The 53,735-nt window shown below is 44.1% G+C and overlaps 1 protein-coding gene, 1 non-coding gene and 1 pseudogene across 2 annotated transcripts; 1 reads left to right on the top strand and 2 right to left on the bottom strand.

The window, feature by feature from the left end:
• Positions 1–2,894: 2,894 nt before the first annotated feature.
• HEXA (hexosaminidase subunit alpha) lies at positions 2,895–41,681 on the bottom strand. The gene is made up of 14 exons (XM_061180103.1): positions 41,394–41,681; positions 14,230–14,322; positions 12,459–12,524; positions 10,789–10,835; positions 10,166–10,276; positions 9,195–9,296; positions 8,574–8,706; positions 7,467–7,647; positions 6,453–6,539; positions 6,123–6,195; positions 5,294–5,477; positions 5,036–5,126; positions 4,234–4,338; positions 2,895–3,137 (listed from the first exon to the last, which is right to left on the bottom strand). The coding sequence occupies exons 1-14, from the start codon at positions 41,644–41,646 to the stop codon at positions 3,074–3,076; spliced, it is 1,590 nt and encodes a 529-aa protein (XP_061036086.1). The 5' UTR covers positions 41,647–41,681; the 3' UTR covers positions 2,895–3,073.
• Positions 41,682–45,922: 4,241 nt separating this feature from the next.
• On the top strand, positions 45,923–45,995 carry TRNAW-CCA (transfer RNA tryptophan (anticodon CCA)). The gene has a single exon. It is a non-coding gene; the product is annotated as a tRNA-Trp (tRNA).
• A 4,987-nt stretch (positions 45,996–50,982) lies between these two features.
• On the bottom strand, positions 50,983–52,298 carry LOC133084611 (NADH dehydrogenase (ubiquinone) complex I, assembly factor 6-like; annotated as a pseudogene).
• Between the last annotated feature and the right edge of the window lie 1,437 nt (positions 52,299–53,735).

Raw genomic sequence — 53,735 nt, 5'->3', positions numbered from 1 at the left:
AATAAAAGCTAGAAAGTGGTTATTTTGAGAAGCAAGAGAATGGAACTGGGAAGGGGGACATATATAATGTTTTATCTCTTAAAAAGAAAACAAATCTGAAGCAAATACAACTACTGAGATGTGATAAAGCTGAGTGGTGGTTACACTGTGTGTATTATTTTATTCTCTACAGTCTTCTGTTTGAAACATTTGAAATCATTAAATAAAAGTTCTTACTGTGGCAGGGAAGACCTAACATGGATGTGGTTAGAATATGGTTATTACTGTGAAGATAAGCAAGGGTCATGGACATTTCCATTTTTAAAAACCTCACTGAAAAATGCAGGAAAATACACACACACACACATACACACACACACACAGGGCTACTTCAAAAAGGATTTTTAAAAACAACTGTGAAGATTTATATATAGTTAGAGTGAACAGTATCGAAAAAAAATCAACAAGTAAATGTTTCACTGAAGGTAGTTAATATGTATTTATATTATTTATATATTTATTAACGGTATAAAGGGACACTGATTTTCAAACTTTCAGTGCTTATTTATAAAGGAAAAAATACAGAATGATTTTAAGACAAAGACAATTCCTACTTATTTTCTTTCTTAGTGGAAAAAAAAAGCACATGATACACAATTGTCACAGCCTGTACTGATTAATCTTACAAGTGATATTGACAAAAACTATAAAAATCTAAACTTCAGAGTGCTAGCAATGTTGCCACTAGGCGTGTACATCTACACTGATATCAGTTAAATTCAATCTATATCATAGAATCCTTTTTTCACCTTTCCCTTGGAGAGCCAAGTATCATTTGGCTTTCCTCACCCCTTGCTGTGTCCCCCATCACTAGTGCTATGGAGCACCTGTGCTCCCAAGTCCTCTGCTATCCTATCCCTATGCTAATCCACGGAGGTGCACCTCAAAACATCAGGTTTCCAAGAAGGGAGGGGTACCTGGCTCACTGCCTCAACTCCTACCAAGGAGGTGAATGTCCTCCCAGCCTCCATTCACTCCTTTACTTATATTCCCATTAGGGCTGCTTTGCATCCTTAGGAGATTCAGAGGAGAGCAGGGGCAGACCCTTTGTGCCCAAAGATAACTAGAGCCAGGAAATCAGTCCAGGCACTTCCCCGCCCCCTGGTGGTGAACAGAGAACACAAGCAGGCCAGAGGAGCCTGGCCCAGCGCAGGGTGGGACAGGTTAAGGGAGATGAGGTGGGGAAGCAGTGATTCTGTGCATCGGAACTGACTGGGCGGTTGCTACGGGCACTGTCTCTGACCTGTCAGCAGTTCAAGGTCTGATGATGACCTTCAGGTAAATGCTGTCATGATCAGTGGGCCCAGAGATGCAGTGGTGGAGGCTGGGGATCAGCACATCCCACCACTTGATCAGGCCACACTGATTTTTTAAATTGTAAAAATAACAACATTAAAGAAAATGTTTACGAGACAAGTAAGAAATCATAGACCTTTACTGCTTTAATACAAGTGTTTTCATGGTCTCTTCCTTCATTGACTTGAGGCTTACAATTTAGTGTCTGATCTTTTTATTTAACATTATCCCAAACAATAGCAATATTCCAGTTATGATCAGGAAGGAAGCAGGGGCACTTGAAGTATAGCAGCATTTCTGCAGGGTCCTTGCCTGGGACTACCCCAAAGGCTTCTCCGGGTAATAGAGAGTAAGCGTGCTGCTTTGGTGGGTACAGATAGTAGAGCCTTAACTCGTGTCTCTCCAGGCCAGGGCCCTGGGCTCGGCTTATCTGGGCTGTGTGAATACCCTTTCCCTAGAGGATTCTGCAGGTAGAAGGTGCCCAACCTGCCCCTATGGTAACAGTGCAAGAAGGCCAGGCTGGTGTACGTCCAACCAAGTCCCCAAAGGGGACTTGATCAAGGGACTGAAGGATGCTATTTAAGGACCAAATTTTACTGAGATCCCTTCTCAGGCCTGCCTTCCCCAAGTTTCTGTATCCACTAGATTGGAAACTTTCTGAAAGAAATGCCTGGGACCTCTCCTTTGTCCTTCCAGCCTAGGACCAGGTAACAGAAAAAAATGGTCAAAGAAATTGTCATCTAAAACAGCTGCTGTCCACTACTGCCCAGCCTCTGGGCTGCACTGTCACTTATGAACATGAAACCACTAGGGGGCAGTCTGGGTCCACGATGAGCCAGTTCCTCCTAAGGAAAACTGGTCAACTTATGCAAAGACACTCTTCCAGAGCTGCATGCCCACCTCTTGGTCCTCCAGGGGCTTCCCTCTCATGGTCTCAGCTGTGCCATCAATTCTCTGAGAAGATGCTATTGGACTGAAAATGGGTGGGAGGAGGGGTGGAAGTTGCTGCCATTTTGGGGAGTTGACCAGGGCCTCTGGGGACTAAGTTCTTCAAATTCTTGGCACCTACCACAGTGCCAAGACCATAGTATGTGTTCAATATTTAATAATGGTTGCATGCAATTGAAGTAACAAGAAACCCAAAGCAGAAGAAAAGCTCTAGGGGAGGGAAGTTTGTGAGTATGCATGGGGGAGGGGCTATTCTGTGACCAGGTTGGGGCTGGAGCCCCTGCTGCTTCCCAGAACTTCTTTGGTCCCCTACGGTGTCTTCTGTATACAGAAACCTTGGAGGGCTAAGTGATGAGTCTAAGGATGGGGTATGTGTCTGGACTATGTGTGGGGTTGGAGAGGCATCATAACTCAGGCAGAGCAGGACAGCACAAAGGCTACGGGTTTCATTCCCAGCCCTCAACTTATAAGATCCCTCCAGGGGCAGATACTGAGCCCAACCTGGCTGGGCCCTGCTGAGCCCTATCACCCTCAGGGGCAGAAGGCCAGTTCTGGCAGCTCCCTTACCCTAGGGCCACTCACATTTTTTTCACACAGGTAATCCACATTCATTATAGAAAAACGCCACATCACTCTTTATTGGACACCAGCACCAACACCAGCCCCCTTGTCTCCAGGCACACAGGCACGTGGGCAAGGGGCCCCGTCCCCCGGGTGGGGTACAGTGGAAGCCTGGCCTTGCTACCGCTCTCCTAGGGCCAGCACCCTCCTCGGTGCCTGGGGTACTTGCTCAGGTTTGTTCAAACTCCACGTCACAGTAGCCTACGCTGAGGGGCTGCGCCTGGACACCCCGCCTGCGAGAGGACGTAAAGAAACAGGGCGAGATGAGCCCCTCGGAAGGGGGTCGGTCTTGGGCCCCAGCAACATCTTCTCCACCACAACCAATGGTGTCCCCTTCCCCCAGTTCAGTGGATTTCAAACTGCCACTAGACACCAAAATTTCTTGGGGGGGGGGGTCTCACTTCCAGAGATTCTTGCTTGGGGTGGGGCAGTGTGTTGGCAAGAATCTGCAATCTGGACAGGTGCCTCAGGTGATTTTGATACAGGGACATCCCGGAACCTTGAGTAACACCTCCGTATTTCTAACTTGCCTGTTTCTGTGCCCCAGCCCCAAATAACTCGGTCCCTTTAGAAAACAGGTGGATGCCTAAGGGGTGCCCAGTGCTCCTGGCCCACTGAGCCCCCATTAATGGCTCTAAAACTCTGTAAATGTGGCGGGCGGGGGGGGGGAGGGAACCGAGGCACTGTCCAGCCCATGCACAGGGTGTGGACATGAAATCCCATCCTTAGGTCTCAGCCTCACAAGTTCCAGGACCTGACCAATCTCCTTAGGGTACCTCTAGGCATGCCTCCTTTATTACCCAAATAAGTTATGTGCTCGGAGATGGTAACGAACTAGTTCAAAGTCGCCCAGTAGATTACAGACAGTTGAGGCTTAGTCCCCACCTTGCTTGGCTCTCAGCCTGGGACTCCGCTCTCTACTAGGCTGTTTCCCCTAGGGCCTCAAGACCTAGTAAGTCAATGAATCAGGGAAATGACCATCTTACGCAGGCCCATCCTAACAGGGGCACAGGTATCATGAGAACCCATACAAGCATGGCCATGGCTACGAGCGCAGACTCTGAAGTCAGCCTGGTTCATATCCTGGTTCTGAGCAACTTTGGGCAAGTTACTTAACTGCTCTGTGCCTCAGCTGCCTACCTCTGAAATGGGGATAAAACTACATCCCCCTTATAGGGTTATGGTAAAGATTCAATGAAGCAATGCTGGCAGAGGGCTGAGCGCAGGGCTTGCCACACACAGTATGCCCCTGCAAGTGTTAGCTATTATCAGTATTCTTTTCCTGTCAGTCGGGGTCCTCAGCCCCCAACCTGCCCATGGCCTGCGTACCTCAGCAGCTCACAGCGGAAGTGTGCCAAACGTTTATAGGCAAAGTCCAGGTCGGTCACCATCTTGTTGCTCCACAGCCTCTCGGCAACAGCCCCTGCTCTAGGCCTGCAGGAAAGGGGACACGCACCAGGTTGGGCCCTGGATTCCTGGCAAGGGTGCTGGACACCCACAGCCTCTTGTTTAGGCACCCTGGACTAGCTCGGAGCCAAGGGACGTGATCGACACCTTAATCAGAGTGACAGCCGGCTGGAGGGCTCACAGGGACTTCTAGGGCCCAGCTTCATCTTCAGTAAAATGGGGATCGTGATCCCATCTCCTCCTCTCCCAAACACATGGGAACCAGAGTACGTCTTAAAGGCATCGTGAACAGTTACTGACAGTGGCCGCAGCAGCTGTTCTCAAAATGTAAACTCTACACACCCAACCAGACTTGGTGAGGGGCTGCAGCCTCTGAGGAGACAGCATAGAGGAGTCTTATCACAGGGCCATGCACTTCAGGGTTGGATCCTGAGCAGGCCATCCCGAAAGCAACATTCTTTCAACGTGCTCTCCAGGACTCCTTATCTCTATCTGTGAAATGGGGACAACAGTCTCCATCCGACACACCTAATGGGCTGGAGGAGCAAATATGCAAGTCAGGCGGGAGGTGACTTACATACAAACAGGGGCAACACTGCGATGCCCCTTCTCTCCCAGGCCTGAAAGGAGGGTGCTCGGCTCGGGGAGGCTGGACGGGATTGAGCCTGTGAGGGAGAGCCCACGCCCACAGGCCCAACCCTCCACGTCCCCAGGAAGCCCTTACCAGAGCCTGGGGACCAGGTTGGTGCTGTCCACATACTCTCCCCACATGCAGGCCTCTCCGCCGATCACCAGAGCCCTCTGCTCAGGGCCACCTGAGGGAAAACGAGCAACCACAGGCCTCTACCACCTTCCCAACGTGGCCCTCTCCTCAGATACGTCGTTTCGTCTCTTGACCTGCAATGTCCAGCCCAGACTCTCCCGCCTCCCGCCCTGTACCCCACTCAGCCGCCTTTGGCAGCAAGGAGAGCGCCCTGTTTACCTTCAAATGCCAGTGGCTCCACCATGTAGATCTTCTTCCAGTCAGGGCCATAAGTTATGTGGTTCAGGTACCAGGGGGCAGAGAGCAGGGCCCGGAAGCCGGCACTGGTGACCAGTTCCATCTCCTTCATGTACCTTACAGGCATCTCTTCTCGCCATACCTGGATGACTGTGTCTGGCTGAACCTGTCACGAAAGGTCAAAGGGCAGTAGGAGATTCCCGGGCCACATTGTTACGCAAGCAACCCAGGCCAAGGGGTGTGTTCTCCCTCTGCTCCCCAGCAGCAAAGCATTTCTCTGTGACTGCTAACCACTGAGCTTCTAGCCCGGTGCAGAGGCCGAGGGCCCCACAGGCCCTAGGAGAGCTCCCTGCTGCCTCTCCCCCAGTCCTTCTGCAGCTTCCCTGTCTACACTGAGATAGTAACACCAGCTGTGAGCTAAGGGAGACAAGCAGTGGGGCCCAGAGCTACCATGTCCAAGCATCTCCAGATGCTTCTGAGGACGGGACGAGGTTCCTGCAGAGCCCCTGACGTGGCAGGAAGCTGGGATCTTACTGCTCAACAATGAAGGAGGAGGTAGCCCTGCTCGCAGACCTGGAAGATCCTAGTCTATGACACAGACAGGAAAACCCAACCCATCATGCCAGTCTCAGGAAGCCCAAGTAACCTAGCAGCAGAAATAACTCAATCAGTTCATAGGGAGGGAAGACAGATGGAGGCTCTGACACCCACACCCAGGGCTCAGACCTCTGTACCCGCCCAGGAGCAGGGAAGGGATGGGAGACCAGGGGGAGGCACCGAGGGTGGCCTCTTCTCTCTGCCCCTGGCTCACCTTTACTTTATTATCAAACACCTCCTGCCACACCACGTAGCCCTTGCCATAGGCAGAGACAATGTCCAGCAGCCTAGAGAGTAAAGAGAATGTCTGCTCAGTTCAGACAGGCTCTGTGCTACAGGTGCCAGTGCCCTGGGGGCTGAGACTGGTTAGGGGCCCATTCCTGACTGACCAGTTGGGAATCGACCACTCCAACGAAAGGACATGACAAAGGACCCCTTCAGGGGCCCAGAGAGTGGTCCAGCAGGTCCTGGTCCTGCTATGGAAAGACAGGACTCCACAGGAGTTGACCCCCAGGGACCCTGCCCACCGTCCTTCCTTCCTCACGTCTGGATGTAGAAGGACTCCAGCTTCTTGAAGTCCTCACCAAAGCCTTTCTTCTTCATAAAGGCCTGGATATCTGGGTTGGACTTCCTGAATCCCAAAAGAAAATGAAGATTAATTCTTTTGACATCCTCAAAGCCCAGAGCTTGGGGATGTGTCACCTGGCCTCCCACAACTCCTTCTTTTCACCTGAAAAACCAATCGACTGAGGATCTCAAGAGGCCACAAATTTGGGAGGTGTGGCTAAACAAAGCTAAATGAAGGGGGCCACTGACATAGGCTGAGAAAGGCTGAGTCTGGATCTGAAGAGCTTCAAGTTCACCCTCAAAGAGAACACATATCAATCTCTCTGGGCTATGACACGTGGCTCTGAGGTCTTGGCTTGGGGCTCTGGCACACTGGATTCTGGCTTCTGTCTCTTACCTCCCACACCCTGGGCATAGTCTGCTTTTCCCTTAATATTTATTCTTTATTCCAGTTGGATACAAGCATTGCTGTCTGTCACCCACTGCAGCTCCCTTACCCCACAAGGTCTACATTTTGTTTTTTCCCTCCTCCACTCTTTCCTCAGATCCAGCGCTAATGCCCACTTCGCCAAGAAGCCCCTGAGCCTCTTTTGAGCTAAGCAGATCTGAGGGTTGGAAGCTTACAATATAATACTAACTAGACACTGTCATATATTAGCCTCGAATTCATATGTGTCCTGTCTCTTCAACCAGACTATTTTAAACTGTCAAAAGCAGGGATTGTTTTTCTCTATCCTGATTTTTCCAAGACAATTCTGTGCCCAGAGCTGGTTTTTCTGTAAATATCTCAAGGGTATAACAAGAGGAAAGGAGAGTTTCACGTTCACAGGCTTGCCAAAATCAGGTAGGGCCTCTCTGTAGGTGGAGAGAGAAAAGCCATCAGGATGGAGACAGATGAGGAACACCTGAGACAGGTAGCTTCTCACGGGCTAACCTCTACTCTGAGTAGGCAGTTCATCAGGCCAGGATGGGAAGGTCACAGGGCTCATACCAGCAGGTGAAATCAACCTCATCTCCTCCAAGGTGAAGATAAAAATCTGGGAAGACAGAGCTGATCTCCAAGAAGAAGGTGCTCATGAACTCATAGGTATTGTTGAGAGCGGGATTCACTGGCCCAAAGGTGCCAGAAGGGTGAGACCCAGAGTAGCAAGGAGTTAATAATCCAGGGACACCTAAGGCAATAGAGAACCTCAAACTAGTGTCACAAATACACAGACCCCACATACAGTCATATACATGGTGACAATCATGTTCACAGACATTACACGCACCCAGATAGGAACACTCAGGCATTCACAGACACTGGTAATTATGAGCATTTAGTGACAATCAAAGAAATACAAATATGTCCACAATCATACACAGACAACTGTCACACACACACTCCTGCCTTGACACACTCTTCCAGCAGCGGTCACCTTTGCTCCCAAAGTCTGCCCTCACGTAACCTATGGGCAGAAAAGCAGAGAGCCTGATCCAGCAAAACTGGCAAAATCTTTCTTCCACTCTAGGGCACAACAACCTACAAGGGCATCATGAGGCAAGGACATCTGAGAAGAATTTGCCCTTTTTTTTTTTGGCTGCATTGGGTCTTTGTTGCTGTGCACAGGCTTTCCCTAGTTGCAGAGAGCAGGGGCTACTCTTCGTTGCGGTGCATGAGCCTCTCATTACGGTGGCTTCTCTTGTTGCAGAGCACAGGCTCTAGGTACACAGGCTTCAGTAGTTGTGGCTCGCAGGCTCAGTAGTTGTGGCTCGCGGGCTCTAGGGCACAGGCTCAGTAGTTGTGGCGCACGGGCTTAGTTGCTCCGCAGCATGTGGGATCTTCCTGGACCAGGGCTCGAACCCGTGTCCCCTGCATTGGCAGGCGGATTCTTAACCACTGCGCCACCAGGGAAGTCCCTGCCCATATCTTAACAGTAAGAAGAGGCCTCCTTCACCCAAAGTAAATTCTGCCTATCTAAATTCCCAGTGGAAAAAGTTGATGGAAAACATTCTTCCAGAGACCAAGGCTGAGGCATGCTACATCCAAGAGACAATATCCTAAAGTCCCACTGAGGGGAATCAGTAGACTCCCACCAACTCCAGACATTATTCTTACCTGGTCCCCATGACAGAGTGTGGCCAGGAGTGTCGAACTCTGCCAACACACGGATACCCCGAAGCCGCGCATATTCAATCACCTCCTTCACATCCTGTGCTGTGTAGATGTGGGTGGCAGGGTTGTAGGACCCCTGAAAGGCACAAAACACCATTCAGGATCTCATTTCCTGAAGGCTAGCAGAGGAAAGGATATTCAAAATGCCTTCTGGACCCCCTGGATATCAGAAAATCTACCAACAGCCCTTTGGTATCAGGGGTTGTCTTCAAGGAACTTTATCATAATTTCCCACAAGCTATCACATCTACTGTCTTATCTCAGTGCCGTGATGCCAGTGAGATGAATAAGGTAGTTATTATGCCCAGCTAACCAAATACAGATAAATAAAAAGAAGATGGGACCAGGAGAGATTCTCTCCTGAAGGTCACAGAGCAAATTAACGGTGTAGTTTGGACTTGAACTCAGGTCTCCTGACTCCAAATCCAGTGCCCGCCCCCTATATGTCAGTGTGTCCCTAAAACTGGCTGGTTAGGAGGAGAGCTGGTGTCCTTGCTAGCAGGGCACCATAGCCAGGTTCAGACTTCAAGCCATCAACTTGGTCTGGGCGAAATCAAGGCATACCTTTTTGGTGAGGTCTGGAAAAGTGAAGCTCTCATATGGGAAGGAAGAGTCATCGACCAGATGCCAGTGGAACACGTTGAATTTATTGTACGCCATGACATCCTGTAGGTCAGAGCACGTACTGTTAACTCAGCACAACTTCTCCAGCTTCAGCCTTAAGCTGGCAGGCTGCTCCACACACTTTACTAGGCTCGACCTGCCCAGCTTCCTGCTAAGTGTTCACAGGTTCTCCCTATCAAACCTTCCCATCGGGTTGTGCCTGGCGTGGAGGGAAGAGGAAGACCCTGCACTTCCAAAGATGGCTGACAGAAGTAGTATCTCCTCTTTGGGGGATGAGTTATGGTCACATCAAGAGGAGGGCTGCAGCTCCATGGTACCCTAGGGTCTTCAGAAAGCCCCACAATACCCTGAAAACTAGTATTTCCTCCTGCCATTTGTTTTGGGTTGTCTGACTAGTGTTTATCCAAACTGTGAGGTCTGTTGTGAATTTAGTAGCCCCATAATCCATAAATCTCAGATGCCAAAACTGGTGGATGTGTCCACTTCTTTGGTTCCATCAGGAGAGCAAAGGAAAAGTTAGACACGTGAGCTAGATCAGCAACTGTCAGGTAAGACTGCCCATCAAATTCGAGACAGTTAGGAACATCCCCAGCTAAGGCTTTTGAACATCTCTTTCCTATGACTTTGTACTAACTAAAGTTAGCTCTGCTCAGTCAAAGAAGTCAATTCCCCAAACCACTTCCTGCATCGCTGGAGATAGCCTGGACATTGGTCCTCAGTAGTGGGGTAGGTTTAAATCACTCTTGTTATTTTTTTGAATCTTGGAGCAGGTCATCTTTTACATTTTTCCCAGGAGCTCATAAAGTTATGCACATTCTCTCTGTAACTCTTTAAGAATATGGCACCTGATCTATCTGTTGTCCCATTACCCCAGAACCCTGAGGGCAAAGAAGGCCTTAAGGCCTGGGTACCAGAGTGTTCAGGATGCTAGCCAGTGGCAGGTAATGGCGAGACGTATCCAACAACAAGCCCCGGTGAGGGAAGCGGGGGAAGTCCTCAATCTCCGTCTTGTTGATATAGAACTGTGTGGACCAAACACTGAACATGTTAAGATTCAAAGGAAATTCACCAGTGGGGTGGAGGGGGATGAGAAAAGTCTTCCAAGATCCCTGAAAAGCCAACCTGTGACTGTTCTGCAGGGTAACTGTCTCCACAAACACCGCACACCTCTACCTCAATGACCATAAGCAGGTACCTGTCCAGAGAGCAACTGTCCCGTGCCAGCCAAATACAGCTGTCCCACATACCACTCAGCCCACACATTCCAGAATTTCACTGACTGTTAATATTTTCTTCAAAGCAGTGTGGTCTCAAGGTCATTACTAAACAATGACCCAGGGGAACTAAGTTATACCCCAACTGGCAAAATCTACCAAACCAGTTTCCACCCGTATCTCCTTGAATACTCTTTTTTGGGGACATCTCAAGCCACCAGGACTCTGTTTAAGGCAAAATAAGATATTTCCAGGACTCTCAACATTGGGAGCAAACCCCAGAGATTTAAAAGGAGCCCTTTTTGAGGGCCCACACTCACCGTGCCCTCAGGAGATCTGCAAACAAGCTGGCTAAAAGTCTCCAGACCTGCAGGGAAGTAGAGAGGCAGATGTAAAGACTTAGGGAGGTGGGTAAAGAGTTGGAACCATTTGGAAGGTTCCCATGTGGCACAGCACAGTGCTTGGGCACACAGTGAGAGGGGATCTAGTGTAGGCTTGATGGTTCTCAACAGTTACGAAAAGGGGATATTAGGAAGCCAGTATCTATTTTTACTCTGTATTTTATTTTGGGAGATGGCAGCGTAAGGGGTTTTTGTGCCCCTCCTAGCAATACACTAACCCACATGCCTCTTATCTATACTTCCTAAGCCTTGAATTTACAAAGATTTAAGAAGAGAGGCCAAGATGTGTGCCCATGAGGACAGACGCAGGGACAAGCCAGCTCACAAGGGGTTAAAGCTTTCCATGGATAATACCCATCATGAGCTAAGGGAGCTGAGAAAAAGGGGCCCCCAATCTGCTGCCCCTTCACTTCTCCCAGACTGAATTGTGAGAATGTGATAATTGACTTGAGTTTCATTAACTCAACGAGATCATAAACTTGTGGGTCCACAGCTGGACTTAGAAGACAAAGAAGCCTCCACTTTTCCTCTTCAGAGCCTGAGAAGAGAACCAGCTATAGGGAGCTGAGGTGTGGCAGGCAGCAACTGCCCCAGAAGACTGGACACAGACTCCTAGATTCCAGCAAAGCCCAAGGGCAGGCATGCTGAGTCCAGAGCACTAGATGTTCTCAACAGCTGGGGCCTCACTTCTGAAAATCCAGCAGAAGCCCTGTGAAGGATTCCCAGAATCCTAAATTTTCAGAATTTAAGAATCTGTGAGACTTTCATGGTCACTCAGTAGCTCATTTGAGGCAGACTTCCAGTGTACCATCTGGGCTTCTCTCCAGTCTGACTCCGACGCCTAGCACTCGGGGTCCCAGATCTCCCCTACCTTAACCTGCCTAATCGTTAACACCCACACAACAGCTACAAGAAGTAGAAAGGGGAGTTGGCATGCTGTTTCTCCGAAACACAGGGGAGGGGAGGGGAGGAGGAGCTAGAGAACAAAGACAAACCAAAACAAGGTTTGGAATTCAGTGAGAATTTCTCTCATCATTCACCAGCAGACCTTTTACCAAAAGTGGCAGAGTTGTTTGGCTAAGTCTGTATCTAGGGACCGAATACCTTTTCACTAAGCCAAGAAGAAGGGCAGGGGGGCCTATCACCCGTTAGCTAGCAAAGTCCTCATTTTCTCCCCAAATAATAGAGTTCTACATATTTTACCACTCTTTACCTCTTTTTTGACATTTATCTATTCCTTTTGATCTAGTTTTTAAAGAACCTTTCCAATCATGTGTCTGAAATGAGAGCTGAACAAGCAGTGCTTGTGGTAGAGTGGGCCCCTCTCCCCAGCTGCCTGCCCCCTGCTTCCCCAGAGCACCTGCCCAGGGGAGTGGCTGCCCCTGCACAGGCTGACACCTGTCAACTTCTGCAGACAGCTGTAAGAATACTCCCTTCAGGGAGCTGGGGAAATACTCCAACTGGTCCATAAAGCAAGCTTCCTAAGGTGGGGGTGTTCGCTGGGCCCCCAGTCTTGCCCCCTACCCCACCAGGGCCGACCTTCCCACATCATCCTTCTCTCTCTCCCAGCGTCAGCCCCATCTTGTTACCTCGGAGGGCGCCCCAGACAGTCTCTGAGAGGAGGAAACACTGCTCATCATTTACGGTCAGGGTGTCTGAAATGACAGAAATGACCCCATTTGGTTAAGGATTTCTACCCTCAGATTACAATCACATGTTCTGTGCAAATCCCTGGATTAGAAAATAACAACAACAGTATGGAGGTTCCTTAAAAAACTAAAAATAGAATTACCATATGACCCAGCAATCCCACTACTGGGCATATACCTAGAGAAAACCATAATTCAAAAAGACACATGCACCCCAATGTTCATTGCAGCACTATTTACAATAGCCAGGACATGGAAGCAACATAAATGTCCACTGACAGACGAATGGATAAAGAAGATGTGGTATATATATACTATGGAATATTACTCAGCCATAAAAAGAACGAAATTGGGTCATTTGTAGAGACATGAATGGACCTAGAGACTGTCATACAGAGTGAAGTAAGTCAGAAAGAGAAAAAACAAATATCGTGTATTAACGCATATATGTGGAATCTAGAAAAATGGTACAGATGAACCGGTTTGCAAGGCAGAAATAGAGACACAGATGTAGAGAACAAACGTATGGACACCAAGGGGGAAAGCAGGGAGGGGGGGTGGTGGTGGTGGGATGAATTGGGAGATTGGGATTGACATATATACACTAATATGTATAAAATAGATGAATAAGAATCTGCTGTATAAAAAAATAAAATAAAATTCAAAAAAAGAGAAAAAGATAAGCTGTCATCCATGTGGATTTTTCCCTGTTATATATGGATAGTTCTCTTTCATTTAGGAATAAAAATGCAATATATTATAAAACAAAAAATAACAACAAGGGACTTCCCTGGTGGGCCAGTGGTTAAGATTCCACACTTCCACTACAGGGGGTGTGGGTCTGATCCCTGGCTGGGGAACTAAGATCCCATATGCCTCATGGCGCGGCCAAAAAAAAAACACAACAAAAGATAACATTTTTTTTTCTTTCAAAGAGGAGGCGTTGCCTGAGCAAGCAAGGCTGCACTCAGGCCTGGGGCCAGAGCGGGAGGGTGGTCACCCAGTGGCTCCGAGCCCCTGGAAGACAGTGTGTGAGGAGGGGCAGGCTGGTACAGATTCCTCTACAAAGCACCACCCACCCTGTGGGTCAGTTTCCCCACCAGAAACATAATTCCTGCCAGGCTTTAGCTCCAAGTATGAAGGGGAGAGGGATGCTTGGAGGGGTGAGTCTAGGTTACGACGTTCCCAGAGCCTTTGAAATCACCCTCCTGTCCCTTTGTCTCCAAGCTTCAGCTACTCCATCAGGAATGTAAGGAAGAAGCCAAGACCTGAATGTTCACTTTGCAGACTGAGACGTCCCCAAATGCCGCTGCTCAGGGAAGACGGGTGGCAGCCACAGAACCAACGCCTTGACTTCATCTCGTTTCAAATGGCCAAAAACTCCTTCTCTTCCCAGGGTAGGGTCTCTTAGAGAAAATCAGCAAAGTGTACAAGTTCCTAAAATGCCAGTGGGATTATATTCAGTCCAGAAGGCATGTGTCCTGTGGGACTCAGTGAATAGCCAGTGTGATGTTCACAGCCAACTGTCAGATGCTGGTTAGACTGCACAGGAAAAATTCACCTTTGACGGCTCTGGGCACTTGGTGAGCCCTGGTCCCCACACTCATGGAGGGCTCCAGGCGTAGCATCCGCAACTTAGGCCAGGCCTTCCGGAGTTACAGCTCCAGACAAGTGCTTTCTCTTCTCGAACAGGGAACAAGGTGGTACTTACAATTCTCCACAGACTCCAAAGAAGGAAACTGGTCACATCCAGGAGTGACGACAAGGATAACCAACGAATTCTTCTCTGACGTATGCCGTTTTCCTGCAAGGACAGGATGAACTCAGTGAGGCTGACCTGCCACGAGAAACAACAGGCAAAACTAAGGCCCTACAGAAGGGTTGCTGGCTCTGGTCCCTTCAGCTTGTGTGCTTGTGGTAAGGGGGAGGGGACGGATCTGCCCTTGGCACTGCCTAGTCGTCTGTTCAACTTGGTCACTTCGGTCGTGCTCCGCTCTCCCCAGTAACCCGCCTGGCCCGTGTATGACTGACCTGGCAGCAGCTCTCGGTAACCGGGCTGTTTCTGACTTGTAGAGGCCAAGCACATGATTCCAGGACCTCAACAACTGCTTCTGAACTAAAGGTGGCTCTAGAGTACTGCTAGTCAAAGCGTGGTCTGCAAATTAGCTGCTGATGTGCAAACGGTGTTACTGGTGGGTCACCAGATAGGAAGCTTATATGACTCCAGAATGTGAGGCAACTATGTCAGAGCAAACACACTGTTTAGGTCTAACAATTTTTCATAACAAGGTTTTCTTGTTGAAGGGAACAGTTTTACGTTCTGGTGCATATGCTTCTCATCTCATTGCAGACTGGCACTTGAAGTAGCACTGCTCTGGAGGGCTCCAGATGAAAGCTTCCAACTTTGTAAAAGCTCAGGAGCTAATGTGACCAGATGAAGCAGATGACAGGAGGATCTTCTATGCAAAGGAGGCCTGAGATGACCTAGCGGGCACTCCAGCAAAGGTACGTGGCCACCAGCCCATCCTGCTTCCTTCCTCCTCTTCCCAAACAGGTTCTCTGTCCAAGGCAGACTTCTTCCCAACAGCGGAAAGCCACCCAGTAGGAGACAACATACTACCTAATATAGTTCAACAGATCCCAGTCTATGCAGAAAACAAAAAAAAAAGCCAAAATCAAAACACTAATGTACTGTCTCCTCCCACCCTCCCACTGGTTCTTCTCCATGACCTTCAGGGTGGTTCTGATTGTACCGCTCCAAGCCTGAACCTCAGTGAACTCCCACTCTCTATTCTTTTTCTGGAGCCACATTCATCCCCACTGACACCACAACATCCACGACTTCCTATGGAACTATAAAGTCAGGGGTAGGATGGTCTGGCAAAAAGCAGGGAGAGAGGAATCAGAACCAAATTGGAATCCCAAATGTTATCTAACTCTAGGCAGAAGGAACCCAGGAGCCTTGAACCATCTCAAGGAAGCCTGCTCAAATCTCCTGATCACTACACCACATGGCTGCATCTTGGCTTTCAGGCCGGCCAGGAAGCAAGCCAATCAGGGGCCCTTTCCCACCATAATAAGCAAACATATTCTTTCCCCTGCCTGTAAATACCCTGTTGCCCCACACTAATACCTGCTTAAACCCTGGAGGCAGAAGAGAATTTGAGGCTATTCTGGGACAGGTGAACTCACAACTCCATTCTAAACCCTGAAGTCTCATCCCCACAACATAGAAGGACAACCAGACTTTCAGGGCGGAGAGCACGCTCAAAGCAGAATGTGCAGGGCCATCCCAAGCTCTCTAAGCAGACAGGCCATCTCTACAAATCCCAAAGACCAAGGAGGACTTCACTGAGAGGCAGGCGTGAAGAAAACTATAAAAGAATATCCCTCCTTAAACCACGGCCTCATCCCTTGTCTCCTTATCCCCACCTGACCCCACAAATCGTGGAGCCCCAATATCATCGTGTGGAGAGCTCATGTGCACATCTACCCAGGTGGGCATGCAAAAGAGGACAAAAGTCCTGAGCTGTAGTCTTAATCCTCTGGACCTCAGTCTACCAAATTGAGGAGAAATCACAACTATTCATATGCAACTGCCACGGTCACTGTCCTGATGACGAGAGAGGCTGCACAAACACCAGGTTTATCTGAACTTACTTAGAAGACAAGAAAACATCTACCTGCTGTTGTTATTATATTTTTGTTTTTCTAAAACACACCTATACTCCATTCTCTAAATCCATGGTCTTTTAGTGGGGAAGGTCCCAGACTCCTTCGAAGATCTGACAAAAATGAAAGGATTTTTCCCCTAGAACAATGCCCTTAATTTAAGGGCTCATCCCTCCACCCCTGACCACCAACCTCATGGTGAAGAAGCCCTGTCCTAAGTGCTCTCAGTGACTCATGTGGGTTTGGGCTGATAAAGAAGACACAGAGGGCTTCCCTGGTGGCTCAGTGGTTAGGAATCTGCCTGCCAATGCAGGGGACATGGGTTCGGGCCCTGGTCTGGGAGGATCCCACATGCCGTGGAGCGGCTAAGCCCGTGAGCCACAACTACTGAGCCTGCGTGTTTGGAGCCTGTGCTCCGGAACAGGAGAGGCCACGACAGTAAGAGGCCCGCGCACCGCGATGAAGAGTGGCCCCCGCTCGCCGCAACTGGAGAAGGCCCTCGCACAGAAACGAAGACCCAACACAGCCAAAAATAAAAAAAAAAAAAAAAGAAGACACAGAGTCATGGCTGCTGCTTAAACAAGCTTTGAGGAGGAAGGACCAGGGGAGGCAGTGATGTGAGAGCTGGCAAAACAGGAGGGACACTGGGTCATTTAAAAGGATGTAAATAGAGACCATCATTGTGGTTTTCCGCCTCCAAGTTGCCACTCTGAAGAGAACAGGAAATAGGCAGGGGACAAGCCAGCCGCCTCTACAAACACCCACATACCCTGCACTGGGAAGAACTGAGGTGTGGGAAGCAGGGTCTGGCAAAGAGCCTGCTCACCAGCAATCGCACGGGAACACTCGCAATGAGCCCGGGCGGGACAGCAGGAAATTCTGAAGCCTCAAGTGCTCAGGAAGCAGCATGGAAAACAGAGCACTGAGCTGGGAGATCAGGAAGGGTTAGCTCTGGTTCTGGTCCTGCTGCTGCCAAGCAGAGCGAGTCTCGGGGCTCCCACTTCCTCCCCGGTAAACAATGGCAGGGTGGGACCAGGTCCCAGCTGCTCCTCCTCAGAGCCAGTACTTCATGATTCCACAGACAGATCACATACTCCGGGGTCCCATTCTAGACCACTGCTCCCATCTCTGCAGCTCCCTCATCCCCCTGCTTTCATGGAAGCCTGCTCTTTTCTTTGGGTTCACTGAAAAGTTCGTATTTTTTTAAATTTAAGAAGTTAAAAAAATTCAAACAGCCCAGAAGTGTTTACAGCAAAAAGAAAAAAAAGGTTATCTTTGGCACCCCTCTTCTTCTCTGAAGAGATAACCATGGTTAGTCTTCTACCCTTGTGCCCCCTTTTTAGCACAATTTAGCCTTATTCATCACAGGTCAGCTCTGGATGTGGAACTCGAGAACAAGGGAACCCTAGACCCTTTTACTACCAAAATCCCGCTGTTGAACTTTGTCCAGATGCCAGTACTATGATCCTTCCATTTCCTTTCTGTTCTCAGTCCTCTCCCATCCTCACTTCCTTCACTGCTGCCCTAGATGTGGTGAACCATCACCTCAAACACAATCTAGCCAATACTCTCAACAGCCTGTCCCTGTCTTTGGTTGCACACAGTGGGCAAAACCCTCAACCTGGATCAATCTAACATCTGCCTTCCGTGCACCTAATCCTGGTCTCTCATCTTGGCTGGGCCCTTGATGCCAATCATGAAAATCTGCTTCTCCACCACTGCTTTTTTCTATTCTCTGCAACAGCTATTTCAGACTGGTACCACTTTCTTCAAGTCCATAACTGGATCACAACCTCCTTTACTCTCAGCTGACAATCAGCAGACAATCATCCACCTCTACCTTCCCTGCTCCTCCCTGACAAAAATACCTGCAACACACACCTGGTCTTTACCTTCTCCTTTTCCTACCTCGGTGGAAGGGGCTTCCCTTCACCTGTGCTCTGCAACTCTCCTCAGGCTCCTCTTGTATAAGTTATCTCCCTTTCCCCCCAAATCTTCAAATTATTTCTTTTCGCTGATTCTCTCCCATCAGCATTAAAATATTTGCAAGTCTTCCTAGTCTTGACTCCAGGTCATCTCAGTCACTCTTTCTCTCTCGTTCCAGTTACAAAAGAAAGTCTAGAGGAAATGTAGCCTGAGCAGTTCAGTGCTGAATTTCAAAGTCAGACAGATCTGGGTTCAAATCTGGGTTCTAACACTTCCTAGCTGTGGGACCCTGAGCAAGTTATTTTCCCTCTGAGCTGGAGGTTCCTCATCTGGTGATCATGACAGTACCTACCCCACTGGGCTGTTGAGAAGATTAAATGAGTTAAAGCGTGTCAAGTGCTTAGCTCAGTGCCCAGCACACAAGAGGTGCTCATGGAGTTGGCCATCCTTAGTCCTCTCTTTGTAGCCACTTCCTGACCTCCTTTCTACTCCTCAGTCCACTATAATCTGGCTTCCTTCACCATCACTCCTTTGAAAATGCCTTCACCAAGGGCCTGTGGTTCTGCAACTAAATTCAAGGGATCCTTTTCAACAAATTCATTCATTCATTCAACAGTTATTTATTGAGCACTTACTATGAGCCAGGTTATTCTGTGCTGGGGATACAACAGTGATCAAAACAGACAAAAATCCCTGCTGTACAGAGGCAGCATGCTACTAACACTTCCAGGACCTCTTGGCAGCATCAGACAGCAGACAGCCCTGACCTTCTAGAAACTAAACTCCCTTAGCTTAAGGGACACTGCTCTGTCTTGGTTTTCCTTCTAACTCCTTGAACATGCTTCCTCATTCTCCTTTTCCTTCACCCACCCCTACGTGCTGGTATCCCCAGGGTTCCAGACTTCTCTTTTTCTCCTCACTTTATACTCTCTCCGGACAATGTCACCCACTCCCACGGTAGACTGATGATTCTCAGATCTACCTTTCCATGACAACTCTTCTGGAGCTCTAGAGTCATACAGTACCTCCACTCAAATGTCTCAAAAGCACTTCAAATCTTAAATACGGAATTGAACTAACTCTTCATTCCGCTTCCTGGCTGACCTTCTCTCTCAGTTTGATAACAGCACCATCTACTGATAACAGCACCATCTACTGATTTACCCAGACCAGAAACCTCCTCCTTCTCCCATCCTTCTGAGTAGAGCGCAAGTTTATTCACTCATACTTGTTGACTGCCTATGTGCCAAACCCTGTGCTAAGCACTGAGATTACAGCAGTTAAAAAGAAAGATCCAACTAAGTGTTTATAACTACAAAATCCTTCCTGGCTCTTGACATCACCACCATCTTCCCACCTCCATTGGGTCAATGCCTTAATTTAGCCTCTTGTGAGTTTTCACCTGGACTGTAAAAAAATCTCCCAGTTGCTCTCCCTGCCTCCATATAGATCCCATTTCAATCTCTTATCCTTTGTGATCTTTTAATATGAAAATCAGATTATGAAAATCTCTGCTCAAAAGCCTGCAATGGTTCCCCACAGCTCTCAGGATAAAGTGCAGAATCCGCTGGATGATTATACGAACTCGAGCCTCATCTTTCTCTGCTCCTGTGGGGGAACTCTCACAGGAGCACGATGAACTCTTCACAGAACCCTGAAAATGCCACATTTTCTCCCTCTTTTTCTCTGCATGTATTGTTTCCTCCAGTTGAAACGAACTTTTCATTGCCTCCGCATCTCACCTGATTAAGAAACAGCCCTGGTTTTCCTTTTCCAAAACTTTCTATCAGTTCCCCACCCTTTCCTAAGAGACCTTCCTATGTGATCATGAAGCAACATATACATACATTTTTCATAACAGGTATCTTAATATAGGCTGCTTATTTGTCTGTCTCCTCACCAAGGCTGTGAGTTCCTCAACAGCAGGGACCAATCTCAGTGTCTTTGTATTCCCAGTGCCTGACACACGGTAGTCATTCAATAAATGTTTGCTGGAAAAAAAAAATGAATGACGCTAGAATTTTTTAAATGCATATTTAATGCTATATATGCATAATGATTGTGCTACACAATAATCAGGTATAAATGGCAAACAGCTAATGTAGAGATTACTTTTAAACACCCAAACCTAGTATTTCTGAAGTTCTGGGACTGGGGTGGGGAAGAGTAAAAAGACACCCAGACATCCAGAAAGAGCCTTTTCAGACACTGCTCTGAAGACTCCTAGGTCCACAAATCCGAAGATTCAGGTCTTTCTACTTCTCTGGAAGGGAGAACTCATTCCTGCAACAGGGTATCCAGAAGCCACGTCTTTACCTCAGTGCATAATAGCCTGTCCCTCGACCCACCCTGCTCCTCTGTGAATCAAAACATTTCCACCATATCAATGTGTTTAATTCACAGAATCCCAGCAGCATGAAGAAAACACCACTTGTTTTGGTTATAAAGTGGCATGTGGTTTGGCTTCTGGAGTGGAAACTAGGGAAGTCAACCCAGCCTTTGGCACATCCCACTCTTTCAGGTCTATCCTGCCCCGCAGTCTTGGCACTCTCCTCACTGGGGCCAACGCTGGTTCTCCACGCCCACTTTGCCCCCACCCCCGGCGCCCCCCCTCCCCACCACTCCCAGCTTCATATGCATGGCCTCCAGGCTTCCTCTCCCTGTACTTGGCCTAATGAGAGCCCTTGGAATCATTCATTTCCCACTCATTCCAACCACGATACATGGAGCACTTACTGTGCATCAGGACCTGTGCTAGGTGCTGGGGCAGTTAAAAGGAAAAACAAGCCGTGGTCCCTGCCCTTGAGGAGCTCACAGTCTAGTGGGAGAGACAAATATAAACAACAATTACAAAACAGTGTGATAAAGGCTACAGTAGATATTATAGCTGCCTCTTTCCAGAGGCAGAGAAGAAGGCTTAACCTTGGAAGGGGACCTACGAGCAGGACCTTGAACCTTGAGTTGGTGTTTGCCAGCTACCAAGAGGGGAAAAGGTATTCCAAGCCTGGGAAGCAGCTGATACACAAGAGCATTGGTGTGTCTAGGGGAAGAGGCAAGACCACCCCTGTCAGACTTCTTCTCCCAGTAGAGTGGGAGTCTGAGAATCCAACTGCCCTGAGCCTGGAGCCCCTCCATAGTGCTGCTGGATTCAGTCTGGACCATGGTGCCTCCTCCCACAAGTCCTAAGATTCTTCACCCTCCAGAGACTACTAATACCTACTCAGAAATATTGATACAATCCATCTAGCCCAAAGGTGAATCCTGAATATTCTCCCTTCTGTCTTCTTTTGTAAAAGTTGTAGTTACAAGTTTTCTTTTTTCCTCTACTTTTAAAACTTAATCTGGGGGACTTCCCTGGGGGCGCAGTGGTTAAGAATCTGCCTGCCAATGCAGGGAACACGGGTTCGAGCCCTGGTCCGGGAAGATCCCACATGCTGCAGAGCAACTAAGCCCGTGTGCCACAACTACTGAACCTGCGCTCTAGAGCCCACGGGCCACAACTACTGAACCCACGTGCCACAACTACTGAAGCCCGCGTGCCTAGAGCCCATGCTCTACAACAAGAGAAGCCACCGCAATGAGAAGCCCGCGCACCGCAACGAAGAGTAGCCCCCACTCACTGCAACTAGAGAAAGCCCGTGCACAGCAATGAAGACCCAAGGCAGCCAAAAATAAATAAATAAATAAATTAATTAATTTAAAAAAAAAAAACTTAATCTGTCCTCCTCCACCCCCTCCCCCACTCGAAGGAGAACATCTCCCTCTAATTCTTGGTCCTAAGAGATAACTTTGGTTAACACTTCACACACTTTCCAGTGTTTGTAACTATGTAGATTTATTTATTTTTAAAACAAAAATGAGATCCTAATAAATATTAGTTTGTAACTTTTGTCCACTTACCAAAATGATCTGCAGATCTTTTAATGTCAGTATATATAGATCTACATCATTATCTGTAAGTGTTGAATAGAATTCCATTTTGGAGATATACTTTCACTTTTTTTTTCCTTTGCCCGCACCATGTGGCTTGCAGGATCTCAGTTCCCCGACCAGGGGCCACGGCAGTGAAAGCCCAGAATCCTAACCACTAGGCCACCAGGGTACTCCCAGATATACTTTAATTTTAAAAAGTTGGTACTTCCTTGGTGGTGCAGTGGTTAAAAATCCGCTTGCCAATGCAGGGGACACGGGTTCAATCTCTGGTCTGGGAAGATCCCACATGCCATGGAGCAACTAAGCCTATGTGCCACAACTACTGAGCCTGCGCTCTAGAGCCCGGGAGCCACAACTACTGAGGCCCACATGCCCTAGAGCCTGCACGCCACAACTATTGAGACCACGCGCTGCTACTGCTGAAGCCCACGTGCCTAGAGCCTGTGCTCCGCAACAAGAGAAGCCACCACAACGAGAAGCCTGTGCACCACAAGGAAGAGTAGCTCTCACTCGCCGCAACTAGAGAAAGCCCGCGCGCAGCAACGAAGACCCAATGCAGCCAAAAATAAAAATAAATAAATAAATTTATTTTTTTTAAAAAGGTGAAACTCCTAACTTCTCTCCTCTTTGTGGACATTTGGGAATGCTTCTAAGTTTTCAATATTATAAACAATGTTCTAGTAAATATTCATATATATATTCTTTGTTAAAGCAGTTGTGAGAGATTTTGGTAGGAAAATTCCTAGAGGTGGAAATGCTAGGCCAAAAATATTAAAGTTTTTAGTTTTGATGCTGCCAATTACTCTTCCAAATTACTGTACTGGTTTATCTGAGCCAAAATATATGGGCCCATCTTTTCGTCCTTCCAAAACTAGACTACGTCACTTCTTTTTCATCTGTGCCAGCCTGACTGATAAAGAAATACAGCATTGTTTTAATTTGTATTTCTTTAATAATGATTGAATTTGAGCATTGCTTTGTATTTACTGGTCATATTCTTTGCACTTTTTTTCCCAACAAAAACATTTTTTTAATTGAAGTACAGTTGATTTACAATGTGCTAATTTCTGCTGTACATCAAAATGACTCAGTTATACACATATATATATACATTCTTTTTTTTACATTCTTTCCCATTATGGTTTATCCCAAGAGATTGGATATAGTTCCCTGTGCTATATAGTAGAACCTTGTTTATCCATTTCATATGTAATATCCAAACATATGTAATAGTTTGCATCTACCAATCCCAAACTCTCAGTCCATCCCTCTCTCCACCCACCCCACTTGGCAACCACAAGTCTGTTCTCTATGTCTATGAGTCTGTTTCTGTTTTGTAGATAAGTTCATTTGTATTTGCACTTTTTTTAAAGGTAATTTTCTTTTATTGATTTGCGGAGTTCTTTCTAGATTTTAACCTTGTCTTTTAAGGTTGCAAATATTTGCCTCATTTTGTCCTTTAACCTATGGGTTCTTTTGCTTTAATTTGTATTTGTAGTCAAATCTGTTAGTCTTCTCCTTTATGGTTTCATTTATTGGCTTGCTTAGAGAGACCTCCTCTACCCTGGGACTACGTGAATCATTCCTTTGATTCCCTCTAATAGTTTTACAGCATATCCTTAGATCTTTAATACACCTGGAATTTACTTTTGTGCTTGACATGAGGTAAAGATTTAAAATTTTTCCAAATGGATAACCAGTCATCCCTACATATTTATTGACTAATACACCTTTTCACTTTTGATTGGAAATGATTCCTTTGTCATATAGTAAATTCTCACGTATATATATACACATACATACATGAACTTTTGCTTGCCTCTGGAACTTGTTTCCTTGGCGTGGTCTTATAGTCATGGAAGTCTACTGTGTCATATTGCTATCATCCTTTGTCACTCTGCCCAATACATAAACACCTCTGCTCATTTCTGGGCCCACACTCCCATCTCTCTAAGGATTGTTTCCTCTTCCCCACCAAGCCACCTGTACTACACATCACCCATCCCTGCCAACCCTCTTGAGCCTTACTCCATGGTTATTCAATTACCAACACCCACAGCCTTTCCTACTTCCTCCTTAACTGAAGCCTGGCTCTCCCCAGGATACTGCGGCCCCTACCACTTGCTCTGAGAGGCAGCTCCTCCTCACATTCTGGGGCTGAGCTATGGGGCTGCTTCCAGGCCATCCACCCTCTACCACTGAGTGCAGCAACAGCAACAACAACCTCTCTTCTGTGGCTCATGACATTCAGCTGTAAAATCTTGAGCCTCTCCTTGGCACAACACTCTGCAACTTCCTGTCACTTCTTTATTTACGCAAGACTTTGGATTCCAGTCTCCAGTCTTTCTCTCCATCCGGAGGCTAGCTATCATCCTAGGTGACTTTTGGACTCGGAAATGTCCCAACTCATTCTCTCAAGCTTCAGTACCATATAGCTAACTGTCTGCTAGAAAACAGACACCTCACACTCAACAGGTCCAAAATCAAACTGACTTTTAATCATTCCCATCCGCCTCTAAAGCTCTTAATCAATCTCTGTCTCTCTTTTCACTCCTTCCCTCCTTCCCTTGCCCTCCTCCTGTTTTCCCTATCCTTGTGAATGGCAGCTGAACACATTCAAATTACTAAATCACAAATCTGGAGCCATGCTCACACCCCCCTCTCCATCATAACCCCCACCTTCAAGCATTCCACTTCCTAAATTTTTTTTCTTTTTAAAAATTTTTTTATTTTATATTGGAGTATAGTTGATTTACAATGTTGTGTTAGTTTCAGGTGTACAACAAAGTGATTCAGTTATACATATACATGTAACTATTCTTTTTCAGATTCTTTTCCTTTATAGGTTATTACAGAGTATCGAATAGAGTTCCCTGTGCTATATAGCAGGTCCATGTTGATTATCAATTTTATATATAGTAGTGTGTATATGTTAATCCCAACCTCCTAATTTATCCCTCCCCCCACCTTTCCCCTTTGGTAACCATAAGTTTGTTTTCTATGTCTGTGAGTCTGTTTCTGTCTTATAAATAAGTTCATTTGTATCATTTCTTAAGATTCCACATATAAGTGATATCATATATGATATTTGTCTTTGTCTGTCTGATTTACTTCACTTAGTATGATAATCTCTAGGTCCATCCATGTTGCTGCAAATGGCATTATTTCATTCTTTTTTGTGCCTGAGTAATATTCCATTGTGTATATATACCACATCTTCTTTATCCATTTATCTGTCAATGGACATCCCCTTGCTAAGTTTTTCTTCAATCTTTCCAGTTTTCTTTGTCCGTACAGCCGTCAACCCCCTTCAGCCACTCTTATCTCTTATCTAGACCACTGTAAGAGCCTTTTAACTGGGTTTCCTGCCCCTAGTCCCATTCCCCACCAATCCCCAATGCAGCCAGAGTTTAGTCACATCACTTACGCTGTTTAATGGCTTTTATTGGCCTTCCTTGACCTTAGGATAAAGTTCATGTTCTTTATCAGGGCTCACCAGGCCATTTCATGACCTTGCATCTACCACCGCACTAGCTTCAGAACTTGCTGATCCACCATACAGCTGCGTGCTTCACACTGACCACATTGACCTTGAGTTTCTTGAATATGTCATGGAAGCTTCTTTCCTAAAGGCCTTTCCTACATGCATTTCTTTTTGTGTGGATTACTAACTCCACCTCCATTAACTCCTTTCAGATCTCATTAGACAGCTCTTACTGGAAGTCTTCTCAAAATGTACCCCCTGCACGCACACACGTCAGGTGTTCCCAAAGCAGTTATCAGCAAAAATCACACTTTAACATATGTCTGTATTTCCACTTCCAGAGATTGTAAATTCTTTTAAGTCTTTTAAAAAATTAATTTAAAAAATTTTATACAACTTTTAAAGGTTACTTTCCATTTAAGGTTATTACAAAATAATAATGTAACTTGGCTACATTCCCTGTGTTGTACAATACACCCTTGAGCCTATCTTACACCCAACAGTTTGTACCTCCCACTCTCCAACACCTATACTGCCCCTCCCCCTTCCCCACTGCTAATCACTAGTTTGTTCTCTATATCTGTGAGTCTGCTTCTTTTTTGTTGTATTCACTAGTTCATTGTATTTTTTAGATTCTGCATATAAGTGATATCATACAGTACTTGTCTTTCTCTGTCTGACTTACTTCACTTAGCATAATGCCCTCCAAGTCCATCTATGTTGCTACAAATCACAAAATTTCATTCTTTTGTATGGCTGAGTAGTATTCCACTGTGTGAGTGTGTGTGTGTGTGTGTGTGTGTGTGTGTGTGTACACCCCATCTTCTTTAGCCATTCATCTGTTGATGGACACTTAGGTTGCCTTCATATCTTGGCAATTGCAAATGATGCCACTATGAACACTGGGTTGCATGTATCTTTTCTAATTAGTGTTTTTGTTTTTTTTCAGATGTATACCCAGGAGTGGAACTGCTGGGTCATATGGTAGCTCTATTTTTAGTTTTTTGAGAAACTTCCACACTGTTTTCCACAGTGGCTGCACCAATTTACATTCCCACCAACAGTGTAGAAGGGTTCCCTTTTCTCCACATCCTCGCCAACATTTGTTATTTGTGTTCTTTTTGATGACAGCCATCCTGACAGGTGTGAGGTAATACTTCATTATGGTTTTGATTTGCATTTCCCTGATGACTAGCAATATTGAGCATCTTTTCACGTGTCTGTTGGCTATCTGCATTTCCTCTTTGGAAAAATGTCTATTCATTTCTTCTGCCCATTTTTTAATTGGGTTGTTTTTTGATGTTGAGTTGTATGAGCTGTTTACATATGTTGGATATTAATCCCTTATCAGTCATTATCATTTGCAAATATTTTCTCCCATTCAATAGTCTCCAGTCTTACATTTAGGTCTTTAATTCCTTTCTGAGTTTTTGTGTATGGTGTTAGAGAATGTTGTAATTTCATTCTTTTACATGGAGCTGTCCAGTTTTCCCAGCACCACTTATTGAAAAGACTGTCTTTTCTCCATTGTATATTCTTGCCTCCTCTATCATAGATTAATTGACCATAAGTGCGCCTGTTTATTTCTGGGCTCTCTATCCTGTTCCATTGAAATATGTGTTTGTTTTTGTACCAGTACCATACTGTTTTGATTACTGTAGCTTTCTGGTATGAGACTGTAAATTCTTTAAGGACAGGGGCAGCTCATTAATATTCCTTGGACCAGTGCTACTGACAAATTATTGTTGCTTAATAAAAACTGCTTGTAGGGCTTCCCTGGTGGTGCAGTGGTTAAGAATCTGCCTGCCAATGCAGAGGACACGGGTTCGAGCCCTGGTCTGGGAAGATCCCACATGCCGCGGAGCAACTAAGCCCGTGAGCCACAATTACTGAGCCTGTGCGTGTAGAGCCTGTGCTCCACAACAAGAGAGGCCACGACAATGAGAAGCCCGCGCACCGCGCTTAAGAGTGGCCCCCGCTCGCTGCAACTAGAGAAAGCCCTCGCACAGAAACGAAGACCTAACACAGCCATAAATAAATAAATAAATTTATTAAAAAAAAAAAAAAAAACTGCTTGTACTAAGGATGAATGGAAGGGAGGAAGCCAGCTAGAAATACTACTGGAATCTGAAAACAATGGGCCAGGGATCAAAATATTTACAATTTGAGTGCTAATGATTAAAACAATTAGATGTCAGAAGTTACTGATCAGGGCTTAATCCTACCAGAGGCCAGTAGTTTTCCAAATCGCTAATTGGTATAATGCTTGGTAAAGGTATTTATGAGTAGACTGCCCTAAAATTGCACAGCGAAAAGAGCAAAATCTTGGTAGACAAAGAGACCAGACTGGAATTTCTGCTCCACCACTACTAGCTGTGTAAGCCTGGACATGTTACTTAACCTCTTTGAGTCTCAGTTCTGAAAGATGAGTATAACACCAATCTCACAGAGCTGTTATGAAGATTAGATGGCATAACATACAGCAAGTGCCAGATGCTCAATAAATGCTAGTTTCCTTCCGTTTTCTACTTCCCTTTTCTTTTTCTTTTTTTAAAATAAATTTATTTATTTATTTATTTTTTGTCTGCGTTGGGTCTTCGTTGCTGCGCGCGGGCTTTCTCTAGTTGCGGCGAGTGGGGGCTACTCTTTGTTGCAGTGCGCGGGCTTCTCATTGCGGTGGCTTCTCCTGTTGCGGAGCACGGGCTCTAGACGCGTGGGTTTCAGTAGATGTGACTTGTGGGCTCTAGAGCACAGGCTCAGTAGTTGTGGCACATGGACTTAGTTGCTCCGTGGCATGTGGGATCTTCCTGGACCAGGGCTCGAACCCGTGTCCCCTGCGTTGGCAGGCGGATTCTTAACCACCGCGCCACCAGGGAAGTCCTACTTCCCTTTTCTTAAAAAGTCACTTTTGCCACTTGGCTGGAGGAGCCCAGGGGCAGGGTGCCTTGCGGGATAACCACACCATAAGAGCAGCTTCCCTGAGGGCTTTTCATGAGCTTCTTACAGAAGCCTGAGGGCTCCACTACTGTGTGGTGCCACCCTGTATGGCAAACAGGCTGACACTCCAACATATAAAAGGGACATGGGCTTGAATCTTCCTCAAACTAGGATTGTGGCCCTAGTCAAAAGACCAAAGCCACAAATGTGGGTTCCTAGTTACTACTTACTACCAGGACAAGGTTGAATAGGACAGTAGTTAAACTTTTCATCCAGGACACAGTGTACCTGGTGAGACATCTCCCTTGCTCCCAACCCAAAGCTTTACAAAAGAAAGGGAGGCTACTTACTGACACCCAAGCTGACAAGCACCCAAACTTCCTGCATCTGAGCATACACTTCCAGAGGAGAGAGCTCCACACCAGACCCAAGCCGCAGCCAACCTCAAGATGTGGACACAGCGATAGCACCCCACTGCTGGCTAGAGATCAGGGTTGAGTGCATGGCCAGAGAGCTTAAGCAATAACAGCAGCTTAAAACGGATGCAGGGGAAATAAAAGAGAGAAGTTCCTGACCCAGTAATAGGTCTTATTCACTACAACCAGGGACAGAGAAAAGCAAACCCATTTCTCTAATACAACAGATTACAGAACCATAAGCCTTCAGGCAGATCACAGAAAATCCTTCACACATACACCTCTCACCTCTACAGACCCAACCTCCTCCTTCTCCCAGAGCACAGAATGCCTCATTCCAGATCTATGCTCTGAACTCCTATCAGGGTGTGTTGAGAAGGTCAGCGACTGCAGTGGCTAATCACCCAATCCTTGTAGAGCTGGATGGCGAGTGACATTCTTTAGGTAACAATTATACAGCTGACCTTGTGTTCAGTGGCCCCACAAAGGTGGGAGAAAGCTTCTCATCCAGTTGGTTAAACCTCTTGGTGATGCACATTGACTTTAATCTTGTCACTTATTTCTAGGGCCAGCAGAAGAAATTTTGGAAAATGCAGAAACATAAGAGCAACCTCTTTCATTTCTAAAAGAAGTATTGGTTGGGCAGCAAAACTCTTTTCCTTCTGTATAATTGTTACCTGAAGAATGTCACTCACCATCCAGCTCTACAAGAATTGGGTGATTAGCCAATGCAGTTGCGGACCTTCAACACACCCTGACAGGAGTTCAGAGCAGAGATCAGGAATGAGGCACTGTGGGCTCTGGGAAAACTGGCAGAACAGGCCTTCAGATAGTTAGATATTTTCAGGAGAAAATTTTATTAATCCAATTTCTTGCATCTTTCCATACTTAGAAAAGCACTAAAATCATTAAGATATCTGTTCCTCGTGACCAACAGCAACCTTCTACCAAGATGTGTGCTTGATTGCACGTACCCCTTTCTCCAAAATCACATATATGCTTGCTGACCTCCCCGGCTACCTCTTTGGAGCAGTTCCTCAGAGCTATTAGAGAGGCTGCCTCCTGGGCTGCAGTCCTCAGTAAGTCCCCAAATAAAACTGAAACTCACAGCTCTCACGTTGTGCATTTTTATTTCAGTTGACAAATCATTAGGAAAAGGACTGAGGTTTATGCCTTCAACAGGCTAAGAAATCGACAACATGCCCCAGAAAGACTGAGTAGCTATAAGGAAAAACAAAAAACAAAATCCTACACCTGCTGTTAAAAACAAAAACAAAAACAAATCAAAACAGAAGGTATCAACTGGAAAAAACCCTCCAATGCCCTGCTTCACTCTTCTGTGTGGAGGTGAGGAAGTGGAGTGGAAGGAGATGGGAGGAAGGGCAGCTCTGTGGCTTAGACGTTTTATCTGTATTTTGTTTCATTTTTAAAATCACCAAGTTCTTCCTTCTGCTGTGTATCCTCCTCCAAAGTTTGTAAAAACACTCATCATTATCTCCTTGTTATCCTCAGAAATGCTTGGAATGTAGGCACATAAAAAAAAAAAGCAGCAGTAGGTGCTTGCAAGTTAGGCGATTTGCCAAGGGCACATAGTTAAAGAAGTGATTAATAAACATTCTCTGGCTGACTCCTGAATAAATCATGTTTCAGACCCTGAGTCCTCTACTGAGATAGGTCTTCAAGCAGGGTGAGGGGGAAGCAACGATAGCTCGAGGAAATAAGACTGGAATTTTTCATAAACCAGGCCCAGACTACCCACACATCTTGACCAAGCTGAGCTTCTTGGATTCAGCAGTGAGAAGAGAGGCTGGTTGAGGACTGCAGGCCAAGCTAATCTAGGCCCAGGAATTCAAAATGGAACACAATTATTTTGCCCCTCACTAAAAACGATGCTCCTGCAACCTATTCTTTCCAAATCACTGTATTTTTTCTCCTTATGTATCCCTCCATCCTCCGCATACCCCTTCACAAGAAAAATAATTCTACTACAAAACTCTCTTCCTGCATTGTATTCTTCCTCTTTGCTTTTAAGACAATATATGTAAGTCTTCTGCAGGACTATGCCTTGTCCTTGTCATGGGAAAGGTTAAAGTGTACACAGCCACTAGTCCAATTAGAGCGGAGAAAACTAATCAGCATTACTCTTCGCCCCAGCCAGGCTGCCCCTTATCGGTTTTCTTCCTACACTCTCTAGATGCATTTCCAATGCATCTCCAATTTTGTGATGGGTTAAGGGCAGCATGAGTTAGGACCACAGCATAGTGTGATCCTCCTTTCCGTGGAATCACATGCTAATATTCCAAATTTGAAACTTGAAAGGAAAGACAATCAATTCTAAATGAAACCTGCAAATCATCTCCTTTTTGATGATCTTAGAAATAAACAAAAACCATGATGCATTTTTACATACTTTTATACAAAGAGGCCCTTTTAAGTTAATTTTAATATATCCAACAAATAATTAAGTATCTACTATGTTCCGGGCGTAAGTATAGAAGGAATGGCCAAAGGAGGTATTTTAGGAGATTCAGATTATAATGAATGATGCCACTTATTAACTTGGTCACTTAATATCTGAGGATGAGCAAATCAAATATTGATAATGGCTGCAGAAGGATGCAGATACTCATAAAATAATCTTCCATTCTAGAATAAAAGGGCTGGGGAAGGGTGGTGGGAATTATTTTGTTCAAGGACAATGGCATCCTAGGTAACTCATAGGGATGTGTGTGTGAACATCAGAACAGGATTGGAACTTTATAATAACCATTAAGGACTATGGATTCAATCAACTAGTTTCAGGAAAAGCAAAGAAGAATACAGTCATATGACATAATCAGATTTAGTCACTTTACCTGGGCTTTATCAACTCCATCAAGCACCCCAAAAAGTATCTGGAGCAACATTAGTTGGGTGCAATCCCAAATAATCAGATGTTTGATTTGCAAACAGGATGTGGCTTAATAATCAAAACAGAGAACTAGGCTTATTCAAATATCTAAAATAATTCCATTTAACAGGTTTAACAACATGCAACACACACCCTCCAGTATGCAGAAACACCTGTCAATTACAAAATAGGTAGCAAATACTAAACACTTCCACAAATCATTTACAATTAATGACTACAGCTAACCCTTGGAGGAAAATTCAGAATAGAGTTGAACCTCAACACTAGACTTGTTTTTTAGAAGATGTAAGTATGAACTTCACTGAATTCCATGATCAGATCAAAACCAGAAGTTGTGCTGGATTAAGAAAGACACTGGCCCATGGGACTTCCCTGGTGGCGCAGTGGTTAAGAATCCGCCTGCCAATGCAGAGGACACGGCTTTGAGCCCTGGTCCGGGAAGATCCCACATGCCGCGGAGCAACTAAGTCCATGCGCCACAACTACTGAGCCTGGGCTCTAGAGCCTGCGAGCCACAACTACTGAGCCCATGTGCCACAACTACTGAACCCCATGCGCCTACAGCCCGTGCTCTGCAACAAGAGAAGCCACTGCAATGAGAAGCCCACACACCACAATGAAAAGCAGCCCCCGCTCGCTGCAACTAGAGAAAGCCCGCACGCCACAATGAAGACCCAATGCAGCCAAAAATAAAAAAAAATTTAAAAAAAAAAAAGAAAGACACTGGCCCATGGGACTTCCCTGGTGGCACAGTGGTTAAGAATCCACCTGCCAATGCAGGGGACACGGGTTCGAGCCCTGGTCCAGGAAGATCCCACATGCTGCGGAGCAACTAGGCCCATGCGCCACAACTACTGAGCCTGAGCTCTAGAGCCTGCGAGCCACAACTACTGAGCCCACGCGCCACAACTACTGAAGCCCAAGCGCCTAGAGCCCATGCTCTGCAACAAGAGAAGCCACTGCAATGAGAAGCCCATGCACCGCAACAAAAAGTAGCCCCTGCTCGCAGCAACTAGAGAAAGCCCATGTGCAGCAACGAAGACCCAACACAGCCAAAAAATAAATAAAATTAAAAAAACAAAAAAGATAATGGAGGAGAGATTGGTTCAACATGGCAGAGTTGAAGGACGTGCGCTCATTCCCTCTTGCGAGAGCACCAGAATCACAACTGCTGAACAATCATCAACAGGATGACACTGGAACTCACCAAAAAAGATACCCCACATCCAAAGACAAAGGAAAAGCCACAATGAGATGGTAGGAGGAGCACAATCACAATAAAATCAAATCCCGTAACTGCTGGGTGGATGACTCACAAACTGGAGAACACTTATACCACAGAAGTCCACCCACTGGAGTGAAGGTTCTGAGCCCCACGTCAGCCTGCCCAATCTGGGGGTCTGGCAACGGGAGGAGGAATTCCTAGAGAATCAGACTTTGAAGGCTAGCAGGACTTGATTGCAGGACTTCAACAGGACTGGGGGAAATAGAGACTCCACTCTTGGAGGGCACACACAAAGTAGTGTGCACATCAGGACCCAGGGGAAGGAGCAGTGACCCCGTAGAAGACTGAACCAGACCTACCTGCTAGTGTTGGAGGGTCTCCTGCAGAGGCAGGGGGTGGCTGTGGCTCACCATGGGGACAAGGACACTGGCAGCAGAAGTTCTGGGAAGTACTCCTTGGTGTGAGCCCTCCCAGAGTCCGGCATTAGCCCCACCAAAGAGCTGGGCAGGCTCCAGTGTTGGGTTGCCTCAGGCCAAACAACCAACAGGGAGGGAAGCCAGCCCCACCCATCAGCAGACAAGCAGATTAAAGTTTTACTGAGCTCTGCCCACCAGAGCAACACCCAGTGCTACCCACCACCAGTCCCTCCCATCAGGAAGCTTGCACAAGCCTCTTAGATAGCCTCATCCACCAGAGGGCAGACAGCAGAAGCAGGAAGAACTACAATTCTGCAGCCTGTGGAAGGAAAACCACATTCACAGAAAGATAGACAAAATGAAAAGGCAGAGGACTTTGTACCAGATGAAGGAACAGGATAAAACCCCAGAAAACAACTAAATGAAGTGGAGATAGGCAACCTTCCAGAAAAAGAATTCAGAATAATGACAGTGAAGATGATCCAGGACCTCGGAAAAACAATGGAGGCAAAGATCGAGAAGATGCAAGAAATGTTTAACAAAGACCTAGAAGAATTAAAGAACAAACAAACAGAGATGAGCAATACAATAACTGAAATGCAAAATACACTAGAAGGAATCAATAGCAGAATAAGTGAGGCAGAAGAACGGATAAGTGACCTGGAAGACAGAATGGTGGAATTCACTGCCGTGGAACAGAATAAAGAAAAAAGAATGAAAAGAAATGAAGACAGCCTAAGAGACCTCTGGGACAACATTAAATGCACTAACATTCGCATTATAGGGGTCCCAGAAGGAGAAGAGAGAGAGAAAGGACACAAGAAAATATTTGAAGAGATTATAATTGAAAACTTCCCTAACATGGGAAAGGAAATAGCCACCCAAGTCCAGGAAGCACAGAGAGTCCCAGGCAGGATAAACCAAAGGAGAAACATGCCAAGACACATAGTAATCAAAGTGACAAAAATTAAAGACAAAGAAAAATTATTGAAAGCAACAAGGGGAAAACGACAAATAACATACAAGGGAACTCCCATAAGGTTAACAGCTGATTTCTCAGCAGAGACTCTACAAACCAGAAGGGAGTGGCATGATATATTTAAAGTGATGAAAGGGAAGAACCTACAACCAAGATTACTCTACCCAGCAAGGATCTCATTCAGGTTCAATGGAGAAATCAAAAGCTTTACAGACAAGCAAAAGCTAAGAGAATTCAGCACCACCAAACCAGCTCTACAACAAATGCTAAAGGAACTTCTCTAAGTGGGAGACACAAGAAAAGAAAAGGACCTACAAAAACAAACCCAAAACAATTAAGAAAATGGTCATAGGAACATACATATCGATAATTACCTTAAACGTGAATGGATTAAATGCTCCAACCAAAAGACACAAGCTTGCTGAATGGATACAAAAACAAGACCCATATATATGCTGTCTCCAAGAGACCCACTTCAGACATAGGGACACATACAGACTGAAAGTGAGGGGATGGAAAAAGATATTCCATGCACATGGAAATCAAAAGAAAGCTGGAGTAGCAATACTCATATCAGATAAAATAGACTTTAAAATAAAGAATGTTACAAGAGACAAGGAAGGACACTACATAATGATCAAGGGGTCAATCCAAGAAGAAGATATAACAACTATAAATATATATGCACCCAACATAGGAGCACCTCAATACATAAGGCAACCGCTAACAGCCATAAAAGAGGAAATCGACAGTAACACAATAATAGTGGGGGACTTTAACACCTCACTTACACCAACGGACAGATCATCCAAACAAAATTAATAAGGAAACACAAGCTTTAAATGACACAATAGACCAGATTTAATTGATATTTATAGGACATTCCATCCAAAAACAGCAGATTACACTTTCTTCTCAAGTGCACATGGAACATTCTCCAGGATAGATCACATCTTGGGTCACAAATCAAGCCTCAGTAAATTTAAGAAAATTGAAATCATATCAAGCATCTTTTCTGACCACAATGCTGTGAGATTAGAAATCAATTACGGGGAAAAAAAAAACGTAAAAAACACAAACACATGGAGGCTAAAGAATACGTTACTAAATAACCAAGACATCACTGAAGAAATCAAAGAGGAAATCAAAAAATACCTCGAGACAAATGACAGTGAAAACACGACGATCCAAAACCTATGGGATGCAGCAAAAGCAGTTCTAAGAGGGAAGTTTATAACTATACAAGCCTACCTCAAGAAACAAGAAAAATCTCAAATAAACAATCTAACCTTACACCTAAAGGAACTAGAGAAAGAAAAACAAAGAAAACCCAAAGGTAGCAGAAGGAAAGAAATCATAAAGATCAGAGCAGAAATAAATGAAATAGAAACAAAGAAAACAATAGCAAAGATCAATAAAACTACAAGCTGGTTCTTTGAGAAGATAAACAAAATTGATAAAGCTTTAGCCAGACTCATCAAGAGGGAGAGGACTCAAATCAATAAAATGAAAAATGAAAAAGGAGATATTACAACTGACACTGCAGAAATACAAAGCATCCTAAGGGACTACTACAAGCAACTCTATGCCAATAAAATGGACAACCTGGAAAAAATGGACAAATTCTTAGAAAGGTATAACCTTCCAAGACTGAACCAGGAAGAAATAGAAAATATGAACAGACCAATCACAAGTAATGAAATTGAAACTGTGATTAAAAATCTTCCAACAAAGAAAAGTCCAGGACACGATGGCTTCACAGGTGAATTCTATCAAACATTTAGAGAAGAGCTAACACCCATCCTTCTCAAACTCTTCCAAAAAATTGTAGAGGAAGGAACACTCCCAAACTCATTCTATGAGGCCATCAACACCCTGATACCAAAACCAGACAAAGATACCACAAAAAAAGAAAATTACAGACCAATATCACTGATGAATATAGATGTAGATATCCTCAACAAAATACTAGCAAACAGAATCCAACAACACATTAAAAGGATCATACACCATGATCAAATGGGATTTACCCAGGGATGCAAGGATTCTTCAGTATAGGCAAATCAATCAATGTGATACACCATATTAACAAATTGAAGAATAAAAACCATATGATCATCTCAATAGATGCAGAAAAAGCTTTTGACAAAATTCAACACCCATTTATGATAAAAAGTTTTCAGAAATTGGGCACAGAGGCAACCTACCTCAACATAATAAAGGCCATATATGACAAACCCACAGCAAACATCATTCTCAATGGTGAAAAACTGAAAGCATTTTCTCAAAGATCAGGAACAAGACAAGGTTGTCCACGCTCGCCACTATTATTCAACATAGTTTTGGAAGTCCTAGCCATGGCAATCAGAGAAGAAAAAGAAATAAAAGGAATACAAATTGGAAAAGAAGAAGTAAAACTGTCACTGTTTGCAGATGACATGATACTATACACAGAGAATCCTAAAGATGCCACCAGAAAACTACTAGAGCTAATCAATGAATTTGCTAAAGTTGCAGGATACCGAATAAATGCACAGAAATCTCTTACATTCCTATACACTAACAATGAAAGATCAGAAAGAGAAATTCAGGAAATAATCCCATTCACCACTGCAACAAAAAGAATAAAATACCTAGGAATAAACCTACCTAAGGAGGTAAAAGATCTGTACTCAGAAAACTATAAGACACTGATGAAAGAAATCAAAGATGACACAAACAGATGGAGAGATATACCATGTTCTTGGATTGGAAGAATCAACATTGTGAAAATGACTATTCTACGCAAAGCAATCTACAGATTCAACGCAATCCCTATCAAATTACCGATGGCATTTTTTACAGAACTAGAATAAAAAATCTTAAAATTTGTATGGAGACACAGAAGACCCCAAAGAGCCAAAGCAGTCTTGAGGGAAAAAAAACGGAGCTGGAGGAATCAGACTCCCTGACTTCAGACTATACTACAAAGCTACAGTCATCAAGACAATATGGTACTGGCACAAAAACAGAAATATATATCGATGGAACAGGATAGAAAGCCCAGAGATAAACCCACGCACCTATGGTCAACTAATCTATGACAAAGGAGGCAAGGATATACAATGGAGAAAAGACAGTCTCTTCAATAAGTGGTGCTGGGAAAACTGGACAGCTACATGTAAAAGAATGAAATTAGAACACTCCCTAACACCATGCACAAAAATAAACTCAAAATGGATTAGAGACCTAAACGAAAGACTGGACACTATAAAAATCTTAGAGGAAAACATAGGAAGAACACTCTTTAACATAAATCACAGCAAGATCTTTTTTGATCCACCTCTTAGAGTAATGGAAATAAAAACAAAAATAAACAAATGGGACCTAATGAAACTTAAAAGCTTTTGCAAAGCACTACAAACAAGACGAAAAGACAACCCTCAGAATGGGAGAAAATATTTGCAAATGAATCAACGGACAAAGGATTAATCTCTGAAATATATAAACAGCTCATGCAGCTCAATATTAAAAAAACAAACAACCCAATCCAAAAATGGACAGAAGACCTAAAAAGACATTTCTCCAGAGAAGACATACAGAAGGCCAAGAAGCACATGAAAAGCTGCTCAACATCACTAATTTAGAGAAATGCAAATCAAAACTACAATGAGGCATCACCTCACACCAGTCAGAATGGACATCATCAGAAAATCTACAAACAACAAATGCTGGAGAGGGTGTGGAGAAAAGGGAACCCTCTTGCACTGTTGGTGGGAATGTAAATTGATACAGCCACTAAGGAGAACAGTATGGAGGTTCCTTAAAAAACTAAAAATAGAATTACCATATGATCCAGCAATCCCACTACTGGGCATATACCCAGAGAAAACCATAATTCAAAAAGACACATGCACCCCAATGTTCATTGCAGCACTATTTACAATAGCCAGGTCATGGAAGCAACCTAAATGCCCGTTGACAGACGAATGGATAAAGAAGATGTGGTACATATATACAATGGAATATTACTCAGCCATAAAAAGGAACGAAATTGGGTCATTTGTAGAGATGTGGATGGATTTAGAGACTGTCATAGAGAGTGAAGTAAGTCAGAAAGAGAAAAGCAAATATCGTTTATTAACGCATATATGTGGAACCTAGAAAAATGGTACAGATGAACCGGTTTGCAGGGCAGAAATAGAGACACAGATGTAGAGAACAAACGTATGGACACCAAGGGGGGAAAGTGGGGGGTGGTGGTGGTGTGATGAATTGGGAGATTGGGATTGACATATATACACTAATACGTATAAAACAGATAACTAATAAGAACCTGCTGTATAAAAAAATAAATACAATAAAATTCAAATATTTAAAAAAAAAAAAAAAAGAAAGAAAGACACTGGCCCAAAGCCTACAAGGAAGGAAGTTATCTGGAGGAGAAGCTTTAGCTAAGTTTTAACTTGCATATGTTGTTTTCTTTACTAAAATCAACCCCATAGGGAAATATACTACAGTTTGGGCTTTGTTGATGTTGTTTTCCTCCATAGATTCTTCCTTCTTTTTGCAGAAACAGGATTATGGCTCAAGTCATTTGAAAGCCTGTCCAGGAACCTGTATTCCAAAGAGAAGGCTCCATAGGAGGAACATCAGAGAAGGAAGTTACTTGTCTATCTTTGGTAATGTGCATCCAAAACACCTTTCATTATGTCAGTGGATAAGACCCCTCAACTAATAGAGCAAATTCATTTACAGGGAGGTAATAAATTGAAATAAACATTTTATTTAGTTTCTTATCTGTCTCCAAATCTATTTCATTAGGGAATTTACAGCACACCATTGTCACATAACCTCCCTATTTCTCTTTTCTTGATTCAACTCTAGTCCTATAGCAATGCAGGTAAAGGCTTAATTTTTATAAGTACAGGAATTATCCTAATTTATATAATACTAGCAAACATTCTAAGTACCTTTTAAGCCTTTTATTTTATTAAAGTATAGTTGATTTATAATGTTGTGTTAGTTTCTGGTGTATAGCAAAGTGATTCAGTTATACATATATATCGATACATATATTCTTTTCCATTAGGGTTTATTACAGGATATTGAATGTAGTTCCCTGTGTCTGTTAAGCATTTTAAACACACTGTATCCTTTTGCTTCATATTCCCCAGTTGGACTGCAAAGCTTGGGACTGGGTCATATATTTTTCCTGTAACCACCGAGTGCCCAGCACTGGAATAGGCACATACCAAACCACCAATTAGGTGACAGATTTAAGTCAGTCTCTAACTTTTCTATATCAAAATAAACATATTCTGAGTGCCAGTTTTATGTGAAGCATTCTATTACTTGTCATGAAGGATTCAGAGAAGTATGTGATCGACCATGGACACAAGAGCATACCTTTTACCCTCCTTGGCCTAATGCATCTTACCAGTGAAGAACTACCTTCGATGCTATTTCTTTCCCTAAATCATCTGTCACACTCTAAGTGCCATTTTTTGGATTAAATACTTTTAATGCTACATATCAAATGACAACACTTTTTAAACATCTTTTTAAAAATTAATTAATTAATTATATATATATATTTTTTGGCTGCATTGGGTCTTCATTGCTGCGTGCGGCCTTTCTCTAGTGGTGGTGAGCGTGGGCTAATCTTTGTTGTGATGCGCGGGCTTCTCGTTGAGGTGGATTCTCTTGTTGCGGAGCACAGGCTCTAGGCGCGCGGGCTTCAGCAGTTGTGGCATGCGGGCTCAGTAGTTGTGGCTCGCGGGCTCTGGAGCACAGGCTCAGTAGTTGTGGCGCACGGGCTTAGTTGCTCCACGGCATGTGGGATCTTCCCGGACAGGGCTCGAACCCATATCCCCTGCATTGGCAGGTGGATTCTTAACCACTGCACCACCAAGGAAGTCCCTCACATGAGAACTTTTGAAAGTAATTTAAGCATACTTGAAACGCTAGAAAAAATGACACTACCGTATGGCTCAACCATAAATATGGCTTCCCTCCATAAACACCTATACCTCATAACCAGAGAACTAGATTCCAGGAGAGTTTCGAGAAAATTCTAAATTTTAAGCCCATAAGGTAGAATTTTATTTCTTTGCATTGCTGACTCCATTCATGACTCTACTCTTCTATTTGCTGTGAAATAATCACCCTCAAACACAATTTTCAGCAGCTGCCTTAAAGAAAACTGCCAGCCCCTGCTATTTCAGATGAAACCCATATCCAAAGCACTCCCGACTCATCATTTCAATCCCACACTCTCCCCAACCTCACCCCTCCCCAGCCCCCCCACCCTCATTGCACACACCAGCCAAGCACTTTGAGCTCAGTCATAACCCTTTGTGTTTCTGCCTAAGCCTGCCTTCCTTCCTCGAATACCATCCTTTCCGTTCTGGCCAATTTCTGTCCATCCACCACCTCACTTTAAGTGGCTGCTCAAAACACATTTCCTTATGCAAGTGTTCTATGATTTTTCTCACAGTTTAAACATTTACCTAATATGTTATGTGTCAGATACTTTTATGTAATTTTGCATATCTCTCTTGTCTTACCAATTTTGAGTGTCAGCTCTGGTCTCCTCTCCCCAACCCTGGTCACAGCCTCACTAGGACCCTGGACACCTGAACACAGTCAGATGTCTACTGGCACCGTATTTTCAGTAATTTGCTATCCTGAATGAACTGTAGTCCTAAAGCAGACATTTTTGGTGAAATACATAGCCCGAGGGCAGGATTCCGGATAAGCCCTGGCCGCAGGAGTCAGCTCGGTGAAGAAGTGAATGGAGGTGGGGGACTAATCCTTGGGGAGGCTGAGAGGACAGCTGGAGAAAAAGGGCAGGTGGAAGTGGAGGCTAGAGGACTGGGATAGACTAGAGGGTTGGTCAACAGCCAAAGGAAGGGCGTTTCAGGAGGTTTGGGGGAGTTGTCCCAAGGCAGGCCCTCTCGGAGCCCGGGAACGAGACGGGGCAGGTCCGACTCACCCATGGGTTGGGGAAAGTGGAAGGACACGGAACCGAAGAGCAGGTCACGGTAGCGTTGGAAGGCCTCGTCGAGGACGGAGCAGCCCACCTGCGCGGCCGAACTGACGTGGTATTGGAATTGGAAGCTGTGCGGGAAGATGGTGTAGCGCCGCTCGGAGGTTTGGATGTACTGGGGCCATGGCCACAGGGCCGTCGCCCGCCCAGCGAACGCTGCCGCCAGCAGCAGAGAAAACCAGAGCGTGGAGCCTACCATGGCCCGCCGCTCTCCTCTCGCCCAGCGGGCCGGGCCACGTGACACCCTGGTCAGGTGAGCCGCCCCCGCGTGACAACCGGCGCGTCACGTGACCGGAGGCAGCTCTTCAGCAGCGACCCAGGAGGACCGATTCCCCGTCGCTCCAGTCCCGGCGTGAGCCCGGAGATCCTGTGGCGTGCAGTGGATGGTGCGGGGCATCGGCGATGGTTCAGGTGCAGGCGGTTCACGGGCCTGGTGGAGCAGTAGCTAAATGCACCACCGCAGGTGCCAGGCCTGCGATCACAGAACTATAAGCGCACCAGAGGGTAGAAGCCCCACGTGGGGAGGCCGAGTGGGCGAGCTAGAAAGGAAAGTTTCCCGAATCGTGAACACGGAATAAGAGATCGCGAGGCCTGCTGGGAGGTAAAGGACGTCCCAGGCCCAGGGAACTTAAGAAACAGAAAAATGGAGGCTTAAAAGCACAGCTCCTTTTGATGCTGTGGGTCAGAAAGGGGCTGGAATTAGGTAGTAAGAATGGCTCAGCTAGAGAGGGCATCATAAGATCACAAAAATGGGATATACTTACGACTGGGGAATAAACGTGTACTTTCACAGCAAGCTTGAGGCGTCCCATTTCCAGCCTCTGGTGTAGGCTCTTCCTTTAATGGTTGATAATCTCCTAGTAACCGCCTCCAAATCCTCTCCTCGCAGACAAAACTCCGCGAACAGGTAGGTCCTGTACTTACTGCAAGCAGTAAGACATTGCTTGAACTTTGGGTGCAAGCTGGAGAATACCCAGAGATAAGACAGGTCTTACACCCAGAGAGAAGTTCCGCAGGGGTTTACGTAGGAAGTCCGAGAGTCAGGACTTAATTTTGTGGGCAATTGAAAATCAGCCCAAAGATTTGCATTTTAGAAATCTCATGTTGAATAGTCGGATGGATAAGAAACCAGTTAGGGAGGGCTTTTTTTTTTTTTTTTTAATTGGAGGTGGAAGATAATAAGACCTTGAACTATAGCAGTGGGAAAGGAAGAGAGCTGTAGATCCAGGAAATAGTGGATCTGCTCAGAAGCAGAGGGGTTAATACACGAGAGGCTTGAGGGCAGATCAGTGAGAACACAGTTATTTACTGAGTCAGGGACCCTGTCTTCCTTGCTCACCACTGTATTATCAGAGCACAGTACCAGGAGAGAGAAGTAATTTACATAGAAGAGTCACAAAATGAAGGAACTGGACCCAAATAAGGAGACTGTAAAAATTACTAATGAAAATACTTAGAGATTATTGTTGAGAGAATATTCCAAACATATTATTCCAGTTATCCTCTCTGACAGTATATCAATCAGAAAAGTAATGAACAACCATTAAAAGTTAAAAAAAATCATCATAATACAAGTAAATGTTCAGAGCCTAGCATAGAAATAGTAGCAAAAATTAAAATTAACAGTTATTTAACATTATAAACTCTTTAGATTTGTATATACACAACATTGCCATCAATTTTGACAGTAGATGAATAACAAAAATAATGACACAGATAATATATGGTATATAATATCTGGTTGTTTTCTCTATTTTTCTGTTTACTAAAGACAACTTGTTAAATGAATAAAACATGATTTAATTTCCATATCTATAGCATCTAATAAAATTACATATCAGAAAAAGAATTCACTGTCAGACAATGTGTCCAGATTTTTGGTTCATAAAGTAGAGTCATCAGTGTAGAAGGAGAGAGGAGGGAATGACTAATTTTGCCTGGGGAAGTCTTTCAAAGAGGAAGTGGCTTGAGCTGGCTTCCAGAACATGAGTTGGCAGGGAAGGGGAGCATGGGCAAAGCATAGAGGTGTGGAAGAAGATGGCATATTGAGCATAGGGTTTTTGGGGATAGCAAGGCGAAAATGTGCCGTGATTATCTCACTTCTACCATATTCCCTTCTCCTTGGAATGCCTTTCCCACCTCCCATTCCCACCACTTACTTGAAGGTCTAAAGTTATATTTTACCACCCTGTAAATCTCTGACTTCTCACACCTGGGTAAGATCCCATAGCCCTCTGAGCTTATCTCCATCAGAGCACTTACCTCAATATTGTAATTGCCTGTCCATTTGTCTGTATCCCTTAAGTAAAAGTTCCTTAAGGGCAGGTTCTGTGTTCACTGTTGTATTCCTAGCCCTGGGCACAGTGTCTGGCACATAGTAGATTCTTAATAAAGACTTGTTAAATAAGTGAAAGGCCCAGAATATCTCTTCTCCTATTTAGCATCTACTTATCCTTCAGGTCTTAGCCTAGACCAGACCAACAAGTATGTAGTGAATGGAGTACCAGTGTGCTGAGACAGTGACCACACCCTCCCCTCAATCCTTGGGGTGGCCAGGCAGAGCCTGGGGTAGCTAGACATCCTGGTCAGTCATCTCCAGCCAAGAACAATCACCTGTGTGTGCTCTGATGTGAGAAACTTTGGGAAGCACTTAGACATCTCCTCTAGGATGTTTCTTTATGGCACCCTCATTGTAGCCTCTTTACTTGTCTATGTTTTCCACAGACCACATGCTGAATGAGTGGTATCTTTTCCACAGTTGTATCTTTACTACCTGAGCCAGGAATCTGCACATAGTAAGTGTTCAGCAAGTATTTGTTGAATGAATGCATGAATGAGGAAGCATTTGTATTAAATTTTGAAAGACAGAATTTCATTGTGTAGAGGAAAGAGCAATCCATGGAGAAGGACTGCAGTCTAGAAGGAAAACTCCATGTAACTTGTTCACTTTATGATCCCCAGGTTCTGGAACAGCACCTGGCACATCATAGTCATTTAATGGATATTTTTGAATGAATAGAATGAAATGGCAAACGAACCTAGGCAGAGATCTCTGAAGAATCTGTGTGATACCAGGGATGTGAGCAATTCTGTTTTACTAGAACCAATAGTGCATAAAGAGAAATACGGATAAAAATGATTTTAGAAAAAGTAAGTTGAAGCTGGGTAATGAAGTAAGGAAAGGAAATTATTGATCAAGGTACTGTGTACTAGATACATGTTATCTTCTTTATCTCTCATAACAACTGTGTGAAATTGAGTATCATCTACATTTTACAGATGAGGAAGCAGGCTCTGACAATTAAAATAACTTGACCAAGGCCCCATGGATAGTTGTCAGAACCAGTATTTGGACCCAGGCCTTCCATGCCAAAATCTATTGCTTTTACATCTATTGTACTTCCTGGAAAGCTAGGCTGAAGATTGTATTGGGATTTTACTCTTGAGTCTATGGGAAGCTAGCGAAATTTCTTTAGCTGAAAAGTGACAAGACCAGAGCTGAAATTTGCTAAGATTAATCTGTTAACTTATATAGGAGGAATCAAATGGGGAAAGCCGTGTGCAGGTAGATTGGGGCTGAGGCTGAGGTTGAGGCTGAGGCTGAGCCTATTGGCTCGGAGCTCTCTAAAACAACCTGACCATTCTCACATGCTATGGGGCTCAGGAAATGCAGACCCCAATTCACCTGAGATCGATGGCTTCATTTTTCCTCTTCCACATTGGCTAGCCAGACCAGTGAGACTTAAGCGTTGTTTAATTTGTCAAAGTTTACAGAAGTGGAGATGGCCCAAATTATCTATGCTCCCTGACTCTCCTTAGACCCATCCCAATTCGCATGGAGCCATCCCTACCTCTGCTGTACCCTGTTACCTCCAGCTCCTCCCATGCTGTTTCCAGAATTACAGAATGCTATCCGATTTACCACTACTAAACATGTACAGCATTCCTTGGGGATACTAAAAATATTTCTGTGTCCAGTTTGTCTTTGTTTTGAGCCTTATCCCCTCTTCTCTCCTATTTAGTCATATAACTATTCTAGTTATCTTTTCAGGCTTACTCCCTAATTCTTTTTTTTTTTTTTTGGTTGCGCCGGGTCTTAGTTGCAGCAGGCAGGCTCCTTAGTTGCAGCTTGTGGACTCCTTAGTTGTGGCATGCAAACTCTTAGTTGTGGCATGCATGTGGGATCTAGTTCCCTGACTAGGGATCGAATCCAGACCCCCTCCTTTGAGAGTGTGGAGTCTTAACCACTGCGCCACCAGGGTAGCCCCTCCCTAACTAATTCTTAACAACTTTCCCTAACTCTAGACATACATTTCTTGCTATAACTAGCCTCGTCCTATATCTATCCAATCCTAGCCTACACATAGACTTTAAAAAAAAAAAATTGCCTGGATATTTACACAGGTGGTTTTCTATGGTCAGAAAATTAGAAAAACTAAAGCCCTGAGGGAACTTTCAGTAGATCTGATGGGACTTCCCTGGTGGTCCAGTGGTTAAGACTCCGTGCTTCCAATGCAGGGGGCTCAGGTTCAATCCCTGGTCAGGGAACTAAGATCCTGCATACCACGCAGCATGGCCAAAAAATTTTTAAAAACAAAACAGATCTGAGCAAAAGGAGTGACAGTGGGAAAGAGGGATATGGGTTAAATGCAGTAATGTTTCAGATACAAAATGACAGAACTCAGCAACTAACTGGGTGAAGTAGGGATGGGGACAAGGGAAAAAGGAGAGAAAAAGGTGTACCAGTCTGGTTTCCCGAGGGAATCATGGTGCCATTAACTGAATACAAAAGGAAGAGCCAGTTTTGGAAAAAAGATAATGAGCTCTGAGACATGCTGCTTTGGAGGAGACGGAAGGACAGCAGAGTTGGAATGTCCAGCAGGGCCAAGGAAATACAGGCTGGGAGCTCAAAAGAGCTCTGGGCATCATCTGCTCAAAGATGACAGTTGAGATCATATGAAATAGTCAAGGGAAAAAGGAAGGAAGGCTAAAAATTAGGGAGAAAGAGGACTTTGGTGAGAGAAAGTTTGTGAGGGACAAAAGGAGCACAGAGGAGGGATGGCAGCTAGTAGAGTAGGCTGAGCTCAGAGATGTAGATGAGGATAAAGGGCTTACCAGATAATTTGACTTGCCTCTTATCTTTAAATACAGGTCTGTCATAAGAAGCCCTCACACTGTCACAATATGTTGATTTTATCTCCATGACATGCCTTTTGCTTGCAAGGAATAGGGACTCATGTTATTTCAGGGAAAAGGAGGTCTACTGAAGTGATATACGTAACAACCCAAAAAAGCAGAAAACCAAACTTCAGAAAGAGCAGAAATCAAGGGCCTGACTACTCTCATGACTTTTCTGTTCCTCTCTGAATATCTGCTCCTCTGGTCAGTTTTCCTCTTTGCTTGTCAGTTACTTGAACTTCCTTATAATATCTATTCCCTCATGACTTGACATTCATTGCACAAGACCCAAAATTTTCCATGACTTTCTAGCCCCAGGGTCTTCTTATTCTCCTATCTATGCCTCTGGAGACCCCACTATCTTCCAAAGCTCTGTGCAAATCAAGATTCTATTATTTTGGGCCGCGCCATCAGGCATACGGGTTCTTAGTTCCCCGACCAGTGATCAAACCCGGGAACCTGGGGCCCCGGCAGTGAGAGAGCTGAATTCTAACCAATGGACCACCAGGGAATTCCCAAATCAAGATTCTCTTGATCTCCCCAGAAGAACAGAAGAATAGTGCGCATGTTCCATAATTTAACCAATTCCCTATGATGCACATTTAGGTTGCTTCCAAGTTTTCTCAGTTGTAAACAATGCTACAGTGACCCTTGTAGAGGTTACTGGTTGCCATGCCAACATCTGTATTCATCATTTCTCACCAAGAATACTTGGCTTTTCATTTGGAAATTTCATCCATCAGTTTGGTAGCTTGGATGAGACTGAGATAGCCCCAGGCCCTCCCTGGTTTAAGCCACGTAATCAGGGCTACTTTCCCCACCCCCTCACTATAAACACCTGGAAACATGGGATAAGATTTTACATTCCCAACAATAATGTGTAAAAATGCCCATTTCATTACTCTCTTCCAACATTAGTATTTATCTTTTCATTGCTACTGTTGATGCCTTGAAATTAATTTCTTAGAAGATGTATCTAATAAAATTGACAGATAAGCTCTAGTAAGATAGAAACAGGATACATGACTTCCACATCATTATAGAAAAAGAAGCTGGATCATTCTGGAAAAATAATAGGGACAGGAGGAAGTAACATGAATATATAATTAACCAAAAATACAAAGAATAAGAGGGTAGAAATAAGCCCAATCTATCTAAACTATCACCCTATGTGTAAATAGGTTAGATCACCCCATTAAAAGATGAAGACTCTCAAATTGAGCAAAGAACAGTCTAAATATTGTTGATAAGAGACATTTTAAATGAAACCAAAATGATGACACTAAAAGAATGGTCAGAGATGTACCAGAAAATGCAAACAAAAAGAGAGCAAGGAAGGCATTTATTAACATGTGAAAAAGCCCAAGACACACAGAAGTTAAATGGAACAAAGAAGAATATTTTTAATGATAAAAGGTACAATTCACAAAGAAGATAGACATCATAAACGATTAGACACCTAACAAATATATATAAAGCAAAAACCAGAAGAAATATAAGGGAAAAGAAAAAATTATAATCATAGTGAGACATTTAACATTTCTCTGAGAATATTTTATCAAGTGCAGAGAGAATAAGAATAGGAACATTTTGAATGATATCATTAATAACTTAATTATAATAGGTTTAGAATCTTATATCCCTCACAAATACATTTAAAATTTTGTGTCTCATACGTTGTTATTAAATGTCCACAGGACATTTAGAAAAACTGGCAAAAAGGTAAACATTACTTTTTTGAATTCTTATAGGACATGTTCTTTGACCATAATATATCAAAATTAAGGGGGAGAAAAAAAAATCTAAACATGTAGATATACTTTTAAAATTCTAAATAATTCTTGGGCCAACTATAAAAACAAATACTCCTAGAAGTATATCAGAAGAATAATATATCCTGTCCAAACATATTTTATTACAGGAATGCAAAACTAGTTAAACAATATGAAATGTATTAAGGCAATGTTTATGTTAAATAGATTAAAAAAGAAAGACCATATTCTAGAGGTTCAGAAGGAATTTGATACAGCTCTTCTAAATTAAAAATCTTGATGAAATAGAAATAGAATGAAACTTTTTTAACATGAAAATGAATGTACATATGAAACGAAAAGCAATAGAGTTCATTCCACTAAAGTCAAGAGTAAGATAAGGATGCCCACTATCCTTAATAAAACTGTCCAATCAGTGCAATAAGACACATTTTGTAGAGGAAAAGACAGAATTATCATTATTTGCAGATGATATGATGTTTACTTAGAAAATTCAAGAGAATTATCCAAAGAAGCTATTAGAATGAAAATAATTCAGTCAAGTGTCCTGATAAAAGATAAATACATAGAAAAAGATAGCTTATTTTTATGTTAGCAATAAGAAATTAGGAAATAAAATGGAAATTTTTGATTCACAAAAGCAAGTGGGTTGGGCTTCCCTGGTGGCGCAGTGGTTAAGAATCCGCCTGCCAATGCAGGGGACATGGTTTTGAGCCCTGGTCCGGGAAGATCCCACATGCTGCGGAGCAACTAAGCCCGTGCGCCACAACTACTGAGCCTACACTCTAGAGCCCGCGAGCCACAACTACGACTAGAGACCGTGCTCCGCAGCAAGAGAAGCCACTGCAATGGGAAGCCCACGCACCGCAACGAAGAGTGGCCCCCGCTCACCGCAACTAGAGAGAGCCTGTGTGCAGCAACGAAGACCCAACACAGCCAAAAAATAAATAAATAAATTTACTCAAAAAAAATCAAACAAGTGAGTTAATGTATGTAAAGCACGTAGCACAGTTCCTAGTAGATAAGGTTATATAAATAAGCTATAACAATAAAATATTGATTTTATAGATTCCTAGAGGTGAAATTACCAAGACAAAAGATACATTTTTAAGATTCTTGATTTAAAAAAAGATTCTTGATATATGTATCTAATTTTTTTAACTCTTTATTAAAGTATAACATAAATATAGAACTCTGGTAATCAGTACCCAGATCAAGAAATAGAACATCTCCAGCACCCCAAAAGTCCCTTGCATGTCCCCTCCTAGTCCTTAGTCATTTTCCTCCCAAGGGTATTTCTGACTTCTGACAACACTGATTTGCCAGTTTTGCCCTTCATTTGAGTGGAATCATACATATATACTCTTTTGTGTCTGGCTTCTTTTGCTCAGCATTACATTTATGAGATTTATCCATATTTCATGTGCTTGTAGATTACTCATATTGCTGTATAGTATTTCCTTGTATGAATGTACCACAATTTTCCATTCTTCTGCTGCTGGGCAATTGGGTAGTTCCCAGTTTGGGGCTATTATAAAAAGTGTTGCTGGGAGCACTATACATGTCTTTTGGTGGACATAAGGACGCTTTCCTTTTGCATACCTACGTACATTGAAAAGGGCATGTGTTTATTCAGCTCCAGCAGATACTGCGAAGTAGTTTTTCAATGTGATTCTACCAATACACACTACCAAAAGAAGCGTATGAGTGTTACAGTTGCTCCACATACTTGCCAATACTTTTTCATTAGAGCCATTCTGATGGAAGTGTAGTGATATTGCATTGTGGTTTTAATTTGCATTTCCCTGATGACTAATGAAATTGAGCACCTTTTTATATGTTTATTGCCCATTTTGATGTCTCGCAAAGCATTAATTAAGGACTTTGCTCATTTTCCTAGTAGGTTGTTTTCTTTCCTATTGATTTGTAAGAGTTCTTAATATATTCCTGCTACAAGCCCTTTGTTAGATATAAACGTTGCAATATCTTACCCCACTCTGTGGATTGTCTTTTTACTCTCTCAATGGTATCTTCCGGTGAACAGAAGTTCTTAATTTCAGCATAATTCAATTTATCAAAATTTTCCTTTGTGGTTAATGCTTTTTCATGTCCTGTTTAAATAAGGCTTTGATAGCTAGCCTTCCTTCCTTCCTTCCTTCCTTCCTTCCTTTCTTGGCTCTGTTGGGTCTTAGTTGTGGCATGTGGACTCTTCGTTGCAGCGCATGGGCTTCTCTCTAGTTGTGGCATGTGGGTTTTCTCTCTCTGGTTGTGGTGCACAGGCTCCAGAGCACGTGGGCTCTGTAGTTTGTGGCACGTGGGCTCTCTCGTTGAGGCATCGGGGCTCAGTAGTTGTGGCGCGCAGGCTTAGTTGCCCTGCAACATGGGGGATCTTAGTTCCCCGACCAGGGATCTAACCCACGTCCCCTGCATTGGAAGGTGGATTCTTTACCACTGGACCACCAGGGAAGTCCCTTGTGTCCTGTTTAAAAAAAGAAAAAATCTTGGTCTACTTCAAGGTCACAAAGATGTTACATTACGTTTTTTCTAACCGAAATTGCTTTTTTTTTCAGTACCATAAAATTATTTTAATATCTTTTTCTCTATGACTGAGTATACAAAGATAATGGAAGTAATGTATTTTTCTGCTATCAAGATGGGTAGAATATATCAAAATCCACCTATTGAATTTTCTTTAAATAGTCCTCCAAAGCATCCTGAAGAAAGGCAGGAAGTTTTCACTTTCACTTTGTGGAAGGACCTAGCATGCTTTAAGTACAAATATGCCTGGCTAGTAATGACGTATATTATGTCTCTCACATTTTTATCATTGGTTCTTCTGTAGAAAATCCTCTTGTGAAACACCATGTGTTGTATTTGTCAAACACACAAATATCTGAGGGAAGGAACACCATTCTTCGGCCACTATGATAGGACATTGCTCTTACGTATATGACAATTCCTTGTGCTTTTCCAGTGTGACTTGTGGCATGATCTGCACCAAGATCCTGTATACCCAGTACTTCTAGTCTTAAATAAGGAAGAGAGCTCTGTGTGTTTTCTGCATAACTGTACAGTTTCTGTGTATTATGATATGCTGTGTCATCCAAACTTTTTTCTCCTTCATCAGTGATTTTTCGAAGCCATTTTTTGGTCAGATTATGTCTTTTGACAGCAGCTTCCCATCCACTTTTTCTTCTCAGTCCCTCATGTGGGGGCCTGGCTTTCCATCTTACTGGGGCTCTGTGAAGTCAATCTGGGGCCCAGAAACAGGGCCTGCTCTGCTGGTGTGCAGACCTGCCGTAGTTCAATAGCCACAGGCTGATGGGGCGGATTATCACAGTATATATAGTCCACAGTTTTTTTTTCAAAACTGCATTCACATCAGTCCAATTGTTTTCTCAGAGGCCGAGTCTTTATCAGCCTGAGCCAGTTCCACATCGAAGGCCCTCAATGCAAGAGCAGAGCTTTGGGATTCTGCAGGGAGCAGCAGGGAACATAAATAGCCATCATGATATTGTTTCTGCAGCAGCTCCACATAGTATCATTCTGTGCTCAAAGCACTCGGTCCACTGTCCATGGCCATGCTTCCCCTGGGGCACCACCGGCCTGGAAGCGGAGGTGGTGGCACAGACTGGCGACCCCAAATTGCTTTTTAAAGTAGGTGAATCACAATATACACAGCCATAAGATGTGAATAAATGCTTGTTTTGTCATATGCATCCCAGGCCCTAGCAAGTTCCAAGCTGGCCTGAACATCTGCCTTTTTGGTAGTGCTGAAATAGGCCTTGAAATAGGCCTGGGAGTTGAATGGTGCCTGACCTATTCCTTTAATAGCTAGAGGGTTGCATTATTTGCCAAATCAGACACTGTTCGCAAAATGACCTCCTTACATCGGTATCATCTCTTTGGTAATGTGCTTGTTTAGTGCTGCTACTAGAGGGGTGAGGGGTGACGCATCCTTTCCATTAACACAAGTATTTCATCTGTCTCACGGTGGCCTGTGCCAAGGCCATGCTCGAGCAATCTTGGAAAGACAGTTAAAACATAATAATAATAGATAGTATTTAGCAAGCATGTATTAATTGCTCACCATTGATAGTATATTTATCAATAATATCAATATACATCAATAATAATATTGATTGTGCTGTTATGAAGGCACTGTGCTAAGAGCGTTATGTGTGTTATCTCATTTCATCTTCACATTAATTCTATGAGACAGGAATGATTATTATCCCAGTTTTAGAAATGAGGGAACTGAAGTTCAGTGAGGTTAAGGAAATTTCCCAAAGGAACTTGGCCAGTAAGTGTCGGAACTAAGTAAGTGCTTAACCAGGATGGAAACACAGGCCTGTCTATTCACAGCCTATGCTAGCTCTCTAGCCATACACGTGTATCTAACAGACATGCTGTACAAGTCAGTTTGATGCAGCTGCAAAAGTCTTTCTTATAATCATGCCAGTAGGGCTAGAGTATCCCAGCAATTAAAACTTCACAATATAATTGCATAGCATGGCATAAAAGACTCTTTGTGATCTAGCCCTTACCTCTATATGCAACCCTCAACCCTCATCTTTGATTTTGCACGCAGTAGAACCACCCTGCTTCTAGTGCCCTGAGAACTTCATGGTGTTCATGGCTTTCTGCCTTGAGACATACTATTCTCTTTGTTTCACATTCCCTTCCACTTGTTTATTTGTCAAATTCCTTTAAAATCCAGCTAAGACATTGTCTTTTCCAGTAAACCTTCCCTAATTTCCCTCTGACAGTGCTAAACGTTCTGTTCTCTGTATCAACCTCTGTATTTAATATAAAAATGCGTTGCTCACTCATTGATTCAACATTAAATACTATTCTTTTCAGGCAGTAGGCTAAGTACTAATAGACAGAGAGTCAAGTAACACTTTTGCAGAAGGAAGACTATGTTGCTAAAGCATGGACGTAACCTAGCTAGTCGTTCCCACCAGCTGAAATAAAGAATAGGTTTCAACAAGTTGGGGTGGGTGGGGAGACCGTATACTGGGAGGAAAGTGTGATGGGACATTCTGATTCAGCCCAAACTTAGGAAAACAAGAGTTGGTAATCCAGCCAGGCATTTGTTTGAATCAACGTTCATGCTATGGAACAGGATGACATCTGTTCAGCATCTTGGATTGATTTTGAGCCCTTGTGGGGAAAGGAGTTGGGACCAACGCTGAGAGAGTTGTTTAAGAAGGAGATTTTGAGATACTCTGGGTGTATGTTTTGCTGCTGTAGAGCCAGGGAAAGGCCAGTCTCTTCACTTCCACACAGAACCCAACTCTGCTGCATTATCTTGAAGGGTAGCTTTCCGCACGTT

The sequence above is a fragment of the Eubalaena glacialis genome, chromosome 2, assembly GCF_028564815.1.
Source record: "Eubalaena glacialis isolate mEubGla1 chromosome 2, mEubGla1.1.hap2.+ XY, whole genome shotgun sequence".
Taxonomy (NCBI): domain Eukaryota; kingdom Metazoa; phylum Chordata; class Mammalia; order Artiodactyla; family Balaenidae; genus Eubalaena; species Eubalaena glacialis.
The sequence above is the reverse complement of the archived record's forward strand: the minus strand, read 5'-3'. Positions and strand labels throughout refer to the sequence as shown.

Excerpts from the sequence above, each read along its gene's own strand:
- HEXA (XM_061180103.1), bottom strand. The coding sequence starts at position 41,646 with ATGGTAGGCTCCACGCTCTGGTTTTCTCTGCTGCTGGCGGCAGCGTTC. Across the intron at positions 14,323-41,393 it reads CCACTTTCCCCAACCCATGG|GAAAACGGCATACGTCAGAG; the intron begins GTGAGTCGGACC and ends CTGTCCTTGCAG. Across the intron at positions 10,836-12,458 it reads TGTCTGGGGCGCCCTCCGAG|GTCTGGAGACTTTTAGCCAG; the intron begins GTAACAAGATGG and ends ACTTCCCTGCAG.